This window comes from Vicia villosa, linkage group LG7 (assembly GCF_029867415.1).
Source record: "Vicia villosa cultivar HV-30 ecotype Madison, WI linkage group LG7, Vvil1.0, whole genome shotgun sequence".
Taxonomy (NCBI): Eukaryota; Viridiplantae; Streptophyta; class Magnoliopsida; order Fabales; family Fabaceae; genus Vicia; species Vicia villosa.
Genome location: NC_081186.1, coordinates 67,881,394 through 67,953,482, shown reverse-complemented (window position 1 = coordinate 67,953,482; position 72,089 = coordinate 67,881,394). Strand labels below are relative to the sequence as shown.

At 35.2% G+C, this 72,089-nt stretch overlaps 4 protein-coding genes, 2 long non-coding RNA genes and 1 pseudogene across 6 annotated transcripts; 5 read left to right on the top strand and 2 right to left on the bottom strand.

Moving 5' to 3' along the window:
* The first annotated feature begins 13,920 nt into the window (after window positions 1–13,920).
* LOC131620681 (BTB/POZ domain-containing protein At2g30600) lies at window positions 13,921–20,188 on the top strand. The gene is made up of 13 exons (XM_058891822.1): window positions 13,921–14,081; window positions 15,393–16,186; window positions 16,356–16,679; window positions 16,824–17,051; window positions 17,404–17,565; window positions 17,824–18,036; window positions 18,134–18,181; window positions 18,306–18,364; window positions 18,942–19,074; window positions 19,184–19,264; window positions 19,353–19,433; window positions 19,651–19,719; window positions 19,803–20,188. Exons 2-13 carry the CDS (start codon window positions 15,404–15,406, stop codon window positions 20,019–20,021), a joined length of 2,400 nt encoding a protein of 799 aa, XP_058747805.1. The 5' UTR covers window positions 13,921–14,081; window positions 15,393–15,403; the 3' UTR covers window positions 20,022–20,188.
* Window positions 20,189–25,521: 5,333 nt separating this feature from the next.
* LOC131617353 (uncharacterized) lies at window positions 25,522–27,685 on the top strand. Its single transcript, XR_009288560.1, has 2 exons — window positions 25,522–25,748; window positions 27,397–27,685. It is a non-coding gene; the product is annotated as an uncharacterized LOC131617353 (long non-coding RNA).
* A 3,305-nt stretch (window positions 27,686–30,990) lies between these two features.
* Window positions 30,991–33,414, top strand: LOC131617352 (uncharacterized). Its single transcript, XR_009288559.1, has 2 exons — window positions 30,991–31,477; window positions 33,126–33,414. It is a non-coding gene; the product is annotated as an uncharacterized LOC131617352 (long non-coding RNA).
* A 3,499-nt stretch (window positions 33,415–36,913) lies between these two features.
* Window positions 36,914–38,108, top strand: LOC131617351 (uncharacterized). The gene is made up of 4 exons (XM_058888659.1): window positions 36,914–37,112; window positions 37,230–37,303; window positions 37,410–37,570; window positions 37,718–38,108. Exons 2-4 carry the CDS (start codon window positions 37,294–37,296, stop codon window positions 37,901–37,903), a joined length of 357 nt encoding a protein of 118 aa, XP_058744642.1. The 5' UTR covers window positions 36,914–37,112; window positions 37,230–37,293; the 3' UTR covers window positions 37,904–38,108.
* A 3,576-nt stretch (window positions 38,109–41,684) lies between these two features.
* On the top strand, window positions 41,685–57,626 carry LOC131620680 (E3 ubiquitin-protein ligase UPL2-like). Its single transcript, XM_058891821.1, has 17 exons — window positions 41,685–41,870; window positions 42,133–42,261; window positions 44,322–44,417; window positions 44,500–44,703; window positions 44,823–51,384; window positions 51,521–52,575; window positions 52,653–52,955; window positions 53,031–53,235; window positions 53,443–53,717; window positions 53,818–54,113; window positions 54,764–55,865; window positions 55,946–56,092; window positions 56,192–56,272; window positions 56,358–56,583; window positions 56,710–56,849; window positions 57,149–57,255; window positions 57,378–57,626. The coding sequence occupies exons 2-17, from the start codon at window positions 42,166–42,168 to the stop codon at window positions 57,478–57,480; spliced, it is 10,998 nt and encodes a 3,665-aa protein (XP_058747804.1). The 5' UTR covers window positions 41,685–41,870; window positions 42,133–42,165; the 3' UTR covers window positions 57,481–57,626.
* Window positions 57,627–64,472: 6,846 nt separating this feature from the next.
* On the bottom strand, window positions 64,473–66,940 carry LOC131617350 (uncharacterized). Its single transcript, XM_058888658.1, has 5 exons — window positions 66,706–66,940; window positions 66,584–66,610; window positions 66,355–66,477; window positions 65,612–65,924; window positions 64,473–65,537 (listed from the first exon to the last, which is right to left on the bottom strand). Exons 1-5 carry the CDS (start codon window positions 66,759–66,761, stop codon window positions 64,737–64,739), a joined length of 1,320 nt encoding a protein of 439 aa, XP_058744641.1. The 5' UTR covers window positions 66,762–66,940; the 3' UTR covers window positions 64,473–64,736.
* Window positions 66,941–71,108: 4,168 nt separating this feature from the next.
* Window positions 71,109–71,714, bottom strand: LOC131619261 (flavin-containing monooxygenase FMO GS-OX-like 3; annotated as a pseudogene).
* Window positions 71,715–72,089: the final 375 nt, after the last annotated feature.

Sequence of the window (72,089 nt, the reverse complement as noted above, 5' to 3'; positions counted from 1 at the left end):
CATACATATATTACAATACCATTAAAAAGAAGTTTTTCATACTAATTACACCAAAATAATTCATTCTTCCATATAAGTATTTTACACCAAAATTACTACCATATAAGTGTATCATGTATTTTACAGTACCAGTATTTTACATATACTACATACTAAATTACTAATATAACTTTAGTTATTCATACTACATACTATATACAGTTTTTCATACTAATAAACTACATACTAATAAACTACATACTAACTAATAAACTACATACTACATATACAAGTATCAGATAACTTCAGTTCTAAATATTAATACAACATTACAACTTTAGGAATAAATATTATCAATACTACATATACACCAAATGCTTCTCTAGAATGAGTGAGAGAGAAATCAGAGAATGAAGTTGAAATGTTGAATAGGAATGAAGAACGAAAGAATAGTGAGTCACGTGATGTGAGTGTACAATATTGCAATTGGATTGAAAATATAATAAATTGATTATAGAAATTCAAAACTTTAGTTAAATATGCGGTTCGGTTCGGTTTGGTTCGGTTTTGTGAAATGAAAACCGCAAACCGAACCGAACCGTGCGGTTTGGCCCAAAAATCATCCAAAACCATCCAAACCAAATGCGGTTTTTGCGGTTTTCAGTTTGGATTGGTTCGGTTTGCGATTTTCCTTTTGGATTGGTTCGGATACGATCACCCCTAATAGACTCAGCAAACTCCTTTCCAAGTGTAGCATTAGATGTTCCAAAGATAATATCATCAACATATATTTGACAAATTAAAATATCCTTTTTAAATGTTTTACAGAAGAGAGTAGTGTCCACTTTTCCTCTAGTGAAACAATTTTCCAGAAGGAAAGAACTCAAACGTTCATACCAAGCTCTAGGAGCATGTTTCAATCCGTATAATGATTTCTTTAATTTAAAAACATGATTTGGAGACATGGAGTCTTCAAAACCAGGAGGTTGATGGACATAAACGTCTTCATCTATGTAACCATTTAAGAAGGCACTCTTAACATCCATCTGATAAAGAGTGATGTTGTGTTGAGTGGCAAAAGAAATTAATAGACGAATAGATTCTAACCTGGCCACTGGTGCAAAGGTTTCTGTATAGTCAATCCCTTCTTGCTGACTATAACCCTGAGCCACCAGTCTGGCTTTGTTTCTTACCACTTCACCTTTCTCACTCAGCTTGTTTCTAAAAACCCATTTTGTTCTTATAATATTGAATCCTTTAGGTCTTGGAACAAGATCCCAAACATCATTCCTTGTAAACTGATTTAACTCTTCTTGCATGACAATTATCCAGTCTGTATCTTCTAGAGCTTGATCAACAGAAGTTGGCTCGATCAGAGAAACCAGACCTAATTGACATTCAGCATTGTTCTTGAGGAATGCTCTTGTTCTGATAGGATCATCTTTCTTTCCAATAATGACATCTTCTGAATGAGCAGGTGTGAGTCTAGATGTCCTTCTGATAGTTGGTTCTTCAGAAATTCTCAGATTTTCCAAGGATGCAGCAATTTGATCTTCTGATTCTTTGCTGCTTTGGTTTTCAGCTTCTGAAACTTTTCTTCTTGGTTCTTCAACTTCTGAGATATCAATATCAATATCTGCAAAATTTTCAAACTGCTTTGGCTTTTCAAGACCAAGCTTATCATCAAACCTGATATTGATTGATTCTTCTACAACCAATGTTTCAGTATTGTATACTCTGTAGCCTTTAGAGCGTTCAGAATATCCAAGATGATCTTTAGTGTTCAGAATAAAACAAACACATCCAAAAGGATGAAAATATGAAATGTTGGGCTTTCTGTTCTTCCACAATTCATAAGGAGTCTTATTTAGAATAGGTCTTATAGAGATTCTATTCTGAATATAACATGCAGTGTTTATTGCTTCTGCCCAGAAGTGCTTAGCCATATTGGTTTCGTTGATCATGGTTCTGGCCATTTCTTGTAGAGTCCTATTCTTTCGTTCTACAACTCCATTTTTGTTGTGGAGTTCTAGGACAAGAGAAATCATGGGCAATACCATTTTCTTTGAAGAACTCCTCAAAGAATTTGTTCTCAAATTCACCACCATGATCACTTCTGACCTTTATGATTTTACACTCCTTCTCAGTTTGGGTCTGAGTGCAGAATTCAAAGAACACTGAATGAGACTCATCCTTGTGTTTCAAGAACTTTACCCATGTCCAGCGGCTATAATCATCAACGATGACTAATCCATATTTCTTCCCTTTGACAGATGCTGTTTTGACTGGGCCAAACAGATCAATGTGCAAAAGTTCTAACGGCCTTGAGGAAGAGACAACATTCTTAGACTTGAATGCAGGTTTGGAGAACTTGCCCTTCTGACATGCTTCACAAAGAGCATCTGATTTGTATTTCAGATTAGGGAGTCCTCTGACAAGATTTAGTTTGTTAATCTGAGAAATCTTTCTCAAACTAGCATGTCCTAATCTTCTAGGCCAGACCCATTGCTCTTCAGAAACAGACATAAGACAAGTCACCTTCTGATTCTTAAGATCCTGAAGATCTGTCTTATAAATGTTGTTCTTTCTCTTGCCTGTAAATAGGATTGAGCCATCCTTCTGACTTACAGCCTTGCAAGACTTTTGATTAAAGATTATGTCATAACTATTGTCACTTAATTGACTTATGGACAATAAGTTATGAGCTAATCCATCTACTAGAAGAACATTAGAAATAGAAGGAGAGTTACCAGACTTTATAGTTCCTGAGCCAATAATTTTGCCCTTCTGATCTCCTCCAAACTTCACTTCTCCAGCAGATTTAAGCACCAGGTCTTGGAACATAGACCTTCTTCCTGTCATGTGTCGCGAGCATCCAGAGTCCAGGTACCATGACATGTTGTGCTTTTCCTTCTTTGCAGCCAAGGATATCTGCAATAGGAATAATCTTTTCCTTAGGTACCCACATCTTCTTGGGTCCTTTCTTGTTAGTTTTCCTCAAGTTCTGATTGAACTTGGGTTTAGAATTATATGAAATAGGAGGAACAAAATGATAGTTTATGTTCTGAGTTCCATGATATTTCTTAGGTTTTGTCACATGCTTCTTGGTGTGTGTTATGTGAAAGCTTTGAGCATGTGATGTGTGCCTAATATCATGGGAGTGGCCAAATTTAAATTGGTTATACAGAGGCTTGTATGATATTTTCATATCATCCACAGATTCAAGCTTGTATGGGATTTCACCCTCATAACCAATGCCAGCTCTTTTGTTTCCTGACACAGCATATATCATAGAAGCAAGTTGACTTCTGCCAATACTTCTAGATAAAAACTTTCTGAAACTTAAGTCATATTCTTTCAGAATATTGTTCAGACTTGGAGTAGGTTTTTCAGAGACAGAAGGAGATCCAGTATTTTTGGATAAATTTAAAACTTTTTCCTTCAGTTCAGAATTCTCCACTTCAAGCTTCTTAGTTTCAAATTCAAATAGCTTTTTCAGCTTCTTGTATTTGATACTAATCTGAGACTTGAGTTCCAGAAGTTCTGTTAGACTGGAAACTAACTCTTCTCTAGATAGTTCAGAAAATACCTCTTCAGAATCTGATTCTGATGTAGATTCTGATCCGTCATCCATTGTGGCCATTAGTGCCAGATTTGCCTGCTCATCTTCAGAGTCTGATTCTGATTCTGAATCATCCCATGTTGCCATAAGACCTTTCTTCTTATGAAATCTCTTCTTGGGATTTTCCTTATGAAGTTTTGGGCACTCACTTTTGAAGTGTCCTGGCTCATTGCATTCATAGCACACGACCTTTTTCTTGTCATTTCTTCTGCCTCCAGAAGATTCTCCTCTTTCAGGCTTCTTTGAGCTTTTGAAGCTCCTGAACCTCCTTTGCTTGCTTTTCCAGAGTTGATTGACTCTTCTGGAAATCATGGACAGTTCATCTTCTTCTTCTTCTGATTCTGATTCTTCAGAATCTTCTTCTTCAGCCTGAAAAGCGTTAGTGCATTTTTTAAAATTAGATTTTAATGCAATAGACTTACCTTTCTTCTGAGGTTCATTTGCGTCAAGTTCAATCTCATGACTCCTCAGGGCACTGATCAGCTCTTCCAAAGAAACTTCATTCGGATTCTTCGCAATCTTGAATGCAGTCACCATTGGGCACAATCTTCTGGGCAAGCTTTTGATGATCTTCTTTACATGATCAGCCTTGGTGTAGCCTTTGTCCAGAACTCTTAATCCAGCAGTCAGAGTTTGAAATCTTGAAAACATCTTCTCAATGTCTTCATCATCCTCCATCTTGAAGGCTTCGTACTTCTGGATTAGTGCAAGAGCTTTGGTCTCCTTGACTTGAGCATTTCCTTCATGAGTCATTTTCAAGGACTCATATATGTCATGAGCCGTTTCCCTGTTAGATATCTTCTCATACTCAGCATGAGAGATAGCATTCAGCAAAACAGTCCTGCATTTGTGATGATTTTTGAATTCTTTCTTTTGATCATCAGTCATTTCGCTTCTTGTGAGCCTTACACCAGTAGTTTTAACAGGATGTTTGTAACCATCCAACAGAAGATCCCATAGATCAGCATCCAAACCAAGAAAGTAACTTTCTAGTTTATCTTTCCAATATTCAAAGTTTTCACCATCGAATACTGGTGGTCTAGTGTAACCATTGTTACCATTACCATTGTATTGCTCAGTAGAGCCAGATGTAGATGCAGATGTATTTGTTGGAATTTCACCAGCCATCTTTTACTGAAGCGTTTTTCTCTTCCTGAATCTTTTCTAAACACGGTTAAGTGCTTGCACCTTAGAACCGGCGCTCTGATACCAATTGAAGGATAGAAAAACACTTAGAAAGGGGGGGTTTGAATAAGTGTATTCTAAAAACTTGAACGATAAAAACAATTTGCACAGTTATTTTTATCCTGGTTCGTTGTTAACTAAACTACTCCAGTCCACCCCCACGGAGTGATTTACCTCACCTGAGGATTTAATCCACTAATCGCAACAGATTACAATGGTTTTCCACTTAGCCCACGACTAAGTCTTCTAGAGTATCCTGATCACAACCTGATCACTCTAGGAACAAATGCTTAGAGACCTTCTAAGACTTCTCTAGAGTATACTGATCACAACCCGATCACTCTAGTCCTTTACCATTTAATGTAAACAAATTCTAAGAGTATTACAATTGCTTCTTAAAAGCGATAATCACAAACTGTGATATTTCTCTTACAGATTTAAGCTTAGACTCACTAAAGTATTACAACAGTAATGTAGTGAGGTTGAAGATGAAGTTTGATAGCTTTTGAAGTGAACAGCAAGATAGTATCAGAGATAGTTCAGAATTCGTTCAAAGTGCGTCCAAAATTCGTAACCTTGCTTCTCATCAGAACTTCATATTTATAGGCGTTTTGAGAAGATGACCGTTGGGAGCATTTAATGCTTTGCGTATTCCGTACAGCATTGCATTTAATGTTTCACTCTTTTGTCAACTACCTCGAGCCTTGCGTTTGCTGTGACTACTGACGTTGCAGTTGATAGCTTCTAACGTTCCTTTTGTCAGTCAGCGTAGCTTGCCATCTAGTACTTGATTCTGATTTGTTCTTTGTAAATACTACGTTGAATATCATCAGAGTACAAACAGCTTGGTGCAGAGCATCTTCTGATCTTCTGATCTTGATATGCTTCTGAGCGTGATTCCATGACTTCAGTGCTTCTGCTTCTGAACTCAAGTTCTTCTGATGCTTCTAATAGACCATGTTCTGATTCTGCTTGACCATCTTCTGATGTCTTGCCAGACCATGTGCTGAAGTTGCATACTGAACCTTCTGAGTCAAAGCTTCTTAGCGCTGATTTGTGCATACTCTTTATATATTTCCTGAAAAGGAAATTGCATAGGATTAGAGTACCACATTATCTTGAGCAAAATTCATATACATTGTTATCATCAAAACTAAGATTATTGATCAGAACAATTCTTGTTCTAACACTTTCCACTTTCCAAAGCCTATAGCCTTAAAACACTACCATTATATATACACGATGGATGTGAATTCGGGTTTACACTATCCTCACACAAACCCTTATCACATACTTCACATTCCACCTATTAACATAATGGACCACATGCAAAACCCTCCTGTCAATGTAACTGTTAACCGCGTGCAGGGTACTGAGAATGTGAAAGTTTACGGTCCTGAAAGTTCAAATGGAAATGAAGTTGTTCAGCCTGATGTGAAGCCAGCGGGAATTGGTCATCTCCTTCATGGAGTCGCGGTGGCTGCCCAAAGTAGGAGAAATAGGAAGAGGAGGAGGCAGAGATCTAAGAGAGTAGCCAAACATCCAATCTTCGCTTCTTCTGATGAAGATGAAGCACCTTGGGATTGGTCAAACCTCATGTCGGCCAGGGCATATCGATTTGATGCTTAGGGTGGTGTCTCAGATTATATTTCATTTACATTGTAATGGCCTTAGTATTTTGATGGATAAAACTTCTTTTATGTGTTAAAACTTAAGTTTTGTGTGGCCCTATTTGTTTGGGTGTGTTGTTACTATTTTGACAAACTATGGCTTAACTCAACAAACAGTTGAAACAGTTAAAGAAGCTTATGCTGGAGTTACAAAGTTATATGACTTATGAATATTATATATGGGTTATCTTATAATTATATTGTTCTACTAATTATTTCTGTTTTATAGGTTATACATGTATGATCAATTCAAGTCCCTATGAGCCGTAGAATTAATGAACTGATTTCCTATTCTGTTTAATGATTTTCTTTACGATACCGTTGTTCCGACTGTTTTAATATGTTGGATAATAAGAAAAGTTTTTGCATGACCATTGGCACATGGTTCCTGTAAATTTTCATGTTGTTGTCACTTAAGTGTATGTAGTTAGGGTTCAGTCAACTACTCGACAGTTGCACTTACATTCATAAATGCTGAAAGCTTGAGGAAGAAGAGGGAATAGGAAGAAGAGGGAAGAGGAAGAAGTTTGACAAAGCGTGTCTGGGAGCAACAATCTTTTCATGGTTCAATTTTTTCTGGGAGCAACAATCATAAATGCACTTACATTCACTAAAACTATCTTTTCATGGTTCAATCTATATATATACTTATCTATATATATACTTATAGTTTTTTATGACACATGACAGGTTGCCAGCATATGATGAAGGATCGAAGATTAATTGGCAACATAACTACTAGACTAAACTTTTATGACAGTTGGAGCAATGATGCATATAGGAGTGAGTGGGAAACATAACATCGACTTATTTTAATTCCTGAAGTTAATGGGGGTTGTGAAGAAGATAAATTGTTTGTGATGTCTTTTGGAATAATAGGTCTGGCGAACCCCTGATGGTTAACAGAGGTGGTCAAAAACTGACTACTAACGATCACTTGGAGTGCTTCCCCTACTGCCTGAAGATGGTGCCGTCCTGAAAGAACCTTGCTTTGGATCGGGACACCCCTCGATGAGGTAGCAACAATATTTCTTTGCCTTTATATTGTTGCCAACAGATCACATTGCTTTTGATTTGATTTTAAAATAACTGAATTACTTTGTCTTCGCAGGACACTGCTCGAGATATTTTGAAGACTGCTTTGGGTGTAGTGGTCATTGATGATCGTGAGTCCTATAACGAACCTACTCCATTGGAGGTGCCAATCAAGGATGACGTTGCTGTTGGCAGAATTCGTCATGACCTATCTCAGGATTGGAATCAACGGTATAACTATTTCTTGAAAGAGAATATTAGTATCAGTTTCAATCAATTTATATTTTCTATTTCATTGTGTGTCATACAGTGTTATACCAAAGTACTGATAAAGAACAAAATACAGTGTTATATCAATTCTCAATAGTTTTTTATGTTGATTTGGTTGGCTTTTTGAATTGTTTTGGTGACTGATGATGATGCTGGTTTTAGGAGTTTGGAGCCTGAAACCTCTTAGGATGAATGGCGGAAGTGTCGAGGTAGCTCTCTTAGGAGATATTGTGTTGAGCAGCTTCCATCATAATGAGGTACTAAAGGGTGCATTACAATATATATATATATATATATATATATATATATAGTAGTTTGAAAGTGATAAATTGGGTGTTTTAGGAGAGCTTATTTGAGATTTCCTTATTAATATATAAGCATTTGTATATTATTGGTGCAACTGCTTGGAATAAAATTCATCGAAGACATTCAATTGTTTTCTTGGAATTGGATTAAGTGAAAGATTCGCAAATTCAGCTATGCCTTAAATCAATGGATCTCTAATCTAAAGGAATGCTTGGGAGGTCCAATTTGACGTTTCGGGATATCTTCAAATGCCTAAATTGGAGGCAGTGGTAGTAGCATGTTTAGTGTGGGATGGTTAAAAGGCTTCCTGTTAGGTGGGTCTGTTAGTTTGTTTGGGTTATGAGATTGCATAATGGTATATCAATGTGCATCAAGCTAGATCTCTTAGGAGAATAACAATGACGTGCATGATTTGAAGTACAAATATGTTGGAAAGATGAACCCAGTTTTTTAATTTAACTTAATATTCCTGATTCTTATAATTTCTTACACGACTGGTTTTTTTTTCATATGTAACAATTTCTTTTGTACAAGCTATAATTTATGGATTATTGATTTATGCATCAATCGGTTTATGTGTATGAAAATAAAGATCAATAATATTTTATGGTGGATTTAATGATTTGTTTATAATTGGTTTCTGTATATGCAATCATTGGATTAATGATTTATGTAAGCCTTACACGACTGGATTTTATGGATCTGTTTATTGTATGAAAATAAAAAACGGTATGAAGAACTAAAGTTAATATATCCATTTAATTGTTTTCTATTTTATATCATTCTCTTTTTATACTTTTAAGTCATTCTCCGGTGACGTAACCGCGGTACACACCAGTACTCGTGTGTTCCGAGCACACGGGTGACACATCAATACCGTGTAAACGCACGGGTAATCAATCAAAACACGGGTATCCAGATAAAACTTCTATAATTCAATTTGATATAAAAAAACTTATCTAATAAAGTCGATCCATCCCACTCCAGAACCCGTGCGGACGAACGAGTAACACAACAGTACCACCTAAACGCACGGGTAATCATACCAACATTCGTGTGAGCGCACAGTTTATTGCACTTTTTTTTACAATTAAAGAAAATAAAACTCAGTTGTACTACTTACTTTTCATTTATTTATATTTTCAATCATAACCTAAAATTTAATAAACTCAACATTAAACTTAATTCTTTTATCTCATTCTCTTTTTGGATTTTTATGTAAAATTATGTTTTTACTGATTTTCAACTAATTTTAATTTTGTAATATTTATTTATCTTATTTATTAAACTTTATAAATCCTTTTATTATTATAACCCTATCAATTTAATAGTTTTGTTTAAACAATATAACTTCTATATTTCAATTTCATACAAAATATTTTTTCGATTTTTTAACTTAATACTATATATATTTGATAAACACAGTCCAACCCACACCAGAAATTCTGTGATATATCAAAATAACTATACAGTTTGTCTTTTGTTATTATTTTTTTTAAAATGTCGAAACATATTATATTTTATAGCCTTATGGTCACTTATAAATATAGTCTAAGGTAACTTTTTTTTTATCTTCCTTTTTTTCCTATCTAATATATATGTACAAGAAAAATTCGGTCCATCCCACACCAGAACCCGTGCGTATGCACGGGTTTCCTACTAGTGTACTTTGAAAAATATTTCAACATTAAATGTTATAACAATATCCCACTTGAATTTTAAAAAGGATTTAAGAAGTATCGTAAAACGCTTTTATATAATATTACATCAACAAAAACGTCAACAGATTTGAGCCTTAGGATAACAAATAAGATTTGCATTAAACAAGAGTGTCTAAGTCTTCAACTTTTTCTCTACCATTAGACCAAGATACAACTATGAAGGATAGAAAAACACTTAGAAAGAGGGGGTTTGAATAAGTGTGACTTCAAAAACTTGTAAGATAAAAAACAATGAACACAATTATTTTTATCCTGGTTCGTTGTTAGCGAAACTACTCCAGTCCACCCCCTTAGAGTGATTTACCTCAACTGAGGATTTAATCCACTAATTCAACTGATTACAATGGTTATCCACTTAGAAACCTTCTAAGTCTTCTAGAGTATACAGATCACAACTTGATCACTCTAGGAATTCTTCACTTAGAAACCTTCTAAGTCTTCTAGAGTCTACAGATCACAACTTGATCACTCTAGGAACCTTTTACAAACAATGTAAAATAATGTTTACAAGAGTAAGATTGCTTCTAATAAAGCTGTAATCACAACAGTGATATTTCTCTTAAGTTCTAAGCTTAACACTCACTAAATATTACAAGAGTTTGTGAGGTTGAAGATGAAGTTCGTGAATTTTGATTTTGACAGCGTTTCAGTATTTTGCACAAGTGTTCTTACTTTGCTTCTGATCATAACTTCCATTTATAGGCGCTGAGAGGAAATGACCGTTGGGAGCATTTAATGCTTTGCGTGAATAGTACAGCTTTGCATTTAATGTTTCACACTTTTGTCAACTACCTCGAGCCTTGATTTTCCTGCTTTTAACGTTCCTTTTGTCAGTCAGAGATTAGACTAAATAGCATGTCATCTTGTACTTTCTTCTGGACTCAGATTTGTAGAATAACAATGTTTGAATATCAGAGTCAACAGCTTGGTACAGAGCATCTTCTTGTCTTTTGACTTTGAAGAGCTTGAGCGTGATACCATTCAGAACTTCAGAGCTTCTACTTCTGACTTCATGTTCTTCTGATGTTTTACAGTTCACGTTCTGATTCTGCTTGACCATTTTCTGATGTCTTCCTAGAGCATGTTCTGATGTAGCCATCTAGAACCTTCTGAGTCAGTGCTTCTGAGCGCTGATTTGTGCATACTCTTTATGTATTTCCTGAAATGGAAAATGCAAAGGATTAGAGTACCACATTATCTTATACAAAATTCATATATAATGTTATCATCAAAACACAGAATATTGATCAGAACAAATCTTGTTCTAACAAACTATTATATAGCGTGCATTCTAAAAAAGGCTATAATGGCCATGCACATATATCTTTGTATAGTTAACACTTTAGTATCTAGGAATCTATGCTTGAGATTCCATAGAAAGTGGTCTCACTAACATATTCGTAAAGACGGGTTTATCCAAGGTGCTCATGTAGCTAGGTATTCCACACAGAGTATAGATCTCATTACGAGTTTATATTACCTTAACCTTTATTCGCTTCATGAATCATGCTCAATAGCATGTTTCTTTCCATATCACTTCCCAACTTATTATTACTCATTGAATCTAATTCGTGGATTTCTAGTCTTTTAGGATGGTTATCAATATGAGTGATTCATTTATCTATTGGCAATAGTTTCATCCTTTTGGATGTATTTTGGACATTCTCTCTAGATATTCCTTTTGTCAAAGAATTAACTAAATTTTCATCAATGGGTATATAATTCACTCTAACATCTCCATTAAAGAGGAACTCTTGTGTGCTTACGACAACTTTTTTCTCTTATCGTTGTATTAACGATTCTTAATTTTTGCAATAGTCGCAATATTATTGTAGTGGTTCTAGATAACAGGCACCAGTTTTTTTCCATAGTTGAATCCCTACTAGCAAGCATCTCAATCAATTTGGTTTTTATACTAGCGGTTGAAATAGATATCATTTAAGATTCTATAGTAAATGAGTTAGAATCGTTTGTTTCTTAAACTTCGAGAGACTGCTCATTTAGCTACATTGATGATGTAACCACTTGTTGCTTTGAAATAATCTGACTTGGTGTTTCAATTAGCATCTTTGTGCCCCTCAAGGATAGAAGGGAACTTTTGACAATGTAATTTGAGGTTTGAGTCCTCTTAAGTAGGGGTAGCAAACATGCATGCCCGCGAAAACCAACAAAAAATGGAGCATGCACATTAAAGGATGCGAGCCTAAAAACAGGGCATGCACATTAAATATCCTCAACATAGGGAAACTATTCAAAAGAGATTCTCTTATTTGATGGAGTAATTTTAATACCAAGTATTACACTCGTTTCTCTTAGATCTTTCATATCAAAATTATTACACAACAACAATTTCACGTTATTTCTGACATAAATGTTTGATCCAAGCAGGCCCTACCGCTAACCTCACTCTATACCGCCACGCCAAGTTTGGAACCAATCTCACACTATATCAGCTCTGCCACTAGCCTCGAATCATGTCCGCTCCGCAAGGAGGCCAACTCTGCGCCGTTGCACCAACTCCGTCTTTTGCCTTACTCAACATCATTGTGCCAGCTCCACTGTCAACCTCTGTTGCGACTATGACGTCTTCATCGACTTCCAAGTTGATTAACTTAAACAAAGTCTTGTTGTAATTTACAATATTAGACTATTTTTGCTAGCCATGACAAAAAAAAAGCCTCATCATTTTGAACCATTTACATCTCATAATCGAAGGATATTAAACCAAAATAGGGGTAATCCATAAGTAGGGGTGTTCGCGGTGCGGTTTGGGGTTTTTTACGTAAAAAATTATCCGAACCGCAAGATAAAAAAATGTGCGGTTCAGTCTGGTTCGGTTGGCTTTTAGAAATAAAACCGAACCAAACTAATGTGGTTTGGATTGGTTCGGTTGGTTCGGTTTTTTAACAAAAATTTATTGAGCCATACATACATATATAGATGACAACATAACTTTGTATTTAGTCATTTATGCGTTATCAAATAACATCAAAATTCATCATATTTGGATAACAACTTTCCATTTAATATACAAAAATAAAATTAAATAAAAGTGAAATAAAAAAACATAAAATAGTAGCATAAAACAATATAAAAAACATTATAATGAAATAGAAAAACAGAGGAGATGAAAAATTAAAGAAGATGAAAAAGAAAGAGCTGAAGAGATGAGAGATTGGATAAGAAGGGGAACATTAAAAACGTAATTCCAATAGAGAACGGTAGAATAAAAATAATAAGATGAAAAAGTGAGAACTTAAAAGATAAAAGACTAGAAAAGAAGAGGTGATATGTACTTGAAAAAGAATAGGTGATATGTACTTGAAAAAGAAGATGAGAAGAAGACGCAATACCGCTAGGAGAGATTTAAGAAGACTTAAACTGAAACTTTAAATGTGAGGAAAAGAAAATCATTTTTAATGGTAAGAGTAAGGCATAATAGGTTTAAGTTTGGGTTGAATATAAGTTAATTGAAGTTTGAGAGTTGTAGCATAATGCGGTTTGGTTTGGTTTGGTTTGGTTCGGTTTGTAAAATACAAACCTGTAAACCGAACCGGAACCGAACCGTGCGGTTTGTTAAAAAATGGCCCAAACACATCCGAACCAAATGCGGTTTTTTGCGGTTTTAATTTGGTTTAGTTCGATTTTACGGTTTTCTATTGGGCCGGTTTGGTTTTGAACACCCCCTATCCATAAGTATCCATATCCATATCAAAAATGGATTTTACCCAAGAAGGTAAACTAGTATCCATAAGTATCTATATCCATATCAAAAATGGATTTTACCCAAGAAGGTAAACTAGGTGATAAGGGAAGATCAAAATTTACCCATCTCAATCCATTGACAATGTTCTCCAGTAAGGCAACACTATTATCATTTTTCAAAACTAAACAAATGCAAGTGGAAATAAATTAAGGTACAAGACATAACTGGGAGGGTCCCACGTGTGGAACGAAGCAAATAAAACCACAAGACGACAAAAAAAAATCAATAAAATGAAATAAATTTTGTTGGATCCAAATGATATACCTTACGAGGATCTTAGTCAGCATAGATATTTCATACATGCCTTGGATAAGAATAAACAACAATATAATGTGACACCATTATAAATTCATTCATTTTTCTTATATATATTATAATCGAATACACCATCAATCTCTTCATAACAATCATCAACGGATTATGTGAATTTCCATTGACGCGATTCCTTTTGGAATATCTTGAACGGTTATGTGAGGTTTCGTTTGCTCTCAGCAAATTGGTGTAAAAGAAGGGTTGCAATTTTGCAGGTAATTTCATCTCTTGATGTAATTGGGGATCTCAAATTTTGTTTTTGTTACGTTTTTTTTTTTGTTGTTGAAAGAATTTTCTGTGGATTTCATAATTTAATTAGAAGTTACAGAAGAGGTATAGTTTTAAATAGGGAAGTGAATGCATTAGAATGTTATGCTCTGTATGAAAGGTTGGACTTTGTAGTTTGGTTTTATGGCCTTGCTCTTGCTACTTTAATTTACAATTTAGACGAAAGAAAGACGTGGGATGAGATGGAACGGAATGGAGTGTTATATAATTCGATTCTATTGTTTGGATTTGTAAGTAATGGATTGAACGAAATGTAATATGATGAAATTCATTATATCTTATTTCGTTCAATCCTTTGATTTTTACTTCTCTATTTTGGGGTGCGAGCAATGAAATGAACTTAGGTGGTTTGAACATGGAGAGAAGATCAGGTGGATAGAAGTCAAACAACTAGAGGAAGAAAAAGATCTAAAAAGACTATAAGAGAAGTTATTAAGAAATATCTCGAAATTAACAATTTGGATAGAAGTACGGTCTTAGACAGAACATTATGGTGAAATTGATCCATGTAGCCCACTCCATTGGTAGGATAAGACTTGATTGTTGTTGTTGTTGTATACCTTGTGACTTATATCTTTAAGAAAGACATGTTTGGTAATATCATTTTCTCATGAGCTTGTAGTTTATTTTTCTAATTGGTAGCTTTTTTCTAATAAGCTAATTCAAACAGCATATAGTTTAACGCCTATAAATTTTTATTTTTTTCCTCTCAATTTTATCCTTATTATCTCGAACACAAATAAATATTAGCTAAAGGGTTTAATTGTTATGTACTGTCAGTGTAAATTTTTTGAATCTATCAGTGCATCATAACCACTCAACTGTATTACTTCAAAAGAAATTAAAATAAAAGTCAAATATTTTATACAAATTATCGGTTGTAATTAACTGACGGTGTAAAATTTCTTTATACAATCACTGCATTTCAATTAAATTCTTAGCTAAATATATATATATATATATATTTTGTGTTATTTTACAAGTATAAACAGTCAATTTTATCAAACACTACAAATTCAATTAACTAGCTTATTTGCTACGGGCCATCAACTAGCTTAAAAGTTATCAGCTAAAAATTAGCTTACCAGTTATCAGTTATTTTTATCAAACAGAGTTTTATCTCAATTTGAATTGCGAATTTGATTCAATATTCTTATTAGCATATATTGCCTGGTTGAGTATTTATTCATATTAATTGTTTTATTACTCACAAGACAACCCTGTTTTTGAGTTGTCAGATAAATTAAAGATGGTGGAGAAGTTCCTGACTGTGCCACCGTTTGAGTGCGCATGGCGAGAGGATTTAAAATTCCAGGAAGCAGGTAGAGGATGCGTGGCTTTCGATGCATTTGCCTGCAACGATGTCACATTGGTTTTCAGGGAGAATGTGGGAAGCCAAGGGTACCACTACAAAAGAGATAGCAGTCCTCATTACACAATCATATTGGGGAGTCATAGGAATCGGCGTCTCAGAATTGAGGTAAACGGTAAAACTGTTGTTGACGAAGCAGGAGTTGGTCTCTGTTGTTCCAACTCATTTCAGAGTTATTGGATCAGTATCTACGACGGTTTCATCAGTATAGGGAATGGGAAATACCCTTTCCAGGATGTTGTTTTCCAGTGGTCTGATTCGAATCCTAATTGTAATGTTCAGTATATTGGTCTCAGTAGTTGGGATAAACATGTTAAGTACAGAAATGTCAATGTCCTCTCGTTAACACACTCTCTCATGCCGTTATCGAAGCGTATGTTTTTCGGTGATTATCAAATTGAGGAGGATGATGTTGCTACTTACAAACAGTTGCATATGGACTATGACAAATGGGGCCTCAACAATTTTCTAGAGAGTTGGGACTTGTCTGATATGATATTCATCGTTGGTCCAGAGGAAAGACCTGTTCCTGCTCACAAGCCGATTTTAGCTGCTTCTGGAAACTTCAATTTTTGCTCCTCCTTTGTCATCACACTGCCCAATGTTTCTTATCCGATTCTCCATGCACTGCTTCACTACATCTACACTGGCTGGACCCAGGTACCACTTCTTCGTACTTATTGTTCATCGTTGATATGTTATTGAGGCAATCTTATTGCATTCCCCTACTCTATTTATGATAAATTTGTCTTGTGATTTTGCCTAGCGGATTATCATCTTTCTGATTTTTATTTTATTTGATGTACTGTTGTATTTTTCTATATTGTAGATTCCACATGAACAACTTGATTTATTGAGGGCTTTAAGTCTACATTTTCAAGTGATGCCACTGGTGAAGCAATGTGAAGAGGTTATGGAACGGTTTAAGGTAGATAACAAGTTGTTTGACACGGGTAAGAATGTGGAGTTAACATATCCGTGTATTGGACCTCATCGATCAACATTACCCTCCCTTCCCGTCAGCATTCAGAGGCTGGGGCAGTTAAAACTATCGGGGCAGTACAGTGATGTAGACATCTATATTGAGAATTATGGGTTTGTTGCACGAGTACACAGAATTGTTCTCAGCTTATGGAGTATCCCCTTTGCCAAGGTGACCCAAATTCACTATCTGTGATCTGATAACTTGTGATTCGTAGCAGGAAGATTTATGCACCTAAGCATCAATCTTTTCATTTTATAGAGGAAATATTAACTTCAGTGAACTATCAATTAAAGATGCTGTTATTTTTTACAGATGTTTACAAATGGAATGAGTGAAAGCATGTCATCCGAGGTTACCTTACGGGATGTGCCGCCAGAAGCTTTCAAGGTTATGCTTGACTTTTTATATGATGGGCAATTGAATGAGAAAGTTATTGATTCTGGTTCTATGTTGCTCCAACTCCTCCTATTGGCTGATCGATTTGGAGTGACATTTCTTCACCAAGAATGCTGCAAAATGCTTTTAGAAGGCCTCTCACAGGTAGTTGAGTAAATTTCGCTCACAACAGTAATTAATACTTTCTAGGAAGATAGAAAGAATCATTTATCCTGTGAATGCCACTTGGATTAAGTGATTGGAGAAGAGAGTTGCGGTTTCGGACTTATGAAAACAAAAGGAGAGAAGATAACCATTTTACAATAATCAATTATAAGATATTGATACTTCTTGTCTACACGTCATATGCAGGGATGAAGTTCCTCTTTTGGGTGAAGGTCATACATACAACAGAGTTTTTCTATTATACAAACAAATTAAATGGAGGAGGAAGAAGACAATTTTGGCATCTATTAATGATGTAGCTTTTGAAGCTAACTATTGAACTTTGTTGCAGGACTCTGTATGTCCACTCCTCCATGTGGTTTCTTCAATCCCGTCATGTACACTTGTTAAAGAAACGCTGCAGAGGAGAATCTCCATGAACTTTGACTATTTTATCAGTGCCAGCACTGACTTTGTTTTGTTAGACGATACAACTTTCTTCGACATCGTTAAGGTGTGTTTCTCTTAAAGTTGCTCCATTTGTTGAATTTGATGTTAAATCCAAGGAATTTAATTGAACGACACTCAATATCTTCTAAAGAGATCGGCTTATTCCTTTGCTTACATTTAAACCAGAAAAGTTTTATGAGTAGAAAGGCATAAAGAATAAAGGAATGGAGTTTTACTTATGTGGATATGCCATCAAAGTTGGAACAGTACTTTGGTAAATTCCTGCATATGCAATTTCTCAAATCTATATTTGAACGTGCAGCATCCAAATCTGACGGTGACATCCGAAGAGAAAGTTCTTAATGCAATCCTAATGTTTGGCATGAATGCAAAAGAGTTATTTGGATGGGAAGTGGTTGATCAGTTAATAATAAATTCAAAACCTGAAGTCCTTTTTGGGGAGAGGATTCAGTTGGTTTATGACTTGCTGTCATTTGTGCGGTTTCCGCTACTACAACATTCCTTACTTGACAAGGTTCGCCTGCTCTACATTCAGATACTTATTGCCAATTTTATAGGAACTGGGTTCCATTACATTCTTAATCTAATTATGCCGTGTAATTATCGTGCAGTTGCAGAATAGCAACATTGTCAGACATATTCCTGTTCTACAAAGTCTCGTAAGTTTGCTGTCTTATTCCAATGAATACTTTTTGTCTTTTCCAATTGATTCAGATTGTATATTTTGTGCGGTTTTGTGAACGTTATCTTTGATTAATTGTTATGTTGTTTATATTCTTACAGGTTCATGAGGCAATAAATTTTGTTGAACATCAGCTGGGAAGGCCAGAAAATGAAATTAAGTAAGTTCTTCGTAATAGTTTGTTTCCTCAGATTCTTCATCGGACATTACATCATGCTTTTCCCTTTGAGCCAATTTTCAAAATGTAGATTATAACCTCCCTAGTGGATAGCCAGAGTCATCTCAAGTTTTTGGAGATCCTATGTAGATTAGTAGCAGTTTGACCATAAGAAAACAAATAGATGCCCTATTTAACAATGGTTTAAACGTGACAAACATTTTATGAGGCCTTATCTAGCCAGATTTGTAGGGATGAATTAGGTCAAACTCTTATTTTATCATTGACAATAATTGATATCAGGATACAGGAAAGGAATATCAGAAATGTAGAAATATAGCACAAGTCACACATTAGTTACTTGGCTGCTGAAGTTTTTTAAAATAAGTTTGGAGTTCAATTGAAAATTGGTTTGCTTGGCTACCAAGTTAGGCCTATTTCAAGTTCAATTCAAGTCATGGATATTGTCTTTATGCTTTTTGTTCTTGGTGTATGTTTAGATATTACTATAATCTCCATTCTCAGCCCGCCCCCGCCAAAAATAAAACCTAACAGGAGTTATAACTTTCATCGGTTGCAGTGCTAGATTCCAACATAGACGGTCTAGTTACAAGGAGCTCCAGTATATTTGTGATGGGGACGACCATGGAGTTCTGTACTTTGCAGGCACATCATATGGTGAACACCAGTGGGTTAATCCTCTTTTGGCAGAGGTAGGTCATGCTTTACATTTTCCTCTTTAGTTTTTAGGAATTTTTATTGCAAGTTCTGATCTTTGACCTGTTTATACATTCACTTCTCAAAAATAAAAATTTGTTGCAGTCAAAGAAAATTACCATCACAGCCAGCAGCCCCCATTCAAGATACACGGATCCTAAGGTTTTGGTCTCAAGAACTTACCAGGTATGCTAAATTGATTTATCGTCGTTTGTCATTGAACTATTAATTTCTTGGATGGAACCTAATAGTTCATTTGGCTATGATATGATAGGGAACATGTTTCGCCGGGCCTCGTTTGGAAAATGGACATAACTGTTCCTGGTGGATGGTTGATCTTGGACAAGATCATCAGGTGCATAACTTGTTATTTAAGCAAGCTATTTATTGTATACTTAGTTTAAGTAAAACATCAAAATTACCCGACTGCAAAATAAAACTTTTAATTTGACGATTCATCGCCGCTTGACAAATGAAGTATTGAAACTAGAATTGCAATTCAATGAGTAGATAGATCATTTTTGTTGGATTGAAATAGCGCATCTGATTATGTTTTTTACTTCATATTTCAGCTTATGTGCAACTACTATACCATGAGGCAAGATGGCTCCAAGGCCTTTCCGAGACATTGGAATATTCAGGTACACAACAGTCGACTCTATTTAGAGGGATAAGATTTAGTTGTTGTTTCTTCCATAATAAGTGTCTGATGCACGCAAATCAGGGTTCGGCGGACGGAAAGAGCTGGCGGGACTTGAGGGTCCATGAAAATGACAGGACAACATGCAAACCTGGTCAGTTTGCATCTTGGCCTATAGTTGGTCCCAATGCTTTGCTTCCCTTTAGGTATTTCCGGGTGGTTCTCACAGGACCCACAACTGATACTACTAATCCTTGGAACTTCTGTATTTGTTACTTGGAGCTTTATGGCTACTTTCTCTAAAAGCTTTTGGTTTGGCTCTTATAGAAAAGATAGGCACTCCTATTACCTATACATGCAAGTTCCTTTATTTGATTGAATAATGTAATAATGTATAAATCCATATAGTTTTACTAAAGAATAATTGAAGTGCAACATTTGATGTTTAATTAGTTTACTTTGTCTGTGAACATGTAATTTTTTTTTACGTTTTTAAAAATAAAAATTAAATACGAAAATATACTTTTTTTTTTTTTAATCAAGATAATATTAACGGGAGAACTAAAGGTTCTCCCACCTTTTTACACAAAAGAAATGGGAAAATCCCAACAAAAGGCACAAAAAAGGCGAGAAATTACCTACCAATTGAAGTTACGAAAGAAAACCCAATGGATCCTTAGTAAATTCGTAAAAGCTAAAATATACTTGATTCGTAATTTTTTCTCTTTCATTGATTTGATTTGTTACCCGTATTTAAATATTTTATTTATTTAATTAAGAAAGTTTTAGTAAAAAAATAAAATATAATTCATTGGGTTTTAATTGTCTAAATTTATTTTACAAATATAATATGGATTTTGGAAGGAAAAAAAAACTAAATTGGCTAAGCAAGAAACTAGTTAAATAAGGATTTAGTGAGTCACATACTTCTTTCTTTCTTTTTCTCTCTTTTTACACAGAAAAGAAGAAAAAAAAGAGAATTTTTTATTGGGTTAAATAAGTATTTGGTCCCTATAAATAATGCAATTTTTATTTTTAGTCCCTCCTTGCCTTTAGGCAACGGTTTTTACAAAAAAACTGTTGTCAAAACCAGTTAAAACCGTTGCCAAAACCCATGAGGGATTAAAAATGAAACTGCAATATTTATAGGGACCAAAAATTTATTTAACCCTTTCTTATTAGACCTCTTGGATTTTTCACGCACCACTTTATTGACAAAACTGTCCCCTGCTTTCGTAGATGTACCTCTGAAAGCACCTTTTTTTACATTTGCGTCAAATATTCTGTAGATGCACATATAGAACACTTCGTAGGTACACCTCCAGAATAAATTCAAAATCAAGAAACCAGCAAAGCAACGGGAAAAGAAACATTCATTGATTAAAAATTGATATTATATCGAAATTTCAAACAGAAAATTAAATACTACATCTAAGAACTTACAACAGTCAAAATAATTTCATCTGATCCATGCATCATTTGAATGACATCAATGTCGTTTTCCACTTCATCCCACCAACGTTCTATTTCTCTGGTCTCAAGTGAGGTTTTTGTTCTAAGCCTCTGAATCCATCTGATGACTTCGCCAGGTTTGTACTCCTCCTCTAACCAAGACATCAGAGCTCTTTTTAGTTGGTCCAAGGAATGGATGTGCTAAAATTTCATTTGCACCGGGGTTTGAGAGGAGAAAAAACAACATGTCCGTCCCTTTTGAAAATAAATTATTCAGGAGGGGGTCACTTGGATGATGATCGCTGCCATGATAATGGCCAAAGAGATGCCATGAACTAATTCTCTTGAGAAATTTTTGTGTTTGTGTGTAATACAACACTAGAAACCCTAACTTTATAAAAAATCTTGGTGCATATGGACCACACATTTTCTGTCACAGAACGTTCCGTAGGTATATCCACGTAAGTATCGTACATATTTTGCTTTCGTAGGTGTACCTACGGAAAAAACCCATAATTTTCAAAATTAGAGCCTTCCGTAGATACATCTACGGAAGTTTCCCTGCTATTTTTTTTAACAGAACAGAATAATACAGCAGTAGCAGTAGAAGAAAAACACATAAACACATAAACTAATACTTGACAAAAAATGATTATATTGCAATGTTAAGGAGTGCATATATTATACTTTGAAACTAGAAAATACATCAAAAGAACTATCGTCGGCTAAATCTATTGGTGGTTCCAGTTTTGACTTTTTCTTATTCGATTCCTTCTCGATGTTATTCAATCTTTCGAATTTGTGCATCCTATCAATAAAAAGATCCGGCCACGTCTCGACATCTTTGGTATGATGTAGATCTCATTCCGGTGACGTAGGTGGTATGGGACATCCCGATAAAAGCCATCCAATACGTAGGTGGTATGCGAGCATTCGAATTTGTAGGCGGTGCAGAGTGGAAAAAAGGTTTCCGAAAAACCATAACGCGTCAAGTCAATGCACACCATATCATAGGCGCATGCAATAAGATGTCTCATTTCTGGGAATTTCATTCATTTTGACACTAGTTTGTAAGGACTCATCCAAGGCATAAGAGCTTCGTTAACTGCTTCAAATTTAGCTTCCTCTCCATATAATCGCGTGTACGATTCTTTATGCGTCTTCAACTTTTGGATGAGTAGATGACGGAAAACCGTGTAGCTACCCTCTCCATTACCAAGCAACACCGAGACGGCTCGGTAACCATAATTACCGTCCCCTGCAACATCTACGATCCACTCGATGTAAGGGTTCATAAAAATTGGCATCTCTCCGATGAATGGAATGTTAGGTGGAATAAGCATATCTTAGATAGTTGGAATTTTAAGTGGAATAGGTGTCAGAGGCGGTTTACTTATGCGAGCTCATTTGTTTGAACTTTTTTGAGATTTTTGAGATTTTTGAGATTTAGGAGTCGGTGAGTCGGAAAAAAATTTATCGACATGCTCATATTAAGAAGGAGACTGTGTAGTCGAGTTGTCATTCAGTGTAGGCTTCAATTTCTTGGGATTGTAACACCCTAATTTCCCCGACATTTATTAATATAAAATCAGGGTAAAAGTTTCAAATAATAAATATGCAATTAGGATGTCACACTTCTCAAAACATATTAAACTTGCTCAGTTATTTAAATAGATACATTATGCAGATGAACAAAAACAAAACTTCATAATTCTCAACTTCCAATTTTATTACGTAGCGGATAGGATTCACATAATATTATCAAAAAATCATTTGCATCCAACATAAACAACATTTATTCAAATAATATGGAGTTCATAAGACTCCAAACAATCATCAAAGACAACAAGATTAATCTAAGCTTTCATTCCCCCTGGTGTTACGTGTCAGAGCACAACCCGACTCGATATAAGCAACAGGAAGATCAACATCTTCCAAGCTACTCCAAAAGCGCACTAATCATCATTACCTGTGTGTTACCAACATAGAGGTAACAATCAAACAAAAGAGGTGAGATATCATAACAATATAAAGAAGCGTTTGATAACAAGTATATGAGAATAAAGTCATACACAATTCACCACTTTATAAAACATCGATATCTTTTATCAGTAAGTAATATACAATTATTCCACAACATACAACTCATCGTCACATCATCAATTATACAAGGATTCATCATCAACAGCTCATCATCATTCATGATCATGTAAAATACAATGCAACTGATACTGTGCAAATGCATGTGGTACCAACAGGACATAAGCCCCCTTCGCAATTTGCCAATTATTATAGACATCAACAGGGCATAAGTCTTCTTCGTAGTTTTTCTAATCCAGGCCAACGTGTTTGCCAATCCAGGACATTGTAAAACAACGACACCAATTATGCAACCACAAGGCAAAAGCCTTCAACAAACGTCAATATTGACCATCACTTCATCGTCATAACAACATCAATTCATCATCTTATTCATACCTCATCGTAGGCTTCATATTACCCACATCATCATAACATCACCAATCCATCATATTCATCATACAACACATCATGCAAAAGAATCACATTAATCATACAACGTTATTACCATCGCATATTACACGAGATACGTCCAAATAAGCATCAGTTATATCAAATAATTGTCTAATGGTTTCCAATATATTTTTATGAGATAGAAAATAATTTTACCTTTCCAATGGTCCAAACGGCGCGTCAAACAGACACTTGAGTAAAAAAATATGAATTTTCAAAGTTTTGGAAAAATCTGCCAACACAGTGATGTAACGGGTTACATCATTCATGTAACCGGTTACCTCAGTTCCAAAAGTGAAAATACCCCATTTTTCTTTGATGGAACCGGTTACCTCAACCATGTAACCGGTTGCATCACCCAAAATTGTCCAAAAATTACGTTTTCCCCATTTTTTCACTCATGTAACCGGTTACATCAACAATGTAACCGGTTACATCACTGAACAAGTCTCAAAATCTGTATTTTTCATCTACTACGGGATTGTTCCCTAAACCCCTAAAATTCTAATTTGTGATCAACATAAAAAGTAAGCAGTCTAATCACAGAATTTCCAGCAATTACAATACTACACATATCCAAACAAAACACTACACATATCAACAAGAATTATTATTAACATACATCATTTTCATGGATTCCTCATCAAAACCTAAATTATCAATACAAATCCAAAACTCATTCCTACATACAAATCATCATACCCAATTTTATATAGTTAGAACCCCCACCCTTACCTTAGATTGAAGATCCTATACTCTTTCAATGGAATCCTTGCCCTAACTTCTCTGTGTCTCTTCTCCTCTTTCACGATAAAATTCTCTTTTCACGTTCTCTCCAAATATTTCCCAATTCTATTTTTCTCCCTTATTTTAGTTAACCCTTTACTAACTTCTACATCACTAGTGGGCTTAACACACACACCCCTACTATTCATTATGCTAGCACCATAATAGGCCCAACTAATTATTTAATCATCTATGCTATTATTACTATTATTATTATATCCAAATAATAATTCTTATTCTAATCATACTAAATCACCTAATTTTTCCAATAAATCAAATCAAATAAATAATTATAACTAATTATATTTATTTAATTCTACAACTTCTAGATCAAAGGCACTACCATCTATTTTAGGAATACATACCATCTGATACCACAATCATCCTATAATTTATATTTTCCTTAAATAACTCACAATCAAATAATTAAATAATATAAACGGGCGTTATAGGGTATCATTGCAGCAGAATCATATTAAATTCAACACCTGTCATCACATGCTCACCTTCACTTAGGGTATCATTGCAACATAATCATATTAAATTTAGTAATAAAATATAACAACTTCAACTTGGTCTTATAAAGACTTGACTTTCATAAAATGATTTAAATGAGGTTGTATAAAATTGTTGAATAAATTATCGGAAATCAGATGCCGACAGAATTACAACTTGAACGACCCAAATGTAAATAGAAAAATTGCAGAACTTAACTCTAAGGCGCACTTATCACTTAGTGTGAGCAAACAAGCATATTTACAAACTAAATTTTATGCCTAAAAATAAATTCTAAAAACTTGGATAAAAAAGTTCTAACATTGAAAAACTCTATTTATTGGCTTCAATTCGTACAAGAGTTTCATAAAACGTGTAGGAGAAGTGGAGAAAAGTATGGAAGTGAGAAAAACTAAACTATAGATAATGGGCGAGAAAACCGGAATTTAGTGTCATGACTGTAACACCCCATAATTTCAGTTTATTAATTTAATTTGGATTTAAATTAAATAATTGGAATTTTAGTATTTTTATTTGGAATTATTTGGAAAATGGTGAAATATTGACATTTGGGCCTAGAGTGGTGATTAGCAGAAGAGGGGGTGTTGACTAAGCAAGCCCATTATAATATTTATTTTATTTTTCATAAAATAAGGAATTTGGGGAAAAGAGGAAGGAGAAGCAGGAACTGAGTCTGAAGAAAGGAGAACACGTGAAAGTGAGAAGAGCCAAAGGGGAAGAGAACCTTCGAAGTTCGACTCTGAGGTAAGGGGGGATTCTTCGGGTTAGTATTCCTTATGTGATTGTAGGTAGTATGATTGATTAGGATTGTTGTCTAGTTCAATCGTACGTGTCGGGTTTGGGAATTTTGTTAGGTTTTGATAATCTTGTATGAATTGGCATGATTTTGTTGATACTTGTGATATATGATGTTAATACATGTCAATAACTTGTTTGAAATGTGTAATTGTGTGAAAAACAATGATATTTGTGTGTATGTTCGTATGTACCTGAAATTGGGGTATTGGGATATGGTAAATGCTGTCAAAATGGTGATTTTTGCTGTGCAGGTACGTAGGAACCGGTTCCCATGTGGGACGAACCGGTTCCCCCTTGTAAAAACAGAGAAATATGGGTTCTGGGTAGCTGGGAACCGGTTCCCATGTAGGGACAACCCGGTTCCCCATAGTAAAAACCAGAGACGAGACTTTGAAGCTGCCAGGAACCGGTTCCCACGTAGGGACAACCCCGTTCCTGCAGCACTTTTTCTAAAAATGTTTTATCTTTGAAAACTCATAACTTTTGATCCGAGTATCCGATTTATGTGCCGTTTTGGGCGTTGTGAAGCTAATGAGATGCTTTATCTGATGAATTGATAAAATGGGCAATAGCCAACTTTACTTTTTAAACTCGATTTAATTATTAATGAATTGAAAGATAGTATATGTATATGTGCTTATATATATGACTATTGATGCATGTTCTGTATTGGTGATGAGATTGTGATATTTATTGGGTGATGTTGGTTTATAACATGTCGTAAATGAATACATATTTTGTGATTATGTTGTTGGGTTGTTTTGATAATTGGTTACATTGTGTGCAATGATGTTAGATGTAACGATGTATGAACGTGGTGATGATTGATGAATTATGAATGTTAATATACTGTTAATATTAACATGTGAACTGTGGTGAATGTATGTGTGATATGTTTGTATGAATGCTAAGAATATATACATGCTTATTGGTGATGATTTGGTGATGATAATGAGACGATGTGTTACATCGGATTGGTGATGTTGTAAGCATGTTATATGTTGCATTCATTGGCATACATTTTTGGTGATGGATCCCGGTGATGAAAGTGGATCAAAACGGTGGGCATGATTCCCAGTGTGGGGAATCGGTGCTGGATATTTTGGTGAGCATGATTCCCAGTGTGTGGAATCGGTGCTGGATATTTTGGTGAGCATGATTCCCAGTGTGTGGAATCGGTGCTGGATATTTGGTGAGCATGATTCCCTGTGTGTGGAATCGGTGCTGGTTAAACTGTATCTCAGTGATGAGGATATCAGTTGGATGGGTATATCCCATGTATGGTACCACATGCATAGTGTCAGTTTAATCATATGCATTGGTTATAACATGATTGGATGGAATTCAGTGTTATGCCTTGGTGTGTTTATATGATTGATGTATTAAGAATATGTTGTTAATATAACTTGATCATTGGTATAATTGATGAGTTGTGGGCCGATGGCCAATATTGTTGGATTGATGTTTACTTGTTGTAATAATTCTGATTATATGTATGATTGAGTGGATGATAATTACTATGAGATTTTATTGCTTATGATTGCATAATGCTTATTAATTCGAATGAAACTCACCCTTACTTTGATGATTTCAGATTAAGGATGTAGCGGCGTCTTGATTGGGTGAAGATAGCTTATAGGCTAGCCCTTAGTCCGTGTCGAGTCATGCTCTGAATGTAACACTGGGGAACGCTAGTTTAGAGACGAGTTATTATGTCGGTCTTTGTTGTTTATAATTGTATTAGAGAACTTGCATGAATGATGATGATTATGCAATGTTATGAATTATAATCCGCTGTGTTGAACATGAATTGTATTTATGTTAAATGGTTCCTCGTGTGGCATGACAAATGACTATAGTATTTTATGTTAAAGAAGTTGTGACATCCTTGTATTTCATGTTTACTCTAAATTTTTATTATATTTTCCGCGGGGGTTTTAGAAGGGTGTTACAATAGTGGTATCAGAGCATAGTCGGTCCTTGTGACCAGAGTCTTGTTGTTAATTTCCTTTCGTTACGCGACATGTGTGTGAAACACTGTTGGTACTCAGTGTGTTCTAACTGTTTGTCTGCAGAAGTGGGATTGAAACTAGTGGGGGAGAAGCTATGCTTCTCGGATATGTCTCAGATGCAAGATGATAGAGTGATGCGCAGAGCAGCAGTACAAGAGTGTAGAGTTATTGTTTCCTGAAGTAAAGTTGACATGGGCTGAAGAATGTGGTTGTTATTTCAGTTGGATGTGTCTCGGAATAGATGATGGTTATTTCTGGAAAATGGAATTTCGAAGTTGTGATGCTTCAAGTGCTACTGATGGACTGTGATGTTGTTGTGTGAGTAGCCTTATGTGAAAGGTCGCTGTTGAAGCAGTGATTAAAGGAAGTATTGTCGTAGACCTTGTCGTAGGATTACTAGTAAGTAATTGAGATGATAGTAGAGGTTATCGATATTGTTGAGAAAGTTTCGAAGTGCGAGTAATGCAAAGAGACGAGTGTGATCTCAAGGATAAGAAGGTTGATGATGGCGTACATGAATTTGGTTTCAGGATGTTGTAGAAATCGAGTTTCAGCGATGAAATGTGTTGTTTAAGTTATAAGAAGTTTGGAAGCGAAGAGATGTGATAAGATGATGTTAATAATGAGATTAATTTGAAAAGAATGAGTTTTGGAGTGAAATTTTCATAAGCAAATCGCAGGAAGATTGCTGAATCGTTATGAAACTTCGAAAATTCATAACTGGAGTTCTGGACATCCGATTTGAGTTCCGTTTGAAGCGTCGGAAAGCTAAAGAGATGGAGTTTGTTATAAAAATAGTTGCAGCAGTTGTAAGAATATTTAATTGTGACCGGGTGCTGTTGGAAAGAGGTGAAGTTACGGTTACACTTGTCCTTAGAACTAGATTGTTCGTTGGTGCGGCATGGGATGTCAGTGTCAGAGTTAAACAGAATAAAGGAATAATGAGGAGGCTTGTTGAGAAGCAATCTTAGAGATTAAATGTGCCAATTGAGAAGTTTTGGAGATGTCGTATAGGGTTTTGTTGCATGGTGTCGGTATTGTATCTTGGATAACGATTGGAAACATTCATGTCTTGAGCTCTGAGTGTCAGATTAATGTACCGTTTGAATCCACGAAGAGGAGAGATTATGTTCTACATTGTGGAAGAGTTATAAATACCATAGACTGGTCCTATGAGGAGATATGATGATGTCGGTTAAAGAAGCATGAACAAGTGTTGAATAAGAATGCCTATTACCGCGATTGTTCGGAACGAAGTCGAGTAGAATATGTCGTTGATGAATAAGATGATCAGGATGATTTAAGTATTAATGGATTTGAGTGATGAGGGAATCAGTAGAAAAAAAAAAGTGACATAGACTTTGGAACCATCTGTGGTATATTGTGATGCGTCGTTGATGGGTTTAGATGGTGTATTGATGTAAAAACCAGTAAGTAGTAACTTATGCGTCGGGACGATTGAAAGCGCAAGAAAGTAATTATCTGACTCATGATTTAGAATTGGCAGCCATGGTTTTGTTTTGATGTTGCAGTGACATTATTTGTATGGTACAAGGTTGCCTCTAAAAATGTCGATGCTGATGGTGAAAGAGTTGGATTTAATTGAACAATTCAGAGAATTAAGTTTGGTATGTGAAAGTGCTCCTAATAATGTTAGATTGGGTATACTGAAACTGACTAATGGTATTCCTGACGAGAATAGAGAAAGTCAGAAAGCTGATGTTGAGTTGATCGATAAGTCGACTTTGGATTGCCAAGGTAAAGACGGTGAATTCAGAATTGACGAGGATGGTGTAATGAGGTCTAGAAGTCGCAGTTGTGTTCCAGATGTTACCGAGCTGAAAAAGAATATTCTAGAAGAAGGACACCATAGAGAATTATTAGACTATGACAATGTTGTTGAGTTTGGGTGCAAACTCGGAAAAGACGCTATTATGTAGTAACAACGGTCTATGCTTAAATATGATTGTCGGCTATCTATTGACAAATTGAGGACTTGATCACCCTTAATCTCTTGTTGATAATAGACGGAATTATATAGATGGTATAAGATTGCTTGTTACCTTAATGGTATAAGATGTGATGAATGCTGAGATGTGAGAATGACCACTCACCATATTGCGGGAACTTATGAGGAAGTGATTATGAAGGAGTGCAAAGCATTGGACGGTGACTTAAGACGAGTAGTCGTAGTCGTACAGCGAAAGTATGATGTAAAGTGGTGTTATGAGTGCTACTCGTGAGTAGTGAGAATTAATATGTCGGGGTTCTACATGGAGAATATGTGTTTATCTATATGTTGGGTTTAGAATCTCGTGGACGTAAGGATGTCGTGCCAAAGGATTATGACCTTTTGAATAATTGCCGAAGTGATGGATATCCTTTTACGGTTGTACGTAGTTAACGAGTAGATATTCGGAGAAGTTAAGAAGAAGAATTGATATTACATGATGCTATAATAATCTTATGATGTTGTAAGGTATTGTGTGGATTTCTAATTGAAATGAAGGGTTATACTCTACGAAGGACGAAGTTGACTTCATTCTTAGTGAAGAGTGGGACTCTGTTGAGCTATCTTGTAAGAAATGGTATATTGAGGATGATGAGCTATGTAATTATAACTACTGATGTGCACTCATTTCCATAGTTGGAATGTTTAATAGATGAAGTAAATCAGGAATTTGTTTTTGAGTGCGAGTAAGTATTGACGAGTGGTGAGTTAGAACCACGGATGGTAAAGAATGATTCTTGAACGAATGAGTAAAGAGGGCCAGAGTTGGGTATAACCTAGAAGTCTAATTGATAATGATGGTTGCAATGAGTAATCAGGATAGTGCAGCAAAAGCAGAATGTAGCGTGTTGGGTAATTCTGGTGTGACCTAAGAGGAGCCAGACAATTGGAATTCAATGGTATAGGAATATGAGTATTGAGTTCTTGAAGGAAGCAGTTGGTAAAGAGTGTAAGTATTACTTTATCACTCAATTGGAAGAGTGTGCCTAAGGTTAGTACATGGGTAAACGGAATCCATTACTACAGTGTTGATCAGTTGTGATCATACCATGGATTGTGTAATTGTATTATTCAGTTATTGAGTGTATTATATGGATCACACCTCGAAGTTTCATTGTCGTTAATCGTTGGAGTATAGCGAGTGGTATACCCTGGGATGGTCAGATGCGAAGTAAGGGCGGAGATTGAATGCATGAGATATGCTGGTGTTGGTTATGTCAGATGAATTTTGAGACTCGACTAAGAAGGTGTTAACGGAGAATGGGAGAGTCAAATGAAGTACTCTTATCTGGGACTTTACTTGAAGTATGTTTTCGAGGACGAAAACTCTTTTAGTGGGGGAGAGTTGTAACACCCCATAATTTCAGTTTATTAATTTAATTTGGATTTAAATTAAATAATTGGAATTTTAGTATTTTTATTTGGAATTATTTGGAAAATGGTGAAATATTGACATTTGGGCCTAGAGTGGTGATTAGCAGAAGAGGGGGTGTTGACTAAGCAAGCCCATTATAATATTTATTTTATTTTTCATAAAATAAGGAATTTGGGGAAAAGAGGAAGGAGAAGCAGGAACTGAGTCTGAAGAAAGGAGAACACGTGAAAGTGAGAAGAGCCAAAGGGGAAGAGAACCTTCGAAGTTCGACTCTGAGGTAAGGGGGGATTCTTCGGGTTAGTATTCCTTATGTGATTGTAGGTAGTATGATTGATTAGGATTGTTGTCTAGTTCAATCGTACGTGTCGGGTTTGGGAATTTTGTTAGGTTTTGATAATCTTGTATGAATTGGCATGATTTTGTTGATACTTGTGATATATGATGTTAATACATGTCAATAACTTGTTTGAAATGTGTAATTGTGTGAAAAACAATGATATTTGTGTGTATGTTCGTATGTACCTGAAATTGGGGTATTGGGATATGGTAAATGCTGTCAAAATGGTGATTTTTGCTGTGCAGGTACGTAGGAACCGGTTCCCATGTGGGACGAACCGGTTCCCCCTTGTAAAAACAGAGAAATATGGGTTCTGGGTAGCTGGGAACCGGTTCCCATGTAGGGACAACCCGGTTCCCCATAGTAAAAACCAGAGACGAGACTTTGAAGCTGCCAGGAACCGGTTCCCACGTAGGGACAACCCCGTTCCTGCAGCACTTTTTCTAAAAATGTTTTATCTTTGAAAACTCATAACTTTTGATCCGAGTATCCGATTTATGTGCCGTTTTGGGCGTTGTGAAGCTAATGAGATGCTTTATCTGATGAATTGATAAAATGGGCAATAGCCAACTTTACTTTTTAAACTCGATTTAATTATTAATGAATTGAAAGATAGTATATGTATATGTGCTTATATATATGACTATTGATGCATGTTCTGTATTGGTGATGAGATTGTGATATTTATTGGGTGATGTTGGTTTATAACATGTCGTAAATGAATACATATTTTGTGATTATGTTGTTGGGTTGTTTTGATAATTGGTTACATTGTGTGCAATGATGTTAGATGTAACGATGTATGAACGTGGTGATGATTGATGAATTATGAATGTTAATATACTGTTAATATTAACATGTGAACTGTGGTGAATGTATGTGTGATATGTTTGTATGAATGCTAAGAATATATACATGCTTATTGGTGATGATTTGGTGATGATAATGAGACGATGTGTTACATCGGATTGGTGATGTTGTAAGCATGTTATATGTTGCATTCATTGGCATACATTTTTGGTGATGGATCCCGGTGATGAAAGTGGATCAAAACGGTGGGCATGATTCCCAGTGTGGGGAATCGGTGCTGGATATTTTGGTGAGCATGATTCCCAGTGTGTGGAATCGGTGCTGGATATTTTGGTGAGCATGATTCCCAGTGTGTGGAATCGGTGCTGGATATTTGGTGAGCATGATTCCCTGTGTGTGGAATCGGTGCTGGTTAAACTGTATCTCAGTGATGAGGATATCAGTTGGATGGGTATATCCCATGTATGGTACCACATGCATAGTGTCAGTTTAATCATATGCATTGGTTATAACATGATTGGATGGAATTCAGTGTTATGCCTTGGTGTGTTTATATGATTGATGTATTAAGAATATGTTGTTAATATAACTTGATCATTGGTATAATTGATGAGTTGTGGGCCGATGGCCAATATTGTTGGATTGATGTTTACTTGTTGTAATAATTCTGATTATATGTATGATTGAGTGGATGATAATTACTATGAGATTTTATTGCTTATGATTGCATAATGCTTATTAATTCGAATGAAACTCACCCTTACTTTGATGATTTCAGATTAAGGATGTAGCGGCGTCTTGATTGGGTGAAGATAGCTTATAGGCTAGCCCTTAGTCCGTGTCGAGTCATGCTCTGAATGTAACACTGGGGAACGCTAGTTTAGAGACGAGTTATTATGTCGGTCTTTGTTGTTTATAATTGTATTAGAGAACTTGCATGAATGATGATGATTATGCAATGTTATGAATTATAATCCGCTGTGTTGAACATGAATTGTATTTATGTTAAATGGTTCCTCGTGTGGCATGACAAATGACTATAGTATTTTATGTTAAAGAAGTTGTGACATCCTTGTATTTCATGTTTACTCTAAATTTTTATTATATTTTCCGCGGGGGTTTTAGAAGGGTGTTACAATGACGGGCGTCAACCCAGCTGACGGCCTGCCCGTCATGACTCCTTCAAAGGGGCGCCATCTTTTCAAGCTGACGGGCGTCAGCCTTGCCGACCCGTCATCCTGTTTTTTACTTCCTTTTGTACTGACAGGTTTGAGATTTCCAAGGGCTGAAGGACGTCAGTCTGTGCAGGACTCGTCACGACAATTGTAGTCTTGCATTTTAGTCTCGTTTTCGCTATTTTTTCATGAATTTGTGGCACAAACACTCCTGCAGGTAAAATACCTGAAACATACACCAAGTACCACATAAAACCATAGAAAAGGATTTAAAACGATACAAAATAGCATGCAAATTGAGTAAAAAATACGATACATTTCTGAGTTATCACTTCTCTTTAGTCTTCTTTTCGCCATTTTTTCATCGTTTTCTCGCACGAACACTCTTACAAGCAAAATACCTTAAACATACACCAATTACCAGCATAAAACCATAAAAAGAGAATGAAAAAGATATAAATTGCATGCAAATCGAGTAAAAAATATAATACATTTCCGAGTTATCACTCCTCTTTAGTCTTCTAGCCTTTCTTCATCTCTAATTCTGTTTTCATATACTGATAACCAAAACCCCTAACTTAGATTATGCTCCTAATTTATATCATTAGGATAAATCTTATTATAATTATAATTATGACCCAAACTCATCCCTCTTACTCCTTCCTCCCTTTCACTTCTCATAATTCCCACTATTGGCCCAAACCCTTTACTTTCCATTAAATTGAATAAATCTAATAAATACTATTATTTTAATTATTAAAATATAGTCTAATAAATTTAATTAAACTCCACCAGTCTCTAATCACTCTCCACGCTCTCACCTCAAGGTCACACACCTCCATCACCCATATTTATTTAACTAATATTACTCAATAATTAATTAAGTACACAAAAATCATAATAAACAAATGATTTCAATAAATCAAAAACTGGGGTGCTACACCCTACCCAACCGCTTATGCAATATCTCGCGATGTATCCGAATTTAAAACTCTATGGATGAGGAACTGGAGCACTATGTACACCTTCTAGGACTAGATGATCGTGATACTCTGCAAATATCTCATTAACATCTCACCGAGGACTGTGGGAAAAGCAACAATAGTGAGGGATATAAGAGAACTCTGGAGACACTCGAACTAATGAATACCTCATTTAGGTAAATATTAATACATAGGTCATGACCAACAGACTAACCATCCAGAGTAGAAGGATATCTTATCGAATGAACGTGTCTCACAAATCATCGTATGTTATGAAGTTTAAATTATTTGTCGCAATGCGGTCAAGATAAACTCTGAGCGGGATGAAGGCAAACACATGGAAATGCCTTGTTGTAGTTAACCACATATTCCTAGCCGGAGAGACGCGGAAAGTGTTGGAAGATCCATGTCTTAAAATGGTTCATATGCATATTAGTAACGACGTAGCACAAGTGTTGTGAAATATTAGTAACAATAAATGTAAAAATATATTATCATAAATGGGGTGTTGATTGCATCATCTATCTAGTCTTTCATAAAAAAGCTCCACCTAACTTGGAGGTGAGTTAAGCCAAACAAGAGATCCCTGATTTATACTCATGAATCATCTATAAGTCGATGAAGTATCTCAGGTAGATGACACCGACATATTATGTACTTTTGTCCACGAATATGGACATGTCAACCAATTACAAGAGGTATGGCGTCAATGCACATACTCTATGATATGTTACCTGTGCATCATCACCATCAGCCTCAACTGCCACATCTAAAAGGTGAATGTACAACCTTTATATAAATCCAAACTTGGCATGACATCCTGCGGTGTCATCTATCTCCTGTTGAGCATAAGTTGCATAACCAAAGCCAACTCTCAAATATTACACCATCATATTAAGTGCGTCAGGTCTAATGAGTCTGAAGTAGTTTAAAAATCTTCCCGTGATTAGAAGATGTAGGAACGATGACACATCATGAAGTGTGATGGGCATCTCATCAAATAGAAGATGGAATGAAAAAGTTTATGAGTGTCATTTCTCAATGAAAACAAACAACAAACATAGTTAATAAACAAATACTAAATCTTGGATAAATTTTGCATCATAGGTAGCTCTGTATGACATCCTAAAACCATGGTTCATCAGGTTGCGACAACTTAGTAATCATCCTACCATGGTTGATACATTTCAACGACTCAAAGTGTTGTAAAAGAAACACATCAATGTTAGAAAGTTCAAATCTTATAACACGAATGCTTAAAAGAATAAATACTGATTTATTTTACATCTTTATCCCACACGTGCCTGCTAACATGGTCTGCATGCAAACAAAGCAGTGAGGTGTCTAAGGGGCACATTAGGAACATAAGTAACAAGTTGGAATTCTAGGGCATTGGGTGAAGTAACATGGGACTCATGTCTCCAGGAGGATAATGCTGGAGACACGTGAACTCTGGAAGATGATGCTTCAACATCAAATGAAGTGGCACCAACTATTGGACGATAGAGTCTAGCCCATTCCCTCTAAACAAAAGCATGATGAGCCACTCTACCATGCCTTAACCACTCTATGCTGCTAGACATTTTACTTGTAATCACATCATAAAACATAAACAGAGAAGTCCAAAATAGGGGACAAAACAGACAAAAATAAAAAAATCAATGCAGAAAAATAAAATTTGGAAGTTAATTTTCGCATTGCAGAACAACAAAATACAGAAGTTAACTTTCGTATCCTCTTGAAACCAAAAAACAGGGCATTGCCTAAATGCTTTAACTTCAACCTTCAAAGATTCTACACGCATGCCTCGATAAACAACTTAATATGCATCATAATGTATCATAATCTACTTATATTGCGTTTAACTTCAAACTAATGCATCAAAAACCAAAAAAAAAAAAGAAAAAAGAAAATGAAAAACTTATTGAATGTGAGAAGTCGGTGATTTTTAATTTAATGGAGTGGAGTAAATGTTGATTGACGTCCTATCCTTGAATGAAATGTAATAGAACTAGCAAGAAAGTTTAAAAAATGATGAAAGACAAATTTGCTCACGATCTTTGAAATGAAAAAAAGAAGAAGGAAGAAAGAAGGTTTGACAATTTATAAGACTCAAACACTTACATAAGTTAACCTAAAGAAAAATACGACTTACCTTAAATTAGAAATTTAATTTTAATTGATTTTAAATGCGTCCAAAGATTAAATTCCGAATTTTAGTGACACTATTGATTTGTGTATATAACATTATCTACAAAATAAGAAAATTAACTGCTCTGGAAAAACCTAATATGCCCTTTTGTTCGCACAACACTCCACGTGGATGCCTTCATAACATTTCATTTCTTTTGCTTCTATTATACAAACTGATTTTGCTTCATCTCTCTATTCTCTTTCTTCATCTCTCATTCTTCTCTCCTTCTGCAACAAACCCTAATTTTTAAATTTTGTATTTCATAAACTCCATCTTAAAGTTCAGATCTATCTATAATCACAAATTTTGACCTCTTTTCTCTATCATGCTTCATCCTATCATTCCACTTCTCTCAACTGTTCCGGCGATTTCCAAGTGATGGTTGCTACTTTCAAACAAAGTCGATTTTGATGGTATTTTTTCTTCGTTGTCAACCTCTGTTTTTACTCACAAATTTTTGATTTTATATGGAAAATCTTCTTCTGCATACCTATAAATTGTTATTATAAATTCCTTTTTGATTTTAATAGGTGACAAAATCATACGTTAAGTTTAACGATTCTCGGATATGGGTCAAGTGTCAGATCTCTTTTCATGCATTCAAGTAAAGAGATTTTTTATGCATAATGCTTTTTGAATCTTGTATTTTGAATCTTGCTTTTTGATGTTTAGGGTTTAGGGTTTTGATTAAGTTTTTGTTTTTGCTTTAGGTTTTGTTACTGAAGTAAAACCCAATGAAGTAAAAGCATGGTATGATTCAAGCAGGTTGAGTGAGTCCAGGGAGATGGAAAGTTACGGTGCTTCTAACAAGCATGCTGATAAACGGGCAAAGAAGAAAAAGGGGAATTCCAATGAGAATGCTATTGACATGGTACATGTATATATCATTCCCTTAAATTACAAATGATTTATCCATGTCATCACTATTTTTCGGGTTAAACATATATAACAGTTTGTTAATGATTCGTTAAAGAATGTCTTCAGATTTTTGCTAACTTATTCTCTATATCACAACTAGGTATTCGTATGGTTTCAACATAGAAAATATGTTGGTGCATTGCTCAGCTTACATCAAACACTGACGCATCATGTTGATAACAGGCACTTATCACATAAAACATCAACTAATAATTGGCACTTACCAGATCCAATGCAGATTCATTATGCTGATAGTGATAATAGTCACTTGAAGCTATGGGCTTAAGGATTCACTTTTTCCAATTACTTTGCTGTTATGGTGGTTTAATAATTGTTTTATTAATTTCTAATGATTTCATTGGTTATGTAGAAAAATGCTGATTTGTAGCAGCTGGAACTAGATATGGAGAATAGACAATCTAAATTAATGGATGTCAGTGGGAACTCTTAGTGGAGATATTAATCTGGTAATAATTGTTTAAAAATTAGTAAATGACTTTCTTTGATTATAACAATAACAATTGTATTGATATTTAAATGGATGTTGTTGTATGTTGTGAGGTCCTAATGAAGTGAGTACTTCCATGTTTTACTCATAATCATTTTTGGAAGAATATATTTTATCAGTGATTATGATAATTGGTACAGGGATTCAATGCGAGTCTCGCACACTATTTCTGAAGTTTGAACCGAGATTTCTGATATTTAGTCGGTAGGTTGCCCCCCTAAATATTTGAGATTGACTTATAGTTCTTGGATGTAATATCCTTGGATCATGGAGTGACATGATAAATCATTTGTATTCTTCCTTCATTCGTAGCTTTTGGATAAACGATATACCTGTTTACTCTTTTCAAGTTCTCCTTATACTTTCAAAATGCCTAAGTAGCTGGTGGACCTTAGATGATAAATGATGGTATAGAATGATCTGATTGGTTCTGATTGGAAAGTTAAGACCAAATAATAAGAAATAAGTGGGAAACTTGCTGTGAAACGATATTCTTTTTGAAGTGGTAAATGGAGGATTTGAGTGCTAGCCTAGAAAATCAAATTGAGAAGCTTCAGGGAGAGATACGGGCAAGGATAGCTCATTCAAAACCTGACCTGAATGCACCTCATCAATTGGAGGTTGAGCTGCCAGAGCAGACAAAATTTGCAGGATATGGTCTCCAAATGGCTAATGTATTGATTCATTTTATTCAAAGTTTTGGTTCCTTCTGTTCCTATAATATAATAACTGAGTGATTTATTAAAGTTGCAATTGACAGTTTTTGACATTTTGTGTGCATGAGTTGTATTTTATATTACAAGCTGGTGTTTATTTTTGCTTAGATCATCATCGATTATTTAAGTGTTTCTTATTGAACATGGTTTTCTTTAATGATATTTCATCCATAATAATACTACTCTTTCCAAAGGTAGGGATAAAAAATAGTTTAACAATATTGGCAAGAAAAGCTTTCTTACTAGCCCTAGCTAATGTCGACAAAACAGTTGTTGGAAGCACTGTCCAATTCTCATAGATTCAACTATCCATTGGTTTATTTATAATGAAATAGGTTTCTGATTTTTGTTACAGCATAATTATGAAAGGCCATGGATGTTGACGATGCTTAGTGAGAACTACAAGTTTATCGGTGTTGCGGTGAAACACCACAAGGTGGAGGATGCTAAACTCAAAGGATCGTGAAGATCTCCATAATAGACTTGATCTTCTTAGAAAGCAATCTGAGGTGGGCTGAACATGTTATAGCTTCCTTTTTCCACTTCTTGAAATGTAACTATTAATTTATGTATCAATTAATTATACGATATTCGACTTATTTTTTCCTCCAACATATTTTTCATATTGAAATATAATATTGTGGATAAAATGGTTGAAGTGTTGTGGTGAATGATGTATTACAATGACCTTAACCAATTGTTTTCTTTGAGCTTCTAAATCCGGTGTAGAGGGGAATTGGGGGGCTGCAATGAAGTTTAAATTATATTGTGTGTTGTATGCTGCACCGGGATTTCTTCTTAGATGTGATTACAACCAAGTGAACATAGTAATAAAAGGGACTAACTAGAAGTTAATTATAAGCTAACTTACATTCTTAATTGCTTGTGTAATTCCTTTAATGTACATAATTGCATTTGTCCTTGGCCTGTTATTGTCACGAATGTTAAACCCAACATAACTACTCTTCTCTGTTCTGATAAGTAGCTCTGCTACTGTTAACTATGCTCATAAGTACTACCAATGATAATATTTTGTGAGAAATAACTGTTGTTGTGCAAAATAATGTTGGGACACAATTAATTCTTGGTGGAAACTCAAAATTTCTATTTTTATCTTACTAAAAAAGTACTTTTATTTTGCATTTTACTTGTCGTCGGGCTTAGTGTTTAGTCAGTTGAGTTTTCTTACTTGAAAGACAATGTTGTTTTATGTTTTAGAGCTACAAGGATAAAGGACCTGCCATAAATGTTGTTGTCTGGTATGATGGAGAGGTTTGGATGGTTGCTCTTGACACAGAGTCTTGAGGATGATTCAGATTGTGGGAAGCTTGCTAACTTTGTACCCTTAACTAATTATAAGTAGTAAGTAAAAGCAACACAAATATTTTATTTATCATTCCTTTCAATACAAGTAAAAGCAAGTTTTAATATTTTATTTATCATTCCTTTTAATCCTGAGATAAGGAACACAAATATTAATTCAAGTGCACCTTATGAGTCCCATGAACATTGATCGTAAACATTTTCTATCTTGTGTGACAATGATAATTTTAATTACAGTAGATGTTTAGTCTGTAATTTGGACTGTTTCTAGACTTTTTTGTTCCATTACCTTTGGAGTTATCTAATTCACTTTTTATTACAATTTTTTTAGTGAACAATTAATTAATTTAAAAAATGATTATAGTCAATTTATTAAAGTATGTATAATATGTGCATCCATCTGTTACTTACTATTTTCTAAAAGTTGATGGTCAAAGTAAGAGTTTGAAAATGGAACATAAGAATTGCTCAAACTGTCTAAATACTGCAAAACCAGACAACTCTTTGTCTAAGTTTTAGCATTTTGAAAATGGTACATAAGAACTTTGTCTAAATGCTACAAAACCATGACTTGCTGATTGAACTATACACCTTATCTGCAACATGTTTATAACTAATTCAAACACTCATTAGAAGTTATATAATGCTCATTGCTTATTTTCGTCAGTTGAATGAAGATAAAACATATATTAAAAGTATTTGGCTAAGTTATATGATTGATGAGTTGGAAAAAATAACTTGATTTTAGTCCATAACTACCTTATATTCTTATTGGAAATTATATTCACTATTTATTTTCTCTTATAAAAAAGTTCATGGACCTGCAAACTTACGGAATAAATGGCTTGAAAGGTTCAAGAGACACAACAATCATGTAGATGTTAGATACTTTGATTTGAAGTTGTAAGTTGATTTCATTGCATTGCGAATAGGATGTTAAAGCCATATTTGTATTAAAAAAAATCTGATTGATCTAAATATTTTACGGGTATCAGACACTTATCTATACATTCAATTATTATTTTTTATGGGTACTGGACTTTTTCTATACATTCAATTGTTATTTTTTCACGGGTACCCGACATTTTTCTATACATTCAATTATTATTTTTTCACGGGTACCAAATATTTTTCTATACATTCAATAATTATTTCTTAATGGATACCAGACATTCTTCTATTAAAAAATATATATCTAAAATAAATGTGCGTCCCGTACCAGAATCCGTGCGACCGCACGGGTTTGTTACTAGTTGGTTTTGACATTAGTGGTGTCAAAAGTAATCTCCCATTTTTTTGGGACGAAATTAACCTATTTATGAGCCAAAAATATGGGTCAGGACTTAGATGCAAATTGAACAAAAAGTTTCATTTTAAAAATCAAATAGTGTAACAAAATAAATGGATTGTAAAAAAAGAAAATAACTCTAGTTGAGAAAACCCCGCTCTAGAAGCAACAAGTTAAGTAACTATTCCACACTACTCATCACATCACAAATATATATATATTCTCATCATCTCTCTTCACAAGTACCCTATTTCGTGTTCAAAGTAAACAATTTTCTCACTCCTCTCTCTCTCTTCCCTATTTCCTTTGGGGTTTCCGTTTCGCTTCGCTCTGCTCTTTCCCTCTCTCTCTTTCTCTTCCATTTTCATTCCCACTTCGGATGTGTATCAGCCTAACCCCTTTCTCTCTCATCTCTCAGGTTTTTCTCTTTACCTAAATAACTATCTATCGTTATTCTTGGTTCTTCTTGTTGTTACGAAATTGAAATTGAAATTGATCTACTGAATTGCTGATTTCGTTTTCTTCTTTATCATTTCTTCTTGTTTTTCGATTCTGTTTAGTTTAATCACCGCTTATGATTTTGTATTTGTTCTTAATCTGGTTATTAGTGTGATTATAATTATTATTGAAAACTGAAACTGTTTTTTTAATTTTGGAAATTTTTTTGTTTTTTTTTTCAGGCAGTGGTTTGAGAGTAGAGAAGTTTTGGTGAAATGACGACGCTAAGATCGAATTGGCCTTCAAGGTTGCGGCAACTTCTGTCCAGTGAAGGTGCCATTGGTCCTTCAATCAAGCTGGATTCTGAGCCTGTAAGTAGTAGTTTTTTTTGGTGGTATTTGTGATTAGGGTTTAACTCATTGATCGGTGTTGAACTATTCAATATTTTTTTTGAATGCTTTTTATTGCATGAGGAAAATTAAGGTAATATGCAGTAATTTTGAATATTGTGTGCATTTAACCATTTATTAATTGATATTAAATATAGGAAAACAAATTGTGCTTTTGGTTGATATTTTTAAAGCACGGACACCGGAAACACAACACACACTGACATAACGTGGTAATAATTTGAAAAAGTGAATAAATTAAACAAAATCTGAAGTGTCGGTTTCAGTCATCAACACCGATAGAGACACACCTTTTTTCAGAGGTCTCGGTGCTACATAGATTAAACAAAATCTCAAGTGTCGGTTTCAGTCATCAACACCGATAGAGACACACCTTTTTCAGAGGTCTCGGTGCTACATAGCTCATAAGTGATGATGGTTTTAATAGGAAACTATTTTTTGGGCAAGTTATTTGTTTTATGTTTTTGTTTACAAGTTGTAGTTTTGTAGCTTGATAGAAAGAAAACAATGGTATCTGTGAAAATATGAAAATGAATGAGAAAATATTGAGAGAAGACTGGTGCTGAATGTTAGGGGAAAATGATATATGAAGCTAATCACATTATTCACGTGCCTGTATTTTGATATGTAACATGGTTGATTGCTTGATTTTTGTCATTTGTTTTATGCAAAGTTTTTTCTACAAATTTGCAGTATTTTGAGAGAAACTGTAATCAAAGAATTCTGATATTACCATGTTAACCAATTGTTAAGTGTGTATCTGTGCTACATTTTTTAGTAATTTTGTTCACAACATACTTAAACTAACCTTCACCGGCAGCTAGTTGACTTAGCATAACAGAAGTTTACAGCAGAAGCTTATTGCAGAAGTTGTAAAAACTGGAGCTGTGTAGTTACCCTAAAATATCTTATCCAATTATTTTTTAATCTCATATAACTTATTTAAATAGAAAAACGAGTTACTGGGTTTTGCTCGAGATGGGATACTAGCCAGGGAAACTAATATTGCATGTAATCAAATCAATAACCTTTGGTGCAGAATTGACTGATTATTGGATTACTGGTTTAGTATTTTGTATTTGTTTTTAACGGTGGATTATTGGGTTTGAATGAAAAAAATGAGTTATTTAAGTTTGGTCGAGATGTTTCTATAAACCATTTACCGATAACTATGAAATTTATAAGCTAGATTGAACACTATAAGCAATTCACTTCATTTTTCTTCTGATTTTTGTTTTAGGATTTATATATTTAATATTTTGAAAGTGCTTCTCTTTGCCATTATAACATATGTATGTCTATGATATATTTATATACTAAAATAACCAAGAACTAAGGCTTAGTTACTCTGGTTTCTTAATTATTTAAAAAGCTATTGTCTTACTGCACAAATGATATGGTTAAGATAACATTACCTATATATTTGATTATGATACATTCTATCTAAGCATATTCTAATCACTAATTTCATTAGTTAATAGTTATTTGCTAGTGCTGATTTGATCAGCATTTGAATACCCAACATGTGTTTCACATAAAGGGAAGTGATATATGTAAATATAATTAATTAATAGTACTTCCTCTCAAGGCTCATGGATGCATTTTTGTGGTGTTCCAAATTGTTAAACATGTAAGGATTGAATTTTATCTCTAGTTTGTCTTTAGGATTTGGTACTTCTTTTACACATGCACTTTTTTGAACGACAAGTTCCTTAGGATGATCAATTAGCTTCTTTTACTCCTTCTGTTAGAATTATTATTTGATGATGATGATTTTTTTTTATAAGTTTGATTAATAATATGATTATTCCTCAGCCAAAATTGATTATCACGGGCAATTCATGAAGTCAATTAAGTACTTTCTTCAACCACATTCCATAATTTTGTACTTTAAGATTTATTTGCATGTACTTTCATCTTTGTGGATACATATGTAATCATATCTATACATGTATTCCAATATGTTTACCCTCTTCTCATCCATATACTGTCATCTAAATTTGACGATTGTTTGGTTCCAGCCTCCTAAAGTCAAAGCCTTTATTGAGAAGGTCATCCAATGTCCGTTACAAGATATTGCTATACCACTATCTGGCTTTCGGTGGGAGTATGACAAGGTAATATTACTGTAATAGTTTTTCTGTATCAAGTCATTTTTTTCTATTTTCAAGGTGCCTTATACATTGTTTTTCACATCAGGGGAATTTTCATCACTGGAGACCATTGCTACTTCATTTTAATACATACTTCAAGACTTATTTGTCGTGTAGAAACGACCTGACTTTGTTAGATAATCTAGAAGATGACAGTCCATTACCTAAACATGCAGTTCTGCAAATATTACGGGTGATGCAAATAATTTTGGAGAACTGTCCAAACAAGAGTACCTTTGATGGCATAGAGGTTAGTTGGACAGAAATTGTTTCTTTATAAAACTGGTCTTAATTATAACTTTATTTTAATCCAATGGTTTGGTCATATATATCTGATACTATATTTTAATGCTTTCTCTGTTTCCTCAGCATTTCAAACTTTTGCTAGCATCTACCGATCCCGAGATTCTTATTGCGGCATTAGAAACTCTTTCTGCACTTGTAAAAATTAATCCCTCTAAGCTTCATGGAAATGCAAAGATGGTTGGCTGTGGTTCAGTGAACAGCTCTCTCTTATCCCTAGCACAGGGATGGGGAAGCAAGGAGGAGGGCCTGGGATTGTACTCTTGTGTAATGGCAAATGAGAAAGCTCAAAATGACGCACTAAGCTTGTTTCCTTCTGATGTAGAAATTGGCTGTGATCAATCTAATTATCGCATAGGTACTACTCTTTATTTTGAGTTGCATGGACCTAGTGCTCAAAGTGAAGAACTCAGTGCAAATACAATTCCCCGTGGCTTGAGAGTCATACATATGCCAGATTTGCATCTCCGCAAAGAAGATGATTTGTCATTGTTAAAGCAATGCATTGAACAATATAACATTCCTTCCGAGCTCAGGTTTTCGTTGCTCTCTAGAATTAGATATGCTCACGCCTTTCGGTCTCCTAGAATATGCAGGCTTTACAGCAGGATATGCCTACTTTCTTTCATTGTGCTGGTCCAATCTGGCGACGCTCATGACGAACTCGTGTCCTTTTTTGCTAATGAACCGGAATATACAAATGAATTAATTAGAGTTGTGCGATCTGAAGAAACCATATCTGGATCTATCAGAACTCTTGCAATGCTTGCATTAGGAGCTCAGTTGGCAGCTTATACTTCATCGCATGAACGGGCACGGATACTTAGTGGATCTAGTTCAAGTTTTGCTGGTGGGAACCGTATGATACTCCTGAATGTGCTCCAGAGGGCTATTTTGTCATTAAAAAATTCTAGCGATCCATCTACTCTTGCCTTTGTTGAGGCACTTCTTCAGTTCTATCTGCTTCATGTGGTTTCAACGTCAACTTCTGGGAGTAGTATTAGAGGTTCTGGCATGGTACCTACATTCTTGCCGCTTCTTGAAGATTCTGATCCTGCACATGTTCATTTAGTCTGTTTTGCTGTAAAAACCCTTCAGAAGCTGATGGATTATAGTAGCTCAGCTGTTTCTTTGTTTAAAGAGTTGGGAGGCATTGAACTTTTGGCTCAGAGACTATGGAAAGAAGTACAAAGGGTCATTGAATTAGTTGGAGAAAATGATAACATGTCTCTCACTGGGGAAAGCTCACGGCATAGTACTGATCAGTTGTACTCCCAGAAGAGGCTCATAAAGGTCTCCCTCAAGGCACTTGGTTCTGCAACATATGCGCCTGCAAACACCGCAAGATCTCAATATTCTAATGACAATTCATTGCCTGCTACTCTAAGCTTAATATTTCAGAATGTAGATAAGTTTGGAGGCGATGTTTATTACTCAGCTGTTACTGTTATGAGTGAAATAATCCATAAAGATCCTACATGTTTTTCTATTCTGCATGATATGGGTCTTCCTGATGCTTTTTTATCGTCGGTTGGATCTGAACTACTTCCTTCATCAAAGGCTTTGACATGCATTCCAAATGGCCTCGGGGCCATTTGTCTCAATGCTAAAGGGTTAGAGGCTGTTAGAGAATCTTCATCACTGCGGTTCCTTGTTGATATTTTCACTAGCAAAAAGTATGTCTTAGCCATGAATGAGGCTATTGTTCCTTTGGCAAATGCTGTGGAGGAACTTCTACGTCACGTGTCTTCATTGAGAAGTACTGGTGTTGATATTATCATTGAAATCATCCATAAGATTGCATCCTTTGGTGATGAAAATGGTACAGGAATTTCTGGAAAAGCTAATGAGGGTACTGCAATGGAAACAGATTCTGAAGTCAAGGAGAATGAAGGCCATGGTTGCCTTGTAGGCACATCATCTTCAGCTGCAGAAGTCATAAGTGATGAACAGTTTATTCAGCTATGTGTCTTTCATTTGATGGTATTGATTCATAGGACTATGGAAAATTCTGAAACATGCCGGCTATTTGTGGAAAAATCAGGAATTGAAGCTTTGTTGAAGTTGTTATTACGACCCACTATTGCTCAATCGTCAGATGGCATGTCCATTGCTTTACACAGCACCATGGTGTTTAAGGGGTTTGCTCAACATCACTCCACTCCTCTGGCAAAAGCCTTCTGTTCCTCTCTTAGAGAGCACTTGAAGAAAACATTAACTGGGTTTAGTGAAGCTTCAGAACCTTTGTTGCTGGATCCTAGGATGACAAATGATGGTGGCATATTTTCTTCACTTTTCCTTGTTGAGTTCCTACTCTTTCTTGCTGCAGCGAAAGACAACCGCTGGGTGAGTGCGTTGCTTGCCGAATTTGGAAATGGCAGTAAGGATGTTCTTGAAGACATTGGACGTGTACACCGTGAAGTTCTATGGCAAATTGCTCTACTTGAAAATAAGAAGCAAGGGATTGAGGAAGATGGTTCTTGTTCTTCTGATTCACAACAGGCTGAACGGGATGCAGGTGAATCTGAGGAGCAAAGGATCAATTCTTTCAGGCAGTTACTTGATCCTTTATTGAGGAGGAGGACATCGGGATGGAGCATTGAATCTCAGTTTTTTGACCTTATTAACCTATATCGAGATTTGGGCCGTTCCACTGGTTCTCAACATCGATCTATTTCTGCCGGGCCAAATATGCGGTCAAGTACCAGTAATCAGTTGCAACATTCTGGGTCGGATGATAATACCGAGATTGGTAATAAGAAGGAATCTGACAAGCATAGGTCGTATTATACCTCTTGTTGTGACATGGTCAGATCACTTTCATTTCACATTACCCATTTGTTCCAAGAGTTAGGAAAAGTAATGTTGCTACCATCCCGTCGACGTGATGATATTGTGAATGTAAGTCCTGCCTCAAAATCAGTGGCTTCTACTTTGGCATCAATTGCTCTAGATCACATGAATTATGGGGGACATGTAAATCTTTCGGGAACAGAGGAATCAATATCAACAAAGTGTCGGTATTTTGGGAAAGTGATTGATTTCATAGATAGTATGCTAATGGAGAGGCCTGATTCATGCAATCCTGTTCTATTGAATTGCTTGTATGGATGTGGAGTTATTCAATCTGTATTGACCACCTTTGAAGCTACTAGTCAGCTGCTCTTTGCAGTTAATCGGGTCCCTGCCTCACCTATGGATACTGATGATACAAATGCAAAGCAAGACGACAAGGAGGATGCTAATAGCTCATGGATTTATGGCTCTTTAGCCAGTTATGGAAAATTGATGGACCATCTAGTAACATCATCTTTCATATTATCATCATTCACTAAGCATTTGCTTGCACAGCCCCTTTCAAATGGTGACACACCTTTCCCAAAGGACCCTGAGACTTTTATGAAAGTCCTCCAATCCATAGTGTTGAAGACCGTGCTTCCTGTTTGGACTCATCCCCAGTTTGGTGACTGCAGTTACGAATTTATCTCTGCAGTTATCTCTATCATTAGGCATGTTTATTCAGGGGTTGAAGTAAAAAATGTAAATGGAAGCGGTGGTTCTCGTATTACTGGACCGCCTCCTAATGAAACAACAATTTCTACCATTGTAGAGATGGGTTTTTCGCGGTCTAGAGCAGAGGAAGCTTTGAGACATGTTGGGTCAAATAGTGTAGAGTTGGCAATGGAATGGTTGTTCTCACATCCAGAGGAAGTACCAGAAGATGATGAACTTGCCCGTGCACTTGCAATGTCCCTTGGAAGCTCTGAATCAGACACCAAAGATGCAGTTCCAAATTCAAATGCAAATGCTACTGCTCAGCAGCTTGAAGAAGAGATAGTCCAATTTCCTTCTGTTGATGAATTGTTATCTACTTGCACAAAACTTCTGATGAAAGAACCTCTTGCTTTTCCTGTCCGCGACTTGCTTGTGATGATATGCTCCCAGGATGATGGCAAACATAGATCTAGTGTTGTCACATTTATTGTCGACCGGATCAAAGAATGTGGTATAGTTTCTAGCAATGAAAATTATATCATGCTGGCTACTCTTTTTCATGTTCTTGCTTTAATTCTTAATGAAGATCCCGTTGCACGAGAAGCTGCTTCCAAAAGTGGATTGATTAGAATTGCCTCCGATCTACTCAACCAGTGGGATTCTAGTCTTGATAGCAAGGAGAAACAACAGGTGCCAAAATGGGTCACAGCTGCTTTTCTTGCCTTAGACAGGTTGTTGCAGGTGGATCAAAAATTAAATTCTGAAATCACAGAGTTGCTGAAGAAGGAAGTTGTGAATAGCCAGAAAGCATCAATTACTATTGATGAAGATAGGCAAAGCAAGTTACAGTCTGCATTGGGACTCTCTATGAAGTATGCAGATATACATGAGCAGAAGAGACTTGTTGAGATTGCGTGTAGTTGTATGAAGAATCAACTTCCCTCCGACACAATGCACGCTGTTCTGCTGCTATGTTCCAATCTTACGAGGAATCATTCTGTTGCCCTTGCTTTTTTGGATGCTGGTGGTATAAGTCTACTTCTTTCTTTGCCAACAGGTAGCCTTTTCTCTGGGTTTGACAATGTTGCTGCTAGTATTGTCCGTCATATTCTTGAAGATCCGCAAACACTTCGGCAAGCAATGGAATCTGAGATAAAACAAAATCTTTTAGCTGTGCCCAACCGGCATCCAAATGGAAGGGTCAATCCTCGCAATTTTCTTTTAAATTTGGCTTCTGTGATTTCTCGGGATCCAGCAGTTTTTATGCAAGCTGCACAATCTTTGTGCCAAGTTGAAATGGTAGGCGAGAGACCTTACATTGTCTTGCTTAAAGACAAAGACAAAGTGAAAGAGAAAGAAAAGGAGAAGTGTAAATCATTGGAGAAAGAAAAAGTACAGAATAGTGATGGTAAGGTTGGTGTTGGGCATATGAACACAGAAGTTTCTGGAAATGGCCATGGCAAAACTCACGATTCAAATACCAAGAGTATCAAAGGTCATAGAAAACCTAGTCAAAGTTTTATTGATGTAATAGAACTGCTGCTTGAATCTATATGCACTTTTATTCCTCCCTTGAAGGATGACAATGCCTCAAACATACTTCCTGGCACCACAACATCAAGTGACATGGACATTGATGTCTCTCTGAATAAGGGAAAAGGAAAAGCAGTTGCAACCACGTCTGACGGTAACGAAACCAGTAGTCAAGAGGCTTCTGCATCACTTGCAAAGACTGTCTTTATTTTGAAGCTTTTGACGGAGATATTATTGATGTATTCATCATCAGTTTACGTCCTACTTCGACGAGATGCTGAATTGAGCAGCAGTAGGGTCACTTATCAGAAGAGTCCTGTTGGTTTGAGCATGGGTGGAATATTCTACCATATTCTTCATAATTTTCTTCCACATTCTCGAAGCTCCAAAAGGGACAAGAAAGTTGATGGTGATTGGAGGCACAAATTAGCAACCAGGGCTAACCAGTTTATGGTGGCTGCATGTGTCCGTTCCACAGAGGCAAGGAAAAGGATTTTTAGCGAGATTAGTTCTATCATCAATGAATTTGTTGATTCAAGTCACAGCGTTAAGCCTCCAGGCAATGAAATTCTGGTTTTTGTTGATCTGATTAATGATGTTTTGGCTGCTCGCACACCTGCTGGTGCATGCATCTCAGCTGAGGCCTCTGCAACATTTATTGATGCTGGTTTGGTTAAGTCATTTACTCGGACTCTCCAAATTTTGGACCTGGATCATGCTGATTCATCTAAAGTTGCAACTGGTATTATTAAAGCTCTTGAGTTGGTTAGCAAGGAGCATGTCCATTCCGCTGATTCCAATGCAGGGAAAGCAAAACCTTCTGATCTACAACAACCCGAAAGAATAGATAATATTAGTGATATGTCTCAGTCCATGGATATGTCTTCTCAAGCCAATCACGGTTCTCGTCAAGCTGACCAAGTGGGACCATACACAGGTCAGACCTATGGTGGGTCTGAAGCTGTTACAGATGATATGGAACATGATCAAGATCTTAATGGGAACTTTCCTCCTGCCAATGAGGATGATTACATGCATGAAAATTCTGAGGATGCAAGAGATGTTGAAAATGGAATGGAAAGTGTGGGTCTACAATTGGAAATCCAACCTCACGGCCAAGATAATCTTGATGAAGATGACGATGAGGATGATGATATGTCTGGAGATGAAGGCGAAGATGTAGATGAAGACGAGGAGGATGATGAGGAACATAATGACTTGGAGCATGAAGTCCATCACTTGCCACATCCTGACACAGATCAAGATGACCATGAGATTGATGATGATGATTTTGATGATGAAGTGATGGAAGAAGATGACGAGGAAGATGAAGAAGATGAGGATGGTGTTATACTCAGGCTTGAGGAGGGCATTAATGGAATTAATGTTCTTGACCACATTGAGGTTCTTGGCAGAGATAATACTTTTCCAAATGAAGCTTTTCATGTAATGCCGGTCGAAGTTTTCGGATCCAGGCGTCCAGGGCGGACAACATCTATTTATAGTCTTTTGGGAAGAACTGGTGATACTGCTATGCCTTCCCGTCATCCACTCTTGGTTGATCCTTCTTCCTCATTCCCCCCCTCTGTGGGACAATCAGGCTAGTTCCCTCATGAATTTATTGCAATTGACATATTATTTCACTACTGAGATTTTTTCTTAATCTACTCATTGTTATTTGTTGCATATGTAGTTTTAATGACTCTTCTTTGTGGCATCTTAATAAAAAATTTCAGATAGTTTTCTCGAGAACAATCCATCAGGATTGGATAATATATTTCGATCACTGAGAAGTGGACGCCATGGAAATCGTTTGAACTTGTGGACTGATAATAACCAGCAGAATGGTGGATCAAACACTAGTGTTGTACCACAAGGTCTTGAGGAGTTGCTTGTCTCTCAATTAAGACAACAAGCCCCTGAAAATTCGCCTAATCAAGATGTAGCAGAAGCAGGTTCTCATGGTAATGTCGAAACCAGCCAGGCACAAGATTCAGGTGGTGCAAGGCCAGAAATCCCTGTTGAAAGTAATGCTATTCAAGGAGTTAGTACAACGACTCCTTCAATAATTGATAACAGCAATGAGGCTGATATCAGACCTGCGGAGGCAAGAGAGCAAACAAATGTATCAAATGCTCACTCACTGGCTGTTGACATACAATTCGAGAATAATGATGGTGCTGGGAGGGATGTTGAAGCTGTGAGCCAAGAGAGTAGCGGTAGTGGAGCAACTTTTGGGGAAAGCCTCCGGAGCCTAGATGTTGAGATTGGAAGTGCTGATGGCCATGATGATGGCGGGGAAAGGCCGGTTTCTGCAGACAGAATAGCTGGTGATTCACAGGCTGCACGTACAAGAAGAGCAAATATGCCTCTGGGTCACTTTCCCCCTGTTGTTGGAAGAGATACTCCTCTTCACAGTGTTGCCGAAGTATCTGAGAATTCAAGTCGTGATGCAGATCAAGCAAGTCCAGCAGCAGAGCAGCAAGTGAATAGTGATGCTGGATCTGGAGCAATTGATCCTGCTTTTCTAGATGCTCTTCCTGAGGAATTGCGTGCTGAAGTCCTCTCAGCTCAGCAAGGTCAAGTGGCTCAGCCACCAAATGTTGAGTCTCAGAATTCTGGGGATATTGACCCAGAGTTCCTTGCTGCCCTCCCTCCAGATATTCGAGCAGAAGTTCTAGCTCAACAGCAAGCACAGAGGTCAAATCAGTCTCAGGAGTTGGAAGGTCAACCTGTTGAAATGGATACAGTCTCAATAATTGCAACGTTTCCTTCAGATTTACGAGAAGAGGTGAGTTCATCAACTGTCTGCTATTTTTCTAAAAGTGGGATTGTATCTGATTTTTTGTCTTTTCTTATTTTCTCCAGGTTCTGTTAACTTCATCTGATAATATCCTTGCCAATCTTACACCTGCTCTTGTTGCTGAGGCAAATATGTTGCGGGAGCGGTATGCCCACCGTTACAGTCGTACCCTCTTTGGTATGTATCCAAGAAGTCGTCGAGGTGAGACTTCAAGACGTGGTGATGGCACTGGTTCTGGCCTAGATGCAGTAGGGGGACCAATTTCCTCACGCCGGCCCAATGGAGCTAAGGTTGTTGAAGCTGATGGAGCTCCACTAGTTGACACGGAAGCCTTGCATGGCATGGTTCGGTTATTTCGCATGGTGCAGGTAGTAATTTATGATACAAAAAAGCCCTTCTAAATGATTCCTATATCATGTATAATGCATCTTATATTTTTGCAGCCACTCTATAAAGGCCAACTGCAGAGGCTTCTTTTAAATCTTTGTGCTCATAGTGAAACAAGAATATCTTTGGTGAAAATTCTGATGGACTTGCTAATGCTTGATGTGAGAAAGCCTGTCAGTTCCTTTGGTAATGTTGAGCCACTGTATAGATTATATGGCTGTCAGAGCAATGTAATGTATTCACGTCCTCAGTCTTTTGATGGTAAGAACACTTAATTATATAAACGTAATTTCTTAGTTGGTGCTTGCATTCTTGAATATTCCCGAATAATCAATCTCCAAAGCAGCCTTCCACATTCTGTTTTGTTTTTGTCTATAACTTGACTGGTCTTATTGTCTGGAGCACTTTGTTTCCTAATTAAATGATAATTTAGTTAATGAATTTCTTTTATCTTGTTTGGTTACATAGGGGTACCCCCACTGCTGTCTCGACGCGTACTGGAAACCCTCACTTATCTTGCTCGTAATCATCTATATGTGGCAAATAATTTGCTTCAGTCTAGGCTTCCTCATCCTAAGATTAGAGAACAAAATAATGCTAGTGATGCACGTGGCAAAGCCGTGATGGTTGTTGAAGATGAAGTCAATATAGGTGAACGTGATGAAGGGTACATCTCTATTGCAGTGCTTTTGGGTCTTTTGAACCAACCACTTTATTTGAGGAGTATAGCCCATCTTGAGCAGGTGATAATTTGGTTGGTTTTATTTATATATATGCTGTTCAATTTTATGTGCTTACACAATGCTCACATGATATACCTTGTACATGTGCTTGTTTTTTCAGCTGCTAAATTTACTGGATGTAATAATTGATAGTGCTAGAAGCAAGTCCACTCCATCTGATAAACCATTGATTTTGACTTCACAGTCACCTCCTGGTCCTCAAATTTCTGCTGTCGAGGCAGAAACAAATACCGGTTCTGATATTTTGACTTCTATGGCTGATGCATCTACTACAGCTAATGATTCATCCAAACCCACACCAGTTGATAATAATATGGAATCTGAGTCTCAGAGAGTATTGAGTAATTTGCCACAATCTGAACTCCGGCTCCTGTGCTCGCTGCTTGCACATGAAGGGTATGCTTGCATGCTTTTGTTTGTTAATTTGTTTGTGCTGATCTATTTGTCTCTATTTTTGCCAATATGCCCAGTTTTTTCGTTTATTTATTTACCTTGACTAGGAGTTCCTGGTACCGGGCATGGGTAGGGATGCTAAAAAACAATCGTTTAGGAGTTCCTAAATGATTTACAATCTGTTATACTGGTTTTGTTATTGATCTACATTTACATGCTTTTGTTTCTAACTCCACAAATGGTATCATTCATCACCAGACCAGATTGTTCTGGCTATTATTGTTTCAGTGAGTAGTGACATACTTCCTCCGGTCACAATTATAAGCAAAAATAATTATTTTCACAATGATTAAGAAAGTTAGTTAATTGTAATTAATTTTCTTGATTTCATATGCAATCAAAGTAAGGTTTACTATAATATCTTTAGTTATATTTGATAAATCAACTTCCAACATTAAATGCTTTTGAATTAAATTAAGGGTGTACTAGTAATACAAGCATTAATTAGTTTTTAAATGATAGACTTTTGCTTATAATTGTGACCAAAATTTATTGTTATTTTTTTGCTTATAATAGTGACCTGAGGTAGTATTGACTATGTTAATGTTTTAGTGATGCTGGAGTTGACCTGATTTTTTGTGCATTCCTCCCAGTTTGTCAGAAAATGCATATACTCTTGTCGCGGAAGTAGTGAAGAAATTGGTGGCCATTGCTCCAACTCATTGTCAGCTTTTTGTCACTGAGCTGGCTGAAGCAGTTAAAAATTTGACATCTTCTGCAATGACCGAGTTACATGTTTTCAGTGAAGCTATGAAAGCTCTTCTTAGTACCACATCTACTGATGGAGCTGCAATTTTGAGAGTTTTGCAAGCCTTGAGTTCCCTTGTCACCTCACTAACTGAGGATCACAGTGATATAGTTACTCCTGCTGCTCTTTCAGAGGTTTGGCAAATCAATTCAGCATTAGAACCATTGTGGCACGAGCTGAGCAGTTGCATAAGCAAGATAGAGTCCTACTCCGAATCTACATCTGATCTCTTCACCCCATCTACATCATCTGCCTCTCAACCGACTGGTGCCATGCCTCCACTTCCAGCTGGCTCTCAAAATATCTTGCCATACATAGAATCTTTCTTTGTGGTTTGTGAGAAATTGCATCCCACACAGCCAGGTATTAGTCACGACTCAAGTATTCCTGTTATTTCTGATGTTGAGAATGCTAGTACATCCGCATCTCAGCAGAAAGTATCCGGACTTGGTGTGAAAGTAGATGAGAAAAATATGGCTTTTGTTAGGTTCTCAGAGAAGCATAGAAAGCTTCTAAATGCTTTTATAAGGCAAAATCCTGGTTTGCTTGAAAAATCTTTCTCCCTCATGCTGAAGGTTCCAAGATTTATTGATTTCGATAACAAACGGGCCCACTTCCGATCAAAAATTAAGCATCAGCATGATCATCACCATAGCCCCTTAAGAATATCAGTAAGAAGGGCATATGTTTTAGAAGATTCTTATAACCAGCTTCGCATGAGACCAACTCAAGATTTGAAGGGAAGGTTGACTGTTCACTTTCAAGGGGAGGAAGGTATTGATGCAGGAGGGCTTACAAGGGAGTGGTATCAATTGTTATCTAGAGTTATTTTTGACAAGGGAGCACTGCTTTTTACTACAGTCGGCAATGAGTCAACATTTCAACCAAATCCTAATTCTGTTTATCAAACAGAACATTTATCTTATTTCAAGTTTGTTGGTAGAGTGGTGAGTCTGTTTTCAACTTCTCTTAATGCTTGCTGTTGTTCATATATGATTTTTTTCTTACCCCTTTCTAAATTATCCAGGTTAGTAAAGCACTATTTGACGGTCAACTCTTGGATGTCCATTTTACTCGCTCATTCTACAAGCACATACTTGGGGTCAAAGTTACATACCATGATATTGAAGCCATTGATCCTGACTATTTCAAAAATTTGAAATGGATGCTTGAGGCAAGTGCATTTCTATAGTCCATCCTTATTTTAGTATTGTCACCACATTTTGTTAACTGTTAATGTGATGATAATATCTTGTTTCTGGTATAATTGCAGAATGATATCAGCGATATTCTGGATCTTACTTTTAGCATTGATGCAGATGAGGAAAAATTAATCTTATATGAACGGACAGAAGTATTGGCTGTGCCCTTAAACTTTCTTGATATTGTTTATTTGGACAAGTGCATTTTTTAGCCTAATCTTGAAAAAACATTTTTAGGTGACTGATTATGAGTTGATTCCTGGTGGACGGAATATCAAAGTTACTGAAGAGAACAAGCATCAGTATGTTGATTTGGTTGCTGAGCATCGGTTGACAACTGCTATTCGACCTCAAATAAATTCTTTCTTGGAAGGGTTCAGTGAATTAATTCCCAGAGAGTTGATATCCATATTCAATGACAAAGAGCTGGAGTTATTGATCAGTGGGCTTCCTGATATTGATTGTAAGACTTAGTTGTCCATTCCTTTTTTTGATGTCATTTATGTTTATTTGCTCTTCTTCCTGCTGTGTTTATGAGTATTTAAATCCCATGAAACAGAAGGTTTAACAGTAGTGCATTTTGTTTCAGTGGATGACTTGAGAGCAAATACAGAATATTCTGGATATAGTGCTGCATCGCCTGCTATTCAATGGTTTTGGGAGGTTGTCCAAGATTTAAGCAAAGAAGACAAGGCTCGGCTTTTGCAATTTGTGACTGGCACGTCCAAGGTATAATACTGCTAAAAGAGCTCTGGGTATTCTAATCTTTTACCAACTGAAAAACTGTGTTTTTATATAAAACACAGGATGGATTCCCTTATACGCTAGCTACTTTTAAGTAGCCCATTATATGAGCTATTAATATATTTGCGAAGCATTTTAGTCGAGAGAAAATTGCCCAAACTAAACTGAATCTAGTATTCTGTATCCTACCTGATTTAGAATGAATATCATTGGCACTTATTAGAGAGCCGTGAAAACATTTTTAGTGCAATTTGGGGTTCTGATTTTCAACATTGATGTTTCAGGTGCCTTTGGAAGGTTTTAGTGCTCTTCAAGGAATTTCAGGCTCCCAGAAGTTTCAGATACATAAAGCATATGGAAGTCCTGATCACTTGCCTTCTGCTCATACTTGGTATATCTTTTTGTCTTTTTCAATTCATTCATTATACATACATATTTGTTTTCTGTTTGGATGATTTATAGCTGGCATACTATGTTATCATTTGGTCATTCATCATCCTTTTCTTGGTGCAGTTTCAATCAATTGGATTTGCCGGAGTATCCATCTAAACAACATTTGGAAGAGAGGTTACTGCTAGCGATTCACGAAGCAAGTGAGGGATTTGGATTTGGTTAAGATGTTGTATTACGTTTTAGAGTAGGAGTTTTTTCAGAATATAATTGAGTGGTACAGGGGTTTGAATATTTTTTTAAATATCCTGTTTATATGTTGTACAGTAGTATTTTTGCAATAGAAAATGCCCTGTGGCAGTTTTTCAGTTAGCCGCTTTGCCCCGTTATGGTTTATCATTAATTTCTGTAACATTATTTAGTGGTGTTATTACAAAATTATGCTGTCAGCTTCCATGAAAAAGGTTGCACAAGTCGCTTTAGGAAAACCTTTTGTAGTATTAGGGGCCGTGAACAGGGTGAGCCTATATTGTTGGCGTACATTATTTGGTAATGATAACATGCTTTTAGGGCATTGTTTAAACCATCTTAAAAATTGTCTTAAAATAAGTCAAATATCAGTCATAGTAAATAACAGAAATGTTGAGTTGACACCATTTTAGCTGTCCAACCTTCTCTTGTATACGGTGTTGGAATATGATGTCCACTTTTGGGTGTTCAAATAACTTCATTTTAGTAATAAATATTATTCAATTGCTTGTTTTTTAAAAGTTGCTTATTTTTAAATGTATTTTGGGTGTATTTGGATTGGCGGTTGACAGAATTGATTTTAGTAGAATTGAGTTTGGTAGAATTAATTTTATTAAATTTGAGTTTAACAAAATTGATTTATGTTTGAATACATTTATATAAAAGTGAATTGAATAATAAAGTACATGTTACTGGAGACTGAATTAATTATACTTTTGCCTAACTAAATATCTTAAAATCACCTGAAATTAATTCTGCACATTTAGAAGTGCTGTTGATCTTTCCAAAAGCTAAACTAAACATGCACTCATGTCAATTAGTTTTTATGATTATTTGTTATCCGGTATAATAAAAATATTAGAAAGACGGGGGTGTACATGGGCCAATTTGGATTGGTTTTGACCATATCCAATCCATATTGGACACTCCGTTTTGGGTGGTTGACGTAAATTAACCACCCGTTATATCAGTGAGCCGGTTTGGACAAACTCACTAATTTTTAGGTTGGATAGTGATTGCTCAAATAATTTCTCTTGCTTATTAACATTAGAGGACTAAATGATGAGTCATCATATTTTTTTATAAAAGTTATTCAAAATTTGTATCTTAAAAAAACGATGAGTCATCATAACATTAAATAATAGATAATGATATCAACTAATAAAAATTATTATAAAGTACTAACAACAAATTAAAGTTGCATGACATAAAATTGTATTCATTAAAATAACTAAAAAGTGAAACATTCAAAATTAATTAGTGTTATGGTTCACTAAAATAGTAAATGTCAAGAGACTAAAATTATAACATCTAAGTTAATATTCACCAAAATTATTAAAATTGTAATAATAAATATTTGATTAGTGAGTCAATGAGTCTTTTGGGTTCGAATTAAATTTTACCCGAAATCTGATTTTTTAATGGGTTTTTGAGTCTTGAAATCCATATATACCCAATTACCCGATCCAACCCACTTTTTTGAATTTTTTGGATGGGTTTGACCGGGTTTTGTGAGTTGCTCCAACCAATGTACACCCTAGATTGAAGGTAAGAGAAGACAAAAAACTCATTTTGTAATTTTCTTCTAACAAAACTTGCATTAATCAAAATTAGTTATAAGAAATTTAGTTAAGAGTTTATATAGGGTAAGACTCGACAAAATTAATTTCCTAATGTTTATATAGGGTAATTAAGTTATAAGTTCTTAGTCATCTCTTGAGAGATATTTGATCTGTCCATTACTTATAGTTTGTCTTTGAAATGCAGAAAGTTTAAAGGAGAGAAAGGTTTGGTTATTATATTTGCACACTGATAATCTTTTGAGAAATGCTAACCAGTTCCCTTGAGGCACTCTTTAAGCGATTAAAGTGATAAGTTTTTTTTTTAAAATGCGTGAATTCAATGCATTAAAGATGTATTGGAAATTGAAATATTAGCTTTTACAAAGAATATTTTCTTTATTTAATATGCTTAAAGAGTGCCCTGAGGGCACTGGTTAGCAAGATCCTAAACTTTTAGACTTTTGTTAGTCACTTTTTCCTCGAGAAAGAAAATATTCTAATATCATATGTTTTGTTTTGGCATGAAATATGAGGTTCTACAAGGAGGGATTGAATCCACAAGACATCTGAGACAATGTTAGCAAGACTTCTATATTCTACCTTTATTTTGCATCTTGCAACTACGTGTTGCTTCTTGTACCATCACAATAATAGATTAGACCTAAGTATATGCGTGACCCAGAGGTGAATTTTCTATCATTTAGGCCTGATCCCTAATCATCACCTAAGAATGTTTTGAGAGAAAGGGGCATGAGAGTAAATGTTGGTTTAAGTAATAGGCCAAAGAGTAAGGAGCCTTTTAAGTATCTAAGGATCCTTTTCTCTGCAGCCCAATGACCCTCTAAAGGTTGAGATAATAACTGACAGACTTTATTTACTACGGAACTAATTTCAGGCCATGTAATTGTGGCATACTACAGTGCTCCTACTATGAGTTTGTAGAAAGTTAGATCTCTAAGATAGTCAGAGTTGTGTCTTGAGAGTTTCAAACTTGAGATTATAGGAGTATGTAGTCCTTTTGCCTTTTACAAATTAGCTCTAGTGAGCAAGTCTCTTAGGAACTTGGCTTGAGAGAGTTAGAGTGAGGGGGATGGAGTGTGGGAGGGAGGGAGAGAGATAGAGAGAGGGGGATGTGGTGAGGGAGGGAGGGAGGGAGAGAGAGATATCAGTTTGTTGGGTGACCTCTATTCTTAAGAAATATTCAAGATTTTCAGTAAACCGAGCATTGGGCGAGGCTTTGAGCTACTAGTGACATTTATATCATTAACATAGATTAACATCACAACAATATATGTTGGTGAAATTAATGTGAACAAGGAAGGATCACATTTGTTGGAACTAAAGCCAATATATTTAAGGACACTGTTGAGCCTTTCACAATAACTACTTTAAGACAAAACCTCAAAGCAACCTTTGGCACTACCACAAATCCCTAAACAAGATATGCTTCAAAGCCTACAACAATTGCAGGCCAACTTAGGAATGCCAAGGGTTAACGATATACTCAACAATGTTTACAACCTGGTGCATCATCAAAATTCACATTTCTTGACAGAGAGATTGCTCTAGATAAAAGAGAATCTACAACACGTTTCCTCAGAGACCAAATATTCACGAGGCAACCAAAAAGTTGCACTAGAACCGATCTATGTTGAATCCTTTTTATCGGTGTGGAGTAGCCCTTAAATCTCTATATCATATTAGGTATTGAGAACTCAAACTCCTTTGCATAATTCTAGAGGAACATGCATTAGTCACACTCTATTAGGGAGTTTTCGCTCCTATTGGTCATTGTCACACCACTCTTAGAGAGTGGAGAGGCGTGATGCCAAAGTACAAGTTCTTGACCAGAGGAGAAGCCCGCTCTTCAAATGTATCCTCGACAGTAAGATCCCAAAGTCCCTCGAGAAAACTCATAAGTTGGACACCTACAATGGAACTGGAGATTGAGATGAACATGTTGAATACATAAACATCATGCTTGTTCGTAGTTTAGAAGATTCGTAGTGATGACAAATGTGTAATCTGAATGGCTATGTTATATTGACCTATCCTCCATTGGAATGTTGATGGGTAGGATTTCCCATGAAATGTAAAGTTGTCCCTCGATACTATCCTCGGTAAGGAAATCGTCCCATAGACTAAACATCTCTCCGGAAAGGATAAGTTTCTCTGACACAACGATCAATTTCTTTAATCTTTTTTGACTTGATCACCTCATGCAAATGCTCTTCTTTTGGATACATTTTGTTTGTCCTCAAATGTCTCTAATGAAGTTCCACTAAAAACCGTTTAAACTTTTCATGGAGTGAAATCTCCGGATCTGCCCGTTTTCAGAGTTCACAAATGACATTAAATGATTCAGTATAAAACCTTTCTCTTCAAATGTCGTTTGATTGTGATGGATCTAATGACGAACTCTAAAAATAATTTTCAAGCTTTGTCCGAAGGTGTGGGTGGTACCTACAAACATTATGATGCTCAATTCAGTGACGACGTGAGATTTTTTAAATTAAAAAAAGTGTATATATGAGATTGAATCATCATTTTATTTTTATAATAGATTTTTAATGGTAGAGATCCTACAACCTTCTTTAAAAGACACCCGTCAAATTTTTAATTTTTATTAAAAATTGATCTCATAATTTACTTATTTTAATTCAAAAATAGGTGATGCACCATGATCCTATCTAGATATTTTCATGTCCCAAGCAAAATGACAATCAAGTGGCTTTACTACGATAAATTAAAACTTAAAAGTGGAAGAAGACGAGAAACTATCAACAAATTAAACGATATTTTCCTTTCATTTCATTCCAATCATGAGACTATACAATGTATGAGCTGATGTATATACATACTCTGAGATTTATATTACTCTCTAACAAAGTTTCTCCAAACCTTCCACATTATTTTTCTCTCTCTTAATCACTCTCTCGTTTTTCTCTCCGTTTCTCACAATTTTTAGTTTTAAGATCAAAATGTAAAGTTTAATCATTCTCAACGTAACCACCAATCATCGCGATCGCGATCCTTACCAACGGTCCAAAAATTGAATGCAAGAACTTCAGCTCCAAGCTCAGTGATGACCCTTTTTGGTCTCAATGATTCTCTGCAAAGAGGACAAGTGTGGTTTTTGAATCCTACCCATTTATCCAAACAATCTTTGTGATACATATGACCACACCTTAACATTTCAATCTCATCTTCTTCTTGTATTTTGCATAGACACACCGCACATTCTACATCTTCATCTGAGTCTTCATAGTTGCATGTATTGTACATTTCTCCAATTGTTCGAGAATGAGAATCGCGGAGGTTATAGAATGGATGGTATATAAGGAAATTTAATATCCATTTTAGATGAGTGTATACTAGAGTTAAGTATTTCATGATCATGCTTGAAGGTTTGTTGTAGAATATTAGGTAGGTTTTTATGGCTTAAAAGAAGTGGTATATATATACTAAAAGACATATAGTAAAGTCAAATAGTGACAGCTTCATGCTTATTTTGAATGTGAAAGTACGTGCTTAATATTATTAGGGTTTTTGGCATATGAAACAAACTAGATATTAATAAATTATTTGATTCACTATAAACCGTGTGATCTTAATCACGTGGTCTTCATCTGACAAGATCAATAATATAGCATACTGAAAGTAGAAGATTAATCGTCAGCAAACACCAGCCACGTTTTTATTTTGTTAAGAAATCATATAATGAAAATTTAAAATGCAATCATCACGTTTTTCTGTTGGTTTTTCAAAGTTGTATTTATTTTAAATAATGGTAGTCATTTATTGTTGAAACACTTGATTTTTCCCTTGGTTTTTTTTGTAGTCTAATGATCAAATAAGGATTAATAAGTAGAAGGTCTAGGATTCGAACTCGCTCAGCTGAATTTTCCAAATCCCTTTACAACTAAGCATGACAATTGGATGTATTTAAACATTACCAATCCCACCCTCGACTCTACTATATGTCAATCCCGATTCCGCCTCCGCCCCCAAATTCAGTCAGATGTAACAATTGACCATTCAATTTCGAACAAGTTTTCTTGTTCCGCCTCGCCTTCACCTGTATAAATTATATATTTTTTAAAATACATATTTATTTTTTCATAAAAAATTAAAATTAGTAATTGAACTAAATTATTTTAAGAATAATCATAATATTATTGATTTTCATTTAATCTTAGAAATAAAATAATTCTAATAACTTTAATATTGTAAGATTTAAGATGAGTAAATGGGTAATAAGGTTATTAAAAATAAAAGTAATAAATTAAATTTAATAGGAAGGAGGAAAAAAAAGTGGATGCGGGGCGGATAATAGCATCCCGCCTCCATAATTAAAAACAAGGGTTTTCCCAACCCCCAATTAAATGTTCTTTGAGGCGGGACGGCCGAGTTCGATCAAATTTAGATTTCTTGTCATGTTTATCGTTTAAGTTAATTAGAGTCTAATATAAATATAATAAAAAATAAATATTAGAAAAATATATCACAGGAGAAATGCTAAGAACACTCTCTTTTCAACACTCACTCTCTTATTGGTTGAAACATGTGTGGGTCCTACCACTTTAAGTGGGACCTATTTTCAAAGTGAGGGACCCACACATGTTTCAACCAATAAAAAAGTGGGTGTTTGGGAGAGTGTTGCTAGCACTCCTCTATATCACAGATCTTACGTGTTATATACCCGGATAATCTCTATCTCAATATTGAACATAGGTTTGATCGGACATTTCTCTTATCTTCAACCAGCCCAGTATAATATTATACATTATATTTTATATCTAATATATTACTTTATTGCTTCTTTATAATATAATTATTAATTAAAAATTCTAATTTATAAATTTGAATATTTAAAAAAATGACAGCTTTAATGTGATGAGGAATAAAATTCCGAAAATATTGTAACAGAGGATCAAACAATTCATTATAAAAATGAAGAGATAAAAAACTTAAAAAGAAAAAATCGAAAATAGAGGGACTATTACTCTACTTAAACCTAAAATAAAATAGAAAAGTATAACATTTGAAATAAATATAATTCTATATAATACTAGTATTAAAATATTTTACATGATAACTCAATAACTAGTCATCTTATATATCAAAACAAAATGTTATTTAAAAACACAAAATTTGTCATACTATTTAAGTGCTCGTTAAATCGTAATAATAAAAAACATGATAAGATATTTCAATTCAGTGTTTGATGAAATTTGACATCAATGTTGTTTTATTGTATCTTTATAAAATGGTATGCAAATCCTAGCTCTCAAATGCCAAAATTGTTAAGTTGTATGATACAACCCAAATTCAAACTCAAAATCTCAAAATAATTGTGAACCAGTGATGTTACTTTATCTACCTAAAAAAAATGAATAAAAGAACATAAACTCCAATTCTGCGCTCATAACATAAATGAAAAGCAAGACTACAAAAAGCTTCAAAATATGTTTTCATGAACATAAGTTTCAAACACATATGTCATCTATACTTACATTACAAGCTATACTTCTGAACATGACATTACTTAGTTCAAGCTATAGCATCAATTTCTAACTACAGTTTTCGAATACCGATTTGAATCTTACCTTCTCCACCAATCCATTTAGACAGCAACCACAAACTCAACTTAAATACTCGGATATTCGAATCATCGTCTCATATATTTGGTTCCTCTAGCATCTTCTTGAATGATATTACAAAGGCTATCTGAAAAATCAACCGGCCACAAAACCACATCGTTTCCACAAAGAGCCATCTTTGCAAGATGATCTGCAGCTCTATTAGTTTCGCGCCACGAGTGAGAAATCCGATACTTGTCAAACTTACTCAAAAGTTTCCAGATTTGTTTCAAACATGTTTCAGCCTTTGGACAATGTTGGATTCTATTGATTGTATTGACAACACTTGCGGAATCTGATTCCACCCATATTGATTTAATCCCAAGACCAAAGGAGAGAACAAGGCCTCTCCATATAGCCCAAAGTTCAACCAAGAAAATATCTCCTCGAGGAGCTTTCGAGACAAATGCGCAAATTGGTTCGCCCCGGTAATCACGAAGCAGACCACCAAAACCAGCGGTTTCTTTATTTACAGAACCGTCGGTGTTCAGTTTTGTCCATCCAAATTCCGGCTTTTTCCATTCACACCACACTACGGATCTCGAAACAGGATTCAGAATGTTTGCAATTTTGTTGAGATTCCTAAGTAGAACCATTCCTTTGATTCTTTCCTGCGTAAAGGGTAGCACGTGCGGTATATCTGTTGCATGTAACTCGACCCGAAGCTCGTTTTCCTTAGTCTTGTGTTGCTTCCCTTGAAGATGTGACCTTAAGCAATTTTCACTTGTAGTACTAATTTGACATAAAGCACAGCTCCATTCCTTCTGGACTTTCTTTCGATTTGTATAACCGATTTTCGTGTTTTCACAACCAGTAAGACCCTCTCTTCCCTGATGCAAACAAATTTATCATTGGGGTTATCAATACAGTGTTTTAAACTGAGGCAAGAACTTAAGACCTATACCTGATATATGAAGAGTTTCTTCTCTTGAAAATGATTTGTAATAATTGTCTGACCAGAGATCTCAACTATTTTGCTATCACCAACCGCGTCATAAAATATTTCTCTGTCCTCGTCCAATTCTGAAAGAGTTTCTCTGTCCTCATCCAATTCAAATTGTGTGATTTTCAGATTGAAGATATTCATCGTCCATGCAAATATGTACCTCGTAGAGTAATATTTAACTAAGAGCTTGTAGAAGTACGGCGCAGCACCAAAATAAGGTATTAACAACAGGAGAGTTGTGACGGCTTTCACATGACGCCACCATTGGAACCTGCAACAACAGATTCAAAATGAGGGACAAACAACAGCAGGAAACTAAAGATAAGGATATTCAAACAACATTGGCGATGATTGGTTCCGAGAGCACCAATAGGCTAATGACTAGAACTACCAACACTCTACGATCTGCATGCATCTCCATCAAAAACCTTAAGACATTGATTATATAAATCATGTCTTTTATATATCGTCCGGCTCTATTTTGGTTGAGTTCCTAACTAATGTGAGACCAGGTCGACTTTAAGGGTGTGCAAGATGTGTTACAACACAGAGCCTCAAATTTATCACTGGGCCAAATAGGGCCCCAAATCAGGTTTGTCAGAGTTAAACCATGACTAAATATGTGTCATAGCACTATAGTCCCTAAATATTTTAAAATTGCAGAAACATCCCTAAGTATATGGTAGTGAAACTGAAATTACCAGTTAAATAAGAGTGGAAACTGAGATTCCATGATCATAGAGAAAGAAAAAAGAACCCAAAAAGCAAGACATCGCTGATTACTGGAACGACAATCACTCTCCAATGCCCTAAAAGAAGCATATCTACAACAAAACAAAACACCATAAAATTTCAGAGACTTATTATTCTAAATTTTTCCCTTATAATTTTCTAAAAAGTAACTAAAAATTAGTTAATTAATTAACTTACAAGGGACAAAGCAAACTAAATGGAGGCCTGCATGAAGAAAAAAAAGTGCAGACATTAACGTTAGACATTTTCCGTATAAAGAAAAAAAATAAAGAAAGAAATTCAAGAGTTAGTTAGTATACCAGGCAAGAATGGTGAGTGATTTTGCTAAGATTGAATGAATAGTTTGAATATCCATTTGTATTTTCTTTTGACTTGAAGTTCGATTTTAGCTTAGTGGTTAAGAAAGTACTGAGCGGTTATATTGAAGGGAGAAGAAAGGGAGAAGAAGAGAAGGTCATAAGTCAATACAATTATACAAGCTCCTTTTTCATTGGGTTTCTGCTGCCTTGTACGGTTCCCAAATAAGCCATTATTAAAACAGGAATTTATAAAGTTTAAATGTATGTATATATTCTATTCTCTTTCATTCTCTCTCTTTTTACAAAGTTCTTTAATAAAAAATTGTGTATTAAAAAAGTATACTAATATATTTATATGAAATATGTTATTTCAATATATTTATTTATATAACTAACTGATAAATTTAATAAATGAATTTTTTTTAAAAAAATTAGAACATGTAGAATTTTTAAAAATATTTATTAAAAGATATAAATAGATATTTATAATTATAATAAAGTTTAAAATCATCTCTAAAATTATTGGAGATAGATTTCTCTCATTATGTCAACAATCATATCCAAGAAACAAAAAGATTTTGTTTAAGAGAGATGCATTAAAGATTGTATTGAATTTACTTATGGAGTGGTTAATTTTATGCACAAGAAGTTCTATGGTGGTAATCTGTGAAAGTGGACACTAAAAAGGATTTTGATTCTATTAACTGGTTGTTTTTTATGCATGTTTTTAAGCATTCTAGCTTCAAAGATATTTTCAATAATTAGATTCGGACCATCCTTAATTCTTCTAAGATTTTGGTTTCTTTCAATGGAAAACTTCATGAATTCTTTGAGTGTGGTAGAGGAGTGAGATAAGGTGTTCCCCTTCCTTCTTCCTTTTCTGTATTGCTGAAGAAGTCCTTAGCATGAGATTAACTAACCTAGTCAATCAGAATAAAATCAAGTTTATCCCTGACCCTATAGGTTTTGAAGTGTCATCTCAGTGCTTATTCGCTGACGACATCATGTTGTTTTGTAGAGGAATTGAAGTCCTCAGGGAAAAGTAATTATTCAAGCTTTTATTGTGTTGTGTAGAAGTGTGAGTTGTAAGCATGACATTGCTTGGAAAAGTGGAGGTTTATTACTTTATAAGTGAGAGAACCCACACACCTATCACCTTAAGGTTTTGGGTGAATATGTGGTGTCTCTTTCACTTGTGTGTTGCTCTAGACTCAATGTGGATGCTCCCCGTGATGACCCAACACACTGTTCACATAATCAATGGCATTTGACTGGTCCGTAGTTATGTTAGATTTTGCAACTGCTTTAGGCATTGGAAGAAGATTGTTAATCAAATTCTTATTAAAAATATCTTCATAGGAAATATTACTTTCAAGATGCTAGTTCCTCTATTCATGAGTTTACTATCATTAAGACCTTCAAATGACAAGTTGTATCCACCCAAGGCTCCGAAAATCATTGAAGTTATTTGGAAGCACCTTCTTTGGTTGGTTGAAATGCAACACGGACGACTCCTTCTCCCCTGACGTGCTAACGCGTGGAGGTTTATTTAGGAACTCTTTAGGTGGTTTTGTTTTTGGCTTTATTGAAAAGCTTGATTATTCTTCCTCAATTCATGTTGAGCTTTTTGGAGTTATTAAAGCCATTGATTTTGCTTTTCGTTTCGGCTGGAATAGTGTTTGGCTTGAAACAAATTCTTCTTTTGTTCTGTTGGCTGCCCATTATCCTAAAGGTTGTTCCTTGAAATATTAGGACCATTTGGCTTAACTGTTTAGTCAAAACTAGGCGTTTAAGATTTTATTTATCTTATATATATATAATATGATACTTAACTTCCAAAAAATAAGAGAGTCTCTAAGAGGCGGATAACAAAGATGCGGAGGATCAATAATAATTGGAGATTGTCAAATAACCGCGAGGACAAAAGAAATGTGAGTATTTTGAGTAGCAATAGTATAAGTCCTGCAATTCTCAAAATCATAATCACTAGAGACATTATTATTGAGGTCAAAAGGATCAATATCAATGAGTTTTACGTGGCTAATAATATGATAATCATATGAAAAAATAAGTATAAATGATATGTTTTTAAGAAAAACAACATGATAACATTTAAAAATTTGCATTATGATTTTAACAATGATAACCCTTTTGACGGCCCATATAATGAAGAAAACATATACGGCTGAACAAAAAGACAATCTACTATGTTTTATTTATGGACAAAGAACAAAATATGTTGAATAAAAAAATTCATAAAAGATTAATCAATGATAGAGAAGCATACAAAATTTCAAAGGAAAATAAACATGAATTGACTAACAATGTTAGTTTATTAATATGACGAACAACAATATGGACTATTTCACCCTAAGATTTATAATGAATCGATGCAAGCAATAAAAGAGAATAAGCAGACTCAATGGTATGATGATGTTTTCTTTTGGAAACTCCATTATGTTGAAGACTCAATGTGAGTATTTTAAGCAGACTCAATGTGAGTATTTTGAGTAGCAATAATATAAGTTCTGCAATTTTCAAAATCATAGTGACTAGAGACATTATTATTGAGGTCAAAAGGATCAATATCAATGAGTTTTAAATGACTAATAATATGATATCATATCAAAAAAGTATAAATGATATGTTTTTAAGAAAAACAACATGAAAATATTTTAAAAATTGCATTATGATCTTAACAATGATAACCTTTTTGACGGCCCATATAATGAAGACAACATATATGGCAGAACAAGAAGACAATCTACTATGTTTTATTTATGGACAAAGAACAAAATATGTTGAATAAAAAAATTCAAAAAAAAAAATTAATCAATGATATAAGCATACAAAATTTCAAAGAAAAACAAACATGAATTGACTAACAATGTTAGTTTATTAATATGACGAACAACAATATGGACTATTTCACCCCAAGACTTATAATGAATCGGTGCAAGCAATTAAAGAGAATAAGCAGACTCAATGGTATGATGATGTTTTCTTTTGGAAACTCCATTATTTTGAAAAGTATCAATACAAGATATTTGGTGAATAACATCACCATAAGCAGGTAATTGTGATAATTTATTAGAGGTCTATTCACCTTCTTAATCACAGTGAAAACACTTTTAGCAATATTATATTAAGTCTTAACCATGACACAAAACACATGATAAATATTTTTAAAAAACATAGTAAATTTTCAAAAGATAAACCCACTAATAACAAGTAGAATCATCAATAAAAACATAATGTCTAATTCACCTTTGATGAAAACTAGCGATGCACCCTAAACATCAGAATAAACAAAATCAAAAGGTGCATATGAAATGGAAAGACTTTTACAAAAAGATAAGGCTAGAAATTTAGCATGTTTATAACCACAATAGTACAAAATATCACTAGTTTATAAATTTTCTAAAGGCACAAATAATTTATCACAATAGGACATGGTGTAATTCTTCAAAGTCAATAGTTCATATTTAGACTAGACATGCCTCATACACTAATACACTAGAAGAGTTCATTGTACCTTTAAATTTATAAAATTTCCTTTTTTATTTTGAACTCACTAAATAAAATGATTATTTGTTTTCATTTTCTCTAAATGTTTGCATATTTGTTTTTCGCAATGCATCTTTACCTGCATTTTTGATCTCGACAAAAGGGGAGAAGTATACTTTCAGGAAGAGTATGATATAATCTCTATCTAACTCAGGGGGAGTTTAATCACTCCAAATATATTTATATTATTTCTTTTACCACCTCCCCTGAGAGATGTGTTGTCATCATAAAAAATGGGGAGAAATGTGGAATCTTGTTTTGTAGGTGATATGATTTTTACAAGGACATATACTTTTAATGATGACAACTAATGCATTATGATAAATCAAGCATGAACAATTAAGCTGATAAATATGAAAATCTTATCATTAGGGTTTGATAGACTTCACTATCCGATGATGTCAATCAAATGGAATGTAACTAAAGCTTTATCTCAAACTATTAAAGCATGTGTCAACAAAAAAGGAAGTATCTGGAAAAGTCTTAAAGTAATGTGGTAAACTTCTAACTTAGTAGTGAGTGAATAATTGTTAAGCAAAAATGTGTTTTTGTAAAAGCCTAAGGCTAAAGCGCATGCACACACACAAAACTATTGTCAAAATATAACAATTCTCTTTCGTTAAAAATGTAATCCTAGTGATATCAAATGATATGTAAATAGAAATTATGGTTATACAACTGAAAATTCATAATAGCCAAAATAAAATATTATACTAAAGCTTCCATGTTCATTTCATATCATGTACATGTTTCTCGATTAACAATTATTGGCAAATACATATCTAGCTCCTTAGTATCAAGGTGACCACTATACAAAAGTTTTTTTAAGCCTCTAATCAATAAAATTGACACGCAAGGTTTATGCCCATATTATGAGCGTGACTCTTAGGAGTACCAAACCATATGCTTTAAGCGAGAAGTAGAAAACTGCAATATCTCCAACCATCTCCTCTTTTGAAGGAATTGCAATGTGATTTGATAAAACTCCAACTATCCACTTGCTATGCAGTTCAAATAAGGGGAAGGAAGCAACATGCCATCAATTTCATAAGTGTGTTAATATATGGACACTGAAGAATGAAACATATTCAAGTTGATTTTAAGGCAATGATGATGAAGAACCCTAAAAAAGGAACTACCTTCCAAGGCAACCTAACGAATGAAAGCCACAAAAGTAACGTCGATGGATAAACATGCTTGTAGACTGATCCTACATGATTGCCATCTACGTTCACTACACCTTTGTTTCAAGGAAAGGAAATTCATACTTGTGCCTAAAAAAGTAACAAATAAACATCAATATTAATTCAATATAATAGAAACTTGTTTAAAAGACAAAAATAATAATACTCTGTGCAATGTACAATGAAGTCGATGGTAACTTCATTTCCATCTAGGAAAACCATTGTACCGTCTTCATGAACATTGTTAACCAATTGCATATTTAACCTGATTAGCATTAAGACAACTAATAACAAGCTATATCAACGCAAAATTTCAATGAACAAAGACTCAACGTCAATCAGCGAGCAAAGTAAAAGAAGAAACACCATAAAAAATGAGAAGAAACTACAAAATAGAGACATGCAAGGTCTTTGGACAACGAGGAACATTTTCTTTAACAACTGTTGTAGAGAAAAGATTTTGTTGGTTGTTGCATCCACAACACCTTTACCTTTAGGAGAAATAAGTTTCAATCTTCACACAACTCCACTTCAGATCCATTATTTTCAGAGATAACCCATTTCCAAAACCTCTATCAATCAATAACATTAGAGAAAACCCTTTTAGCTTAAAACACCAAACACTTGAGCATG

What these genes read in the sequence shown, in the direction of transcription:
- LOC131617350 (XM_058888658.1), bottom strand. Translation starts at nt 66,761, where the DNA reads ATGGATATTCAAACTATTCATTCAATCTTAGCAAAATCACTCACCATT. An exon ending in TCACTCACCATTCTTGCCTG is followed by an intron (nt 66,611 to 66,705) that starts GTATACTAACTA and finishes TTCTTCATGCAG; the next exon opens with GCCTCCATTTAGTTTGCTTT. An exon ending in AGAAACTCTTCATATATCAG is followed by an intron (nt 65,538 to 65,611) that starts GTATAGGTCTTA and finishes TGTTTGCATCAG; the next exon opens with GGAAGAGAGGGTCTTACTGG.
- LOC131617351 (XM_058888659.1), top strand. An exon ending in ATGAGAATGCTATTGACATG is followed by an intron (nt 37,571 to 37,717) that starts GTACATGTATAT and finishes TATCACAACTAG; the next exon opens with GTATTCGTATGGTTTCAACA.
- LOC131620680 (XM_058891821.1), top strand. Translation starts at nt 42,166, where the DNA reads ATGACGACGCTAAGATCGAATTGGCCTTCAAGGTTGCGGCAACTTCTG. An exon ending in ACGTCCTCAGTCTTTTGATG is followed by an intron (nt 53,236 to 53,442) that starts GTAAGAACACTT and finishes TTGGTTACATAG; the next exon opens with GGGTACCCCCACTGCTGTCT. An exon ending in TTGCCTTCTGCTCATACTTG is followed by an intron (nt 57,256 to 57,377) that starts GTATATCTTTTT and finishes TTCTTGGTGCAG; the next exon opens with TTTCAATCAATTGGATTTGC.
- LOC131620681 (XM_058891822.1), top strand. Translation starts at nt 15,404, where the DNA reads ATGGTGGAGAAGTTCCTGACTGTGCCACCGTTTGAGTGCGCATGGCGA. An exon ending in TCTACACTGGCTGGACCCAG is followed by an intron (nt 16,187 to 16,355) that starts GTACCACTTCTT and finishes TCTATATTGTAG; the next exon opens with ATTCCACATGAACAACTTGA. An exon ending in CTTTCTTCGACATCGTTAAG is followed by an intron (nt 17,566 to 17,823) that starts GTGTGTTTCTCT and finishes TTGAACGTGCAG; the next exon opens with CATCCAAATCTGACGGTGAC.